The 69935-nt window shown below is 49.7% G+C and overlaps 2 protein-coding genes and 2 pseudogenes across 2 annotated transcripts; 1 reads left to right on the top strand and 3 right to left on the bottom strand.

The window, feature by feature from the left end:
• The window catches only part of LOC147004173 (caspase-9-like), a 17423-nt pseudogene extending 313 nt beyond the window's left edge, over positions 1-17110 (top strand).
• Positions 17111-31261: 14151 nt separating this feature from the next.
• On the bottom strand, positions 31262-38767 carry Ctrc (chymotrypsin C). The gene is made up of 7 exons (XM_021161263.3): positions 38728-38767; positions 37676-37767; positions 37495-37592; positions 36187-36312; positions 33988-34124; positions 32917-33062; positions 31262-31489 (listed from the first exon to the last, which is right to left on the bottom strand). Exons 1-7 carry the CDS (start codon positions 38765-38767, stop codon positions 31262-31264), a joined length of 867 nt encoding a protein of 288 aa, XP_021016922.3.
• Positions 37302-37385, bottom strand: LOC147004172 (U2 spliceosomal RNA; annotated as a pseudogene).
• Positions 38768-45064: 6297 nt separating the features above from the next.
• On the bottom strand, positions 45065-62275 carry Efhd2 (EF-hand domain family member D2). The gene is made up of 4 exons (XM_021161043.3): positions 61875-62275; positions 48743-48890; positions 47483-47617; positions 45065-46604 (listed from the first exon to the last, which is right to left on the bottom strand). Exons 1-4 carry the CDS (start codon positions 62174-62176, stop codon positions 46473-46475), a joined length of 717 nt encoding a protein of 238 aa, XP_021016702.2. The 5' UTR covers positions 62177-62275; the 3' UTR covers positions 45065-46472.
• Positions 62276-69935: the final 7660 nt, after the last annotated feature.

Below are 69935 nucleotides of genomic sequence, written 5' to 3'. Positions count from 1 at the left end.
CTCTCCAGCCAGAAACCATCATTTCATGCTTGACAGGCCTGTGCTCTACCAACTGAGCCTCATGCCCTCCCCACCAGCTGTTTTACTCTGAGTGATCATAGGAGCCTTCAGAGCATCGTTGGTTGTACCCCTTAGATACCAATCCCAGTTTTGACAACCAAACATGACCATCCTCATTGCTACATGGACCCCTGGGGAACAAGCCACCCCGAGGCAGTTTCTTTCCCATTCTGTGGTTGTAGCCGCAGATCATTTCAGGAGCATCTAAGATAAGTTTTCCCCACAAGTGGATTTGTTTTGCCTGTGGTCACGTGACTTCCATAGAACCCAGAGCTTGGTGGGGAAGGGGATGTAGTGCAGGGACTGGTGGAGACTGCAGCACATGTGCCATCCTTGTCTTGGCAGGAGGCTTCATCGCAGACCACTTTCCCAGCACTAAGGCTGGACTGCCTGTGAATCCAATCAAAGCTGTTTTGCTGAGAGGGAGCAGCGAGGCGTCACTGTGGTACCATCCCACCGAACCCCATGTGTGACTTCCTAACAAGTTCTCACCCTCCTCAAAAACTAAGATGCTGGAGATCTTGAGGTCTACATTCAATTCTCTTATTTTAATGTAAGAAACACATTTAGAAAAATTTAAGTACCTTGTGTAACCTACTGACCACAGGCTTGCTACTTTTAGTAGGGCTAATTATCACATAGCACAGCACTGGACACCTACAGTAGGTGTCTTTCTGCTTTGTAGAGGTACATGAACTCAGGGCATTGTTGGATTAGGTTCTGTCCCACCTACCACAGGCATATTAAGAGGGATCAGAAGCTGAACTGCCCAGGGAGGCACCCGCAGCCTCTGATTTCCTTCAGCTAAGTGTGGTCAGAGCAGTTTCTGACCTAGTGTTGGCAGTGACAGACTGTTAGAAAGGAGAGGCTTGTTCCAGGGGTGGTGGCACACACCTGTTAGCCAGGACTCAGGAGGCAGAGGCTAGGTGAGAAACGGGAGGTAGGGTAAGGAGGAAGTCCGTGGATAATGAGTGTCTGGTTATCTATCCAAACAGCAGGCAGGCTCTGGGTCTTGGCAGGATCAGGCCATGCAGCTGGTCACAGACCTTGAGACCCGAGGGTGGCAGGCCCTTCCTCTCTTCATCTCCTGCTTAGAGGACACAGGCCAAGGCACCCTGGCTTCAGTCTTACAAAGAGGTCGGCAAGCAGCCAAGCAGGATCCAGAGGCTGTTAAACCCCTAGACCACCTGGTGCCTGTGGTCCTGGGACCAATGGGACTCACAGCAAAGGAGCAGAGAGTTGTGAAGCTGGACCTGTCACAGCCTGCCTTGGGAAACCTCACCCCAGTGGTGCTGGGGCCAGAAGAGCTCTGGCCTGCTCGCCTCAAGCCAGAGGTTCTCAGACCATAAACACCCAGGCCAGTGGACATTGGTTCTGGCGGAGCTCATGATGTCTGTGAGTATCGAGAGAATGTCTGGTGGGTGTGTGCACTGAGGCTATTGGAGTGTGACTGTGGGTACAGCTTGGATTGAGACTCAGAATTTAATTGTGGTATTTGTCTTAATGAAGGCTCATAGGGGATGAGCGGACGATTCCAGTCAGTCTATTGGAGATGTAATTTTGACAGCCATTCTGAAAAGCAAAAGTCAGATTTTATTCTTCTTGTTTCTCTCAGTTTTTCTGGGAGATGGGATGGGGCTGTTGCTCAGGGTTGGCCTTTGGCTTCTGGTGGGTGTCTGAAATTACCACACCAGACAGAAGGTGTGGGGAAGCTGACTGTCAGGCCTCAGGCCTTCACACATCTGTATTGCATGAAGCATACCCCTCTGTCCCTCCCTCAGTCCTGCCGGGCAGATGTCGTTAGATTCAGCCCTGTCAGCCGGGAATCAAACCCTGGGAAAGTGGAATGGTTTGTCTAAGATGGGAAGAGCAACAGAATGTAGGGAACTACGACATGCCAGCGGTGGGCATGTGTGCCCAGGGCGCTGCCACCTATACTGCCACATTAGAGGACATTCTATGTTCTGGTCTCCTTGACATCTGTCACTTTTGCCTGTCTTTGACCATCATTACAAGTGAAACCCTGCCATGGGAGCTCAGCTGAATTTGGTATATTTCACCCATCTGCATTCCGTCACTGCATTTCGTTCACGGTGTGGTACAGACCACGGGTCCTTTTCATTCCTAGCTGGTAGTTGTTCCTTTTGCCAATAGCCTGGAGTTACAGATTTAGCAGGGCAGGAACACAAGGCACGAAGCTGGAGCAGCAACTTGTACAAAGGCTGTGGAGCAATGCTTGCTCCCTGAGGTTTTCTCAGCCTGCTTTCTTACTCAAATCAGGACCACCTGCCCAGGGATGGCACTAACCACAGTGGGCCGGGACTTCCCCTGTCAATCACCACAGACTTGCCTACAGGCTAGTCTCATGGTGGCATTTCTCACTGAGAGTTTCTCTTCTCGGCTCTGACTTGTGTGGAGCTGACGTAAAACTAGCCCAGACCCTGTAACTTTTGAAGTCCATTAAAGCAGAGAATCCTCAAGTTCTGCAGGTGCTGTTGGCCGAGGAAGAAGGAAGAGGATTGGTTCTGGAATCATTTCTGTGTGTAGTGACCTCATGACAGGAGACAGATAATACAGGGGACCCAGTGCCCATCTCCCTCTGGGGAATATCAGTTGGCCTCATTAGGACAGCAGTCTGGGCTTGAAACTTGCTGCTCTTTAAAAAAAAAAGAGATTTATTTATTTTATGTATATGAGTACATTGTCGCTGTCTTCAGACACATCAGAAGAGGGCATCAGATCTCATTACAGATGGTTCTGAGCCACCATGTGGATGCTGGGAATTGAACTCAGGACCTTTGGAAGAGCAGTCAGTGCGGATAACCACTGAGCCATCTCTCTAGCCCTTTGCTGTTCTTTTGTGCTGTTCTTTTGTGCTGTTCTTTTGTGCTGTTCTTTCTTTCTTTCTTTCTTTCTTTCTTTCTTTCTTTCTTTCTTTCTTTCTTTCTTTCTTTCTTTCTCTCTCTCTCTCTTCCTTCCTTCTTTCGTTCTTTCTTCTTTCTTTCTTTCTTTCTTTCTTTCTTTCTTTCTCCAAGATTTATTTATTGTGTACTTTATACAATAAATTATTTTTATAATATATACATTGTGTATCTGCATGCATGCCTGGTGCCCGAGAGTCCACAATAGGGTGTCGTATCTCCTGGAACTGGACTTAAGGATGATTGTGAATTGTGATGTGTTTGCTGGGATTTGAACCTGGATCGTCTGCATGAACTGCTAGTGAGCCACCACTCTATCCCTTACCTCCACCTCTCTTAGTCCTTTCTGCTCTGGAGTTTCATATGAATGGAATCATGTGTTGTGTATCTCTTTGGTTGGCTTGTTTGCTTTAGGGTAACTTCTTCCTCTTCATGTTTCCCAGTGCATCCAGGTAACTGGCTCCTCTTTAGGCTGTCCCCCAGAGGGGCTGAATCCCAGTTTGTGGCTTTTGAATATGACCTTAGTGAATATTCTTGGCCAGCTCTTTTCAAAGGTGTAAGAGTGTGTTTAACATTCTTGGCAACTCTTAGACACTTTCCAATACTGGCGGTGTCACATGACTCTCCTATTCCGGAGACCCCATTTCCCTGTTACGGGGTTCTCCTTACATCTCCTTGCCTTTTCTTGTATGAACCTCAGCACCCATAGTTCTTCTTTCTCCTGTTTTCTCAGGTGCTCCAGGGAAGATCAGGGGACATGCAGATATGGTGAGTCCTCATGTGGTTAAGGTTTGTCTGTCCCCGAAGCCTGGCTGGGGAGTACGGTTCCAGTCACCACTACCCCATGGCTCCTGAACCCAGAGGGCCCTCTGTCCTCTTTCACCCATCTGCTCCTGTAAAGTCAGAGCTTGAACCTAAAGAAAGGCTACTGCCTCTGGGGTGTCCACTCCAGGAAAAGCCACTCAGGCTGTTCACCTCATGTATGTCCTCAGTGCCTCCCATGTGCTGGGGACAAGACCACTCACCCCGCAGAGCCCTGTGCTAGGGAGAAAATTCAGACAGAGGAGTAGATAAATGGAGTGCTCAGACGCATGGGATTGAAACAGGTTGTAGAAGAGGAAGATCAAGGGCCCTGAGCCTGGGTGGTAACTGCCTCAGGAGATCAGAGCCTGGGCCCTGGCCTGCTCTGGTAGAGCCTACCACATGACCCTGCGTTGAGCCCTGGGCCAGCTACAACAAGTGACATGGTATTGTATAATTCCTTTGGGCAAATATGTCTGGGTTGATTTTTGTTGTTGTTGTTGTTGTTGTCTCTTTTGCTTGTTTTTTACTTTTTGGGGGTTGGGGAAGGTTCAAGACAGAGTTTCTTCATGTAGCCCCCGTTTCCCATGAACTCTCTCTGTAGACCACGCTATCCTCACAGGGATCTACCTGCCTCTGTCTCCCGAGTTCCTGGAATCAAAGGTGTGTGTCACCATCTCCCGCTCCTTGTTTGGTGTTTTAAGGCATTACTATTTTTTTTTTTTTTGAGGCCGGGTTTCTCTGTGTAGCCCTGGCTGGCCTGGAACTCACTCTGTAGACCAGGCTGGCCTCGAACTCAGAAACCTGCCTTCCTCTGCCTCCCGAGTGCTGGGATTAAAGGCGTGCAGCACCACGCCTGGCTGGCATTACTATTTTTATGGCTCTGGGTGTTCTCCCTACATGTATGTGTGTGCACCGCGTGTATGCAGTGCCCAGAAGCCAGAAGAGGGTGTCGCATCTCCTAGAACTGGCGTAACAGAAGCCTGGGAGCCACCATGTGGCGCTGGAAATTGAACTGAGGTCCTCTGCAAGAGCAGCCGGTGCTCTTAGTGACTGCACCATCTCTCCAGCCCTCCATTTTAGTATTTTCAAAACTAGAGTTTATTGTTTTGTCCAAGACGTCCTAGAACTCAGTATAAAGCTGAGTTTATCTCTTTGAATTCATGACAGTATTCCTTCCCAATGTCCCTGGTTTATGGAGATTTTTTTGGTGGGGTTAGTGGGGGGCAAGAGTTGTTTTGTTTTGTTTTTGAGACAAAGTGTTTCTTTGTAGACTAGTCTTGGAAACAGAGATCCACCCACCTTTGCAATTCAAGTGTTGGCCATTAACTGTGTGCGCTGCCATGCCTGGCTGGGCTTATGAATGGGAGCCCCTGGCTGGGTTATGATTTTCCGTCCCCAAATACTAAGATGGCATGCAGTTCTCTCAGGTCTGCGGCACACACCTGGCATTCGTTCCTGTGCGTTTTCTCACTGGGATATAGGGTGAGGTCCAGACTGCTCCCTCAGTGGACAGGAAGACCCCATGGCCTGTGCTGGCTCTCCAGACCTGACCCTGTAAGTGGGATCCAGGAGTCCTGGCCTTTCCTGAGGGGTGCACTGAGTGCCCTGATGACATTAGAAACCTGTTATTGCACAGGCATACACCCTGGATTCGGATCCCTGTGGCCACTGCCTCATCATCAACAATGTGAACTTCTGCCCTTCCTCGGGGCTCTGCACACGCACCGGATCCAACGTGGACCATGACAAACTTGAACACCGTTTCCGTGGGCTGAGCTTCATGGAGGAGGTGAAGAACGACCTGACTGCCATGGTATAATCGCTGTCCCCGGAGAAGCCTCTGCGTCCATTGATGATGACATGGGCAACTGGTTGAAGCATCTCATTGAGCGAGAGGGGGTTCTGTGGTCTGGCTTTCTTAAGTCTGGCCACTTAACCTCTTAAGCTTCAGTTTCCCAGTTTATGAGCAAGAGTAATTATTTCTACAGAGATAATTATCGTGGGGATTAAATGTCCACCAGAGACTAAGCATAGCCCTTTCCTCCAAATGGTGCCAGTACGTCCACTGTGTCCGTCCCATCTTCAACATTGGGAGCAGAGTGCTGTGTCGTGGCCTTTGGCTGGATCCTGCAAGTCAGATCTCCATTGGTGCCCCTGCCTTAACTGTAGCCTTCCCTTTTAGAAAATGATCACGGCTTTAATGGAGATGGGGCACCAGGACCACCGTGCCCTGGACTGCTTTGTGGTGGTCATCCTCTCTCATGGCTGCCAGGTAGGAGGCCTCTCTGCAGTATCCCTGCCCCTTCTGATTTCATGGCCCCCTTAACTTTGGAGAGGAAGTGGTGAGGCCTTTGTCTCTCCTGTTGTGACTTCAGGGCCCTGTAGTCCTCTAAGGAGTTGCCCTTGTGGGTGGGAGGTTCTTGTGCGCGCCCAACTGGCCAGGAAGAATGACGCTGCAACAGGATCCTTCTGCACACGTTTATTGGGAGAGCTTGATTGTAGAGGCGAAGAGACCCCAAGCCCAGAACTGGTGCTGCTTATATAGGCCTAGGAGAGGCGTTCTCTCTCATCTGATTGGTTAACTTGTCTCTCATCTGATTGGTTAACTTGTCTCTCATCTGATTGGTTAACTTTGGTTAATTCTCAAAACCTCATCTTGGCAAAAGAACCTTTACTGCCTATGTATGTGTGGTGGCCAGCAGTAGCCAACTGCCACTCTGCAACTGCCACTCTGTAACTGCCACTCTGAAACGGCTTCCCACATCTCCCCCTTTTTGTTTTAATAAAATGAGGCTGTTCTAGGCCTGTGCAATTATGTCCATCTGCCGTGGCTCCTGTTTTAGGTCTTTCCTCTAATGTCACAGCCTTTCCTGTCATAGGGTAACCCTATCGCCACTGGGCCCCGTGTCTTAGGTTGGTCTGTGCATGAGGAAAGTTGTCCGTCTCTGGATACCGCAGTGCTGTGTGACAGTAACTGCTAAATGACCTAGGGCGAACTCTACAAAAGAGGCCAGCCAAAAAATGAATTAGTGGGGAAATCATGATCACCCTATCACGTGCAATGAGGAAACCTCAGTGATGTGCAAGGGCTGATCAATGATCGTTGAGTCTCTCTCATCCCAGTGCAATGGATCCATAAATCCGTGGGGTGCAAGAGCAGAGAACTCAGATGCCAACTAATTCTTGAGCATAGATAACCAAACCTCAGGGGAGGTGCGGTTTTCAATAGCTAAAAGTACCTGAGTTATAATCACCTTGTCACGTTTTTGTTGGGTTCTGAATTTGCATACCAACCAGAGCATGAACACCAGTCCACAGCATATGGCAGCACCAAACAAAATCACTCCCACCCATTCCTTAAAGTAAGAAAATGCAGAGGTAAGCCAAGAGGTAAAGCCTCCAAGGGTCACTGATTCCACTCTGGTTCCATTAAGGTTCAGGATCTGTATCTGCAGCTTCGCCTGCAACCTTTCCAGCTCCTGCGACCAGCTCCCCTTCAGATCATTCGATAGGTCTGTACTTCTAATAAAAGAATCATTAATATACCTAACGGGAGTAGTGCACACATGCGGAGTGGATGCCACACAACTCATTTGTATGAAATCCATCATCTGTTCCATGTTATGTTGTAAAATATCCATTCTCTGATTCACTAACACTAACCCTGAGGCAATATGAGAATCTGCCCTTTTCATGGTAAGCAATGCCTCAGACGATTTTTCTGCTATCTGACTTATAGTGTCAGCAGTATTAATTTGATCTGCCCAATTAGAGATAATCTTTTTCTTTAAAAACCCTACAGGGTGTAAAAGGTTTATCCACATTATGCACAAAGCATAGTGTATGATTTAAATGAAAACTAGTACTCTTATACACCCGTGGCTCTTGAGGAGTTTGTCGTGCATAAGGCACATCCAAAAAACATTCCTTTGCAAAAAACAAAGGCTAGGTAGAAGAATTGGGATGTACCAGTAAAGGTACTGGCCATGATCTTACTATGGCCCACAAAGGTATACTTATCCCGGTCTCAATCATCAGGAGTAAGAATAGCAGGATCATCTTGGGATTCATCTTGATCTTTCACGGTCCTTGTCACTCACGTCGGAACCCAAAGTGGATTTTCTTCACCCTGAGGAAAAAAACAAATAACTCCCTGGGATCTGATTAATATAGGATCCGGGCCATACCATTTACTATCAAGGACATTTTTCCATTTGACCATTTCATTGGGTGATTGAGGCCATTGTCTGTGCCTTTTGGCTGGTGATCTTCCAGCATCATCCAATTTTTAAAAATTAAGAGTAAATATTGTAAGGGATAGAGCCATCTTTGGCATCATAGCCTCTATCCCCCCCTTTTTGTTTTCGCAAATATTGTTTCAAAGTACGATGGGCTCTCTCAATAATGCCTTGGCCCTGTGGATTATAGGGCAACACAGTAATACATTTCACTTGCATTTGTTTGCAAAATTGGCTAAATTTAGAAGAAGTATATGCAGGACCATTCACCACGTCCTCCGTATGCCACGGAATGGGCAAAGGTTCCTCAGCGGCCCCTAGAAAAATCCCAGCCCTTTCTTATCTGCTTTTTCTGTGGCTTTAACTGGTGAAATTCTACCTTGTAAATTTTTTCCAATACCTAGTCCAGGTATATATCCCATTCCTTTCATCATTTCCTTGCTTTTCTGAGAGTAATTTACTGGATAGAATGCTTTTATCCGCTCCTGTATCCATTATACCTTGAAAGGTTTTTCCTTCTATTTGTAAAGATATGTGCTTTCTTTTCAAACCTACTCTTTCTACCCTGTGTACACTGCTATTGCATATGACCTGTTTTCTTAGGTCGTTCATGTTGTTTAGAATGACTCTAACCTTGAGTTTCCAATTTTAAGCTAACTTTCTGTTACAAGCAAAAGGGTGCCTGCCCTTTTAAGAGCTCCATTTGCAGTTGGCCCTCAGCAGGGCTTTTTCAGCTGTACTTGAGTCCCAGCCACTGTGCAGCTAACTCATCAGTTTCTGCTGTGCAGACTGAGACTGCTTTTTATATTTTTCTACATGAAACACAGAACAACAATCATTCAATCATCCAAACAAAAACAAACATGAGTTGACAGACATATAGACAATTTGGTGCACCAAAACCAGACAATAGACAGGAATAGAACTTGATGTCTCAAAGGGACACAGATATCCTATCTGGAGCTAAAAATCTCTCCATAGGAGCCAGAGAGGAAGCAGGACGTCTCCCGTTTTCCTTCTGTCCCTAGGAGGGCTCTGAAGTAGCTTATTTTCATTTTTTCTCCTTCTTTTAGGAATTCTGCACAGTGGCTGCTTCTAATAGTTACTCCTCTTTCCCTGAGAGCTATCTTTAAGCCTTTGATGAAGGCTAACTCTTTAGTCAAAGTCCTCGAGAGGAGGGTAAATTGACTTAATTTTTTGTTCTTCATTTTTAATATTATCCTTTGTATCTTTATATTTTCCTCTGTATCTTTATATTTTATATTCCTTTCTTTTTCTCTCTTTATATTTCTTAAGTTACTTATTTTTCTGTGTGCGTCTTCTTTTTCATTTCTCTCTGTTTCTTATATGCCTTCTTGGTACTCCTGCAAAAGTCGCTGCCCTTCCTTAACACAACCCCAGCAAGGAGAATCTAACCTCTCTCCAAACCTCCGGACAGAAGGTCTGCTTATAGGCGGCTGCCGAGGAGGCATAGGGAGGGGGCACAAAAGCTAATTTGCCTTCCTCCTCCACCTCGGCTCTTTTATTTTGTCCTTTCTGTCCACCTGATAACACTGTGTCTCCTTTCTTTTTCTTTTTTCTTTTTAAGCCCTTCTCCTCTTCTGACATACTCTCTTGTTGCTCTGTAAGGATTTTCTGACCTGTTTTGACTGCCTCGACACAAAGTTTCAAACAGTAACAGAGTCCATTTATCAGAACAAACAAGACCAAAACTATCAGACCTACCCACAAAGGGTCAATGGGAGAAAAAAGCATAACTCATGAACCTTAACTTGTCCCAAAGCCGGGAACCTTAACTTATCCCAAAACCGGGAACCTTATCATCTTGATCCTTTCTTTCCTTCCTTTCCCGTCCTTTCCTTTTTCCTTTCCCCTTTCCTTTCCTTTTTTCCCCTTTCCTTTCTTTTCCCTTTTCTTCACTATTTCCTTTTCATTATCACTGATTCCTTTTATTTTTCCTCCCTTTTCTTTTCTTTTTTATCCACCTTTAACCCGGGGATCAATTTGGGAGACTTACTGGTACCACCGTTCCTCAGCTGAAGAGTTCTGAATCCACGCCGGATCCTTCTCAGCAGTCTGTTTTACAGGAACACTTTATTGCCACCGTTCCCCAGCTGAAGAGTTCTGAATCCACACCGGATCCTTCTCAGCAGTCTGTTTTACGGAAACACTTTATTAACTGCTCCTTCCCCGAGATGCAGTTCTGAATCCTCCCTGTAGCAGGGGGTCTTCCCTCGTGCCTGAAGATGTTTCTTTTCCTAGGTTTTCGGCACCACTTCTTGTGTGTGCCCAACTGGCCAGGAAGAACGACGCTGCAACAGGATCCTTCTGCACACGTTTATTGGGAGAGCTTGATTGTAGAGGCAAAGAGACCCCAAGCCCAGAACTGGTGCTGCTTATATAGGCCTAGGAGAGGCCTTCTCTCTCATCTGATTGGTTAACTTGTCTCTCATCTGATTGGTTAACTTTGGTTAATTCTCAAAACCTCACCTTGGCAAAAGAACCTTTACTGCCTATGTATGTGTGGTGGCCAGCAGTAGCCAACTGCCACTCTGTAACTGCCACTCTGTAACTGCCACTCTGTAACTGCCACTCTGAAATGGCTTCCCACAGGAGGTGGATGGGGAAGTTCTGACCAGGATGGAGAAAGAAGAAGTAAGACTGGTCTGTGCCTGTCTCTACCCTCGTTCAGAAACCAAAGCAGCTCTCCTGGTTCTCGATGTCTTCTGTGTTTCATGGAGAATGTTCTAGGCCCTTTCCTATTGGGTGGGACACAGGACATTGGGGTCCGTCTGGTGCTTGGACACTAATGTACTAATTCATTGTGGCTCAGCCCCTTCTCCCTCCTCTCACATCCTTCTTGTTTTTTTTTTTTCTTCCTTGTAGCTCCAGCCCTAAGATCTCTTTATTATATGTTAAGTACACTGTAGCTGTCTTCAGACACACCAGAAGAGGGCATTCAGATCTCATTACAGATGGTTGTGAGCCAGCATGTGGTTGCTTGGATTTTAACTCAGGACCTCTGGAAGAGCATTCAGTGCTCTTAACCACTGAGCCACCTCTCCAGCCTCAAATCCTTAAGGTTTAAATCAAGGGATTGAGGTCCAATGAGATGGCTCAACTGATAAAGGTGATGGCTGCCAAGCCTAGCAACTTGGAACCCACATGGTGTCTGGAGAGAGCTGACTCCTCCTACAAATTGTTCTCTGACCCCGAAATGCACATGGGCACCCATATGCATACTCGCACAAGAACAACAGCAAGATAAATGCAGCGCTGTGTTTAGCTGCTTCAGAGGGTATGGAGGATCAGAAGGCTGGCTGTGGAGGGCTAGGCAAGCCTGGGAATCAGCATTTTGTACACGTGTATGGATGACGCCGGCACTGGTGGTATGAAAACAGTCAGTCTAGACACAGCTGACCTGTGCTCTCAGCCCCCCTGGCTCCCATAGTTAGTGAGTCTGGGTCCCTTGGAATAGGTGCTGACCCATCTACTCCATCTTGGTTAATCTGGTGTCCCCGCTTAGGGCCTTCTGACTGTGGTCCTCCCCACATAAAGCCTTGGGTCAGGCCTCTGGAATTCTTCCTAGAGCCTTCTCTAACTGAGGTGTTTTTGTAACCAAGGTACCTTGTCCCCTAGGCCAGTCACCTCCAGTTCCTGGGTGCTGTCTATGGGACAGATGGATGCTCCGTGTCCATTGAGAAAATTGTGAACATCTTCAACAGGAATGGCTGCCCAGCCTGGGTGGGAAGCCCAAGCTCTTCTTCATCCAGGCCTGTGGTGGTGGTGAGTGACCTGGAGCCCGCTGGGAGCGGGGCTGGCAGGGAACCAGGAGAATGCCACCTTACTGGAGCCCTCACTGGGTCTGAGGCCTTCTCCACACATCTCTGTTATCCATACAGCAGGTTCGCACCTCCCCACCACAGGCCTAGCACCATCAGGGTGCTGTTATGTCACAGGTTTGTGTGACCCTGATATCTTCAGTCCTAGATTTCAGTAAAAACAGCAGGGCAGGGGAGACAGCTCCATCTGTAAAGTGTTTGCCATGAAAGCATGGAGCTCTTGAGTGAGCCAGGCACAGTGGTGCCCACCTGTAATCCAATGGCTAGGCAGGTAGAACTAATGGTCCCCATATGGATGCGCACACATGTGCACTCACACACATGGTAACATTAACACACACACATGTAACATTAGCACACACGAAGCAAAGGAGAGCGTAAAATGACCCTTCAGTTTCCCTTGGCACTGTCCACTGACCTTTGACATCTAGTTAAGACCCCATTTCTACTGTCCCAGGGGGAGTGGACTTAGTATCGAGGAGAAACTAAAGAATTTATCTCCTGGAACTCCCAGGAGCCCAGGGATGTGAGGGACTTTGAGGTTTTGCTCTATGCTTGGTGGTGTATTCTGTTTTCTGTCGCTATAACAGAATACCACAGGCTAGGGAATAAATAAAGGATGGAGGTTTACCACCTCACCATCTAGAAACTGAAAATACAAAACCATGGTGCTGGCTCCAGTGAGGGCTTGTCGAATTCTTGTCGAATTTCAACGTGGTGGACAGCTTCACATGTTAGCTGCTCTTCCTGTAACCACCTCCAGCTACCACCTCCTCCCTCCTTCTCCCCTCCTTCTCAATGACTTTTAAGAGACATCACCTTTGAATTTCAACTTCTGTACTTACAAGATCACTGTAAATAGCCATGCCTGGGGAACACCTTTATTTCATACCACTGACTTGTAAGGGTGTGGTCAAGGTGTGGTGATGGACATATTCTTATTCTTATTCTTATTCTTACTACTACTACTAATAATAATGATAATTTACATTCCAAATGTTGCCCTACAAAGACTTATTTACTTTGCATATATGAGTGCTCTATCTGCATGTACACTTGCATACCAGAAGAGGGCATCAGATCCCAGTATAGATGGTTGTGAAGCAACATGTGGTTGCTGGCTGGGAATTGAACTCAGGACCTCTGGAAGAACAGACAGTGTTTATAACCACTGAGCCATTTCTCCAGTCCACATGTTTAATCCCAGCACTCAGAAGGTAGAGACTGGTGGATCTCTGTGAGTTCAATGCCAGCCTAGTCTTCAGAGTGAGTTTGTGGCCAACTAGAGCTGTACAATAAGGCCCTATGTCTTAGTTAGGGTTTCACTGCTGAGAAGAGACTCACGGCAAAGGCAGCTTTCATAAGGGACAACAGTTAATTGGGGCAGGCTTACAGGTCCTGAGGTTCAGTCCATTCACATCATAGCAGGAAGCATGGCAGCGTCCAGGCAGATATGGTGCTGGAGGCAGATAATGGAGCTGAGGGTTCTGCATTTTGATCCAACTGCAGCCAGAAGAGACTCTCAGGCAGCTAGGAGGAGGGTGTCTTGCATACCCGGCAGAGCTTCAAACCCACCTCCACAATGATGCACTTCCTCCAACAAGGCCACACCTACTTTAACATCTCCTAATAGTGCCATTTCTCACGGGCCAGGTGTATTCACCACAGCCTATCTCAAAAATAAATGAATGAATGAAAAAAATAAATACCTATCTCAAAATATTTGGAGGCAGGGACAGGCATGTCTCTGAGTTTGAGGCCAGCCTGGTCCACAGAAGTTCTAGGACCGCCATGGCTACACAGAGAAACTGCCTTGAAAACCCCAAGCCAACCAAAATCAAGCCAAAACCAGAAGACAAAACAACCCTCATATCCCACATACGCCCTCCCCAGTACTCCCAGGGTTCAGGGGTGCCCGGCATGTCCCTATCTTGTTCCCAGTGCTGTTTTCTCTCATACTGACATTAGGGAGAAAGCAGCTGTGCCCCTCCAGCCATGGAGATGTCCTCTTGTTCACCCTATTTCTGCTCTAGGGTGTTCTGAGATGATGCTCCAACCCCAAACCGTGAAAGTCGCAGAGGGAACAAGAAAGAGGGCTGAGTGCGTGCCAGCTCTCAGGATGAGGCTACTTGCAGTCACCTCTGCTGAGTGGGTACCAGTTCCCAGGATGGGACTGCTTGCTTGTCACCTCTCCCAGTCTCCCCACCCCCAATCCCCACACCGATTTCGGAAGCCGGTAGGAATTTGGTCCCCCACACATGAACTCTTCAGATTTCTTGGCAAGGCCATCAAGGCCTTTGATGACTTGGACCCTGCCGCTGTGCCTGCCCTGGCTTTCCTCAGCACAGCCTTCCCAGAGCACCCAGTGTGTTCACCTGCTGAGCCATCTCTCTAGCACCCAATTCTTCCTGTCCCCCTGCTTACAATTTATTGCCATTGCCTCCAGGAAGTCTTCCCTAGTGCTCCCTTCCTTGACAAGGCTAATCCCAGCACTTGGGAAGCAGAAGCAGGAGGGTCTCTGTGAGTTCCAGGCTCGGTAGTCGTCATAGTGAGTCCCAGGACAGCCAGAGCTATAGAGAGAGACCAAACAATAGTTTCAGGCTAACCTGGGCTATATGAGATCCAGTCTACCCTCCAAAATTGTTCCCTCTTGTGGATTTTGTCTAGCTTTGCCTTAACCAGGAAGTATGGCCTGCTGTTTAATGCTGTTGCCACCTGGTGGTGCCATGTCACCTATGATCAGAAGCAGTGACATCCTCTCTCAGGCCTGGCTGGGTATCCTGTACACACACATGCAGATGTCACATGCAGATGTCAGCCCAGGATTTTGGTGGCTCTATTGTTGCTGTTTTCAATGTCACCATTTTCGTTTGAAAGGCAACACATTACCTACCCTTTGTTAAGTGGTGGCATAGAACCAGGTTAGAAAAAGGTCCCCCCAGAGCCAGCAACGGGTGTGTTGTGAGTGTGTTACACAGTGTGACACTCTTGGCCAGAGCCCAGAATGGCTCAGACAGGCCCCAATGTCAAACCTGGAGTGAGTCCTCTTCAGAATTTTAGAGCTTATGTGGAGAACCAAAGAGCAGCCACATACAGTCAGCCACAGCAGCTAAGGGCTTGCATTGCTGAGGGGACTTTCTGCCTCCTGCTGAATGTTGTTACAGGGGACCAGACTTGCATATAGACATGTTTATCCTCACCTGTGGCTCGGGTGTCACATGCAGTTTGCAGACAGAGCATGACACATTGATAGACATGTGGCTGATGTCCCTCTCTGACTCGTTCTCCTGCTTTCTTTTGTAACTTCCCGACAGTGGCCATTTGGGTGATAACAGCCTTCAGCTTATACTAGTCAGGGCTCTTTTTAGAGGGCCTTGGGCCACACTGCACTATTTTCATAGGAAAGAGTGGGTTTAAGAGGTGTACACATTAACACAGATTCTGTTAGCTGTGACCTGTGTGTGTGTGTGTGTCTACACACACATAAAACTTAGCATGTATGTTCACACGTGTGCATCTTTGTGGAGTCAGTTCTCTCCTTTCACCCCGTGGGATCCAGGCTTCTGCCTGTGCTACTGAGCCCCATTTTGTCAGCTCCCTCCTATTTGGCATAGTTTGGAGTCTCTGTTTCAGGGTACCATCAAATAATTGGGGTAGCTTGAAAAGTTCAGATGGTTGGGCCTGTTAGCATAGACCTGTAATCTCAGCTCTTGAGGAAGCCAAGACAGGGTGATCAAAGTTCAAAGCCAGGGTCTGGAGAGATTCATCAGTGGCTAAGAGTGCATACTGCTGTAGAGGACCCTGGTCAGTTCCCAGCACCTGTGTTGGGCATCTTTAGGTTCCCTGTACACACTTGGGGCAGCTTGATGAGAGATCTGACTCTCTCTTCTGGCCACTGTGGGTAACTATACTCATGTTCAAATACCCTGCATCCACACACAATTAAATATAAATACTATGTTTATGCCTTCAATCCCAGCACTTGGGAGGCAGAGGCAGGTGGATCTCTTGTGAGTTCGAGGCCATCCTGGTCTACATAGTGAATTCCAGGCTAGGCAGAACTGCATAAGTGAGACCCTGTCTCAAAACAGGGGTGCTCTATTTGTTATATCCAGTTTCTTTTCCCTTCCTGTATTGGCACAGCTCACATGCAAAGCCTTCCGGTCTAGGCTTTTCCCTTTTCAGGAGAAGCACCCTGTGCTGTGGAGACATTAGTGATGTCAGGTGACTGTTCTTTTTGCTTCCTGCAGAGCAAAAGACCATGGCTTTGAGGTGGCCTGCACTTCCTCTCAAGGCAGGGCCTTGGACAGTGACTCTGAGCCAGATGCTGTCCCATATCAGGAAAGCCCAAGGCCCATGGACCAGCTGGATGCTGTGTCAAGTTTGCCTACCCCCAGTGACATCCTTGTGTCCTACTCCACCTTCCCAAGTGAGCTTATACGTGCATCTGCCCCAACCCAGGGCAGCTCTGCCCTGAGGTCTTGTTTCTGCCAGGCTCAGTCTATGGGGCCCTCAGCAGCTCCTTCACCTTTCCATGGCCCCTCTCAGTTGAAGTAGGCAAGGCTTCAGATTGGCATGCAGATTAAGAGCAGTAGCAATGTGGAGTGGTGATAGTGGGGAGAAGACCGGGGCACTGTGGATGCCGCCTGGCCCCTTCATCTGTGGTTAGGGATTGTGCCCTGGGACTCTCAGGCCTCTCTAGAACAGGGCTTCTCTGCCAATGTACTACTGACATGTGGGGTTGTATAATCCTGTCATGGGACTGCCCTGTGTGTTGTAGAGTGTTTTAAGCTGTCTCTGGCCTCCACCTGTGGACTGCCAGGAGCACCCCTCGTGAGATCTGCCAACCAAAAATGTCTTCAGACATTGTCACATGTGCTCTGGGGGATATTACAGCACTCCCCCCCCCAGAGGGGGGCATCAATCATAGGGGTCTATGCATCTCTCCTTTACAGACTCACAGTCCAGCTGGCCCAGTGTGCATACCTGGATCTGGGCTGCATCTCTTCAAAGTTGCCAGAAGGGCTAATTCTTCCTTGAGCACATTATATATTCTTCAACAATAAATCTTAGGCAATAGGACTGTATTTTGCCTGTATTGTCCCTACCCCATCTCTGTCCTTCTTACAAAGGAGACTTGATTTTTCCTGAGATTTTCCTCTGTGTCTTCCAAGGTCCCTGCCCGAGCCCAGGATGTGACCGAGATAGGAATCGGGAGTCCCCACAGATCAAGTCTCCTACCTGAAGGATCATGGTTACCCTAGTGGGGACACCAGGACAGAGCTCTGCTGTTCGGAGTCTCCCATTCTCCCATTGTCTTCTTTGCTAAGTGAGCCTGGTCCCCAGGTGGCAGTGACCAGGCATAGTGAAGTGCTGGGACTCCCTGGAAAATGTGCCATCCCCTGTCTTTAAAGCAGTTTTGCCTTTCACTTATTTTTCTTTCTTTCTGGTTTCCTCTGCTCTTTGCTTTGTGAAAGTCCACTTGAGTTTAGATGGTAGGAATGCCAAGCCTTGTTTGTTTATTTTTGAGCCGGGGTCTGACTTTGTAGCATTTGGCTGGAGTCCTAATGTTTGGTTTTCTTGTTTTTGTTTATTTTTCCATTCTCTTGTCGTTGTAGAAGTACACTGAGAAACATGCCAAAGACAGGTCCTTTGCCAGCACACACCTGGAACCCCAGCTCTTGGGAGGTAGAGGCAGGGTGATCAGGACTTAAGATTAGCCATGGCTATGTAGAGTGCTCGGGGTCAGCCTGGGACACACAAGATTGTTTCACCAACCCCTCCCCCAAAACGACAGTAGCAACAACCACCGTCCAAGAAATGTATATTCTCTCTGTTTCAAGAGGCCTCGCTGAGTGTTACCAGAGGGAGAATGACAATGCTTGTTCCTGGGAAAGAAACATTAGACCAGCTTCGGAAGCATTGAGTTCGAGGACAGCCTGGTCTACAAAGTGGATTTCAGGACAGCCAGGGCTACACAGAGAAATCCTGTCTCAAACAAACAAAAAAAGGAAGGCAGACGGGAACAAAGGCAGGTAGGAAGGAGAGAGAGAGAGAGAGAGAGAGAGAGAGAGAGAGAGAGAGAGAGAGAGAGAGAGAGAGAGAGAGAGAGAGAGAATGCTGGTTGATTTTTGTTGCCTTGTCCTCTGTGTGATGCTTTCTATGCTGTTCAATCAAGACAGAGCAAAGCCCTTTGTGAGGGACAGACAATCACCCAACAACAGACACACAGGCACAGAACACATAGAAGAGACTGTCTCACACACAGGAACAGATGCAGACACAGAGATAGACAGATTCACAAGGCAGCCTCCAGGCAGGCACAAGTTCAGATGTGCACAGTAGACAGACGGGACAGAAGCCTCCAAGAGCATCACATAGAGAATTCAAATCTGGACTCGCTCTTGGGTAAGTCACTCCTAGAGGAAGTGTTTCTATTTCTTTCCTTAATGCATTGCTATTGGTGGCAATTCAAAGCTAACTGCTAATGCACAGGATCCATACAAACTAGGGGCTGGAGGTATAGCTCAGCCAGTGGAGGGCTTACCTAGTGAAGCCTTGGATTGGAATCTCAGCACTGCAGAACTTTAGTTCCTGGTGGCCCAGACCTGTGATCCCAGGGCTCCAGAGGTGGAGGCAGGAGGATATGCTGTGTGTACATGAGACACTATCTCAAAAGAGAAAGTAGAGAGGGAGAGAGAGAAAGAGGGAAGGAAGGATGGAAGGAAGGAAGGAAGGAAGGAAGGAAGGAAAGATGGAAAGAAGGAAGGAGGGAGGGAGGGAGGAAGGAAGGAAGGGAGGGAGGGAGGGAGGGAGGGAGGGAGGGAGGGAGGGAGGGAGGGAGGGAGGGAGGAAGGAAGGAAGGAAGGAAGGAAGGAAGGAAGGAAGGAAGGAAGGAAGGAAGGAAGGAAGGAAGGAAGGGAGGAATTCAGGTACAGTTCTGGGACTGCTGTGTCGGTGGGAAGCTCAGGGCAAGAATTTTGCAAAGGTAAGGGGCGTTGGGGTGCGGGATCCTATTGAACGGGATGTCAGAGGGTGTTTTGTTCTAGCTCGACCCCTAACAGCCTTGGAATAGGTAGAACCTTTGTTTATGGCCACAAGGATCATGAAAGCATCCATTTTGGAAGTGTCAAGGTCAGTTTTCCCTTAAAAGTCAAGGTGCAGGTGGCACTCTTCTCGAGGTGTTGGCTTGGAGGTCCAAATAAGTTTTCTCTAGATGAAGTCACCAAACAAAAAGTAGTCTTGCACTTGGCATGAGCTTGCTGGGTGACCTTGGGCAAAGCTGGCAGGCTCTCTGCCTGAGGGTTGTCTATCTACAAAATGGAAGGGCACATATGCTCAGTCTCTGTCTTTGCCTCTGTCTCTCAAATTGAACCTGGGGAGTTGCACATGCTAGGCAGTCTCCAGCCCTTATCTATTTCTCCAGCCAGAAACCATCATTTCATGCTTGACAGGCCCGTGCTCTACCAACTGAGCCTCATGCCCTCCCCACCAGCTGTTTTACTCTGAGTGATGGCAGGGTCCTTATGAGCATCCTTGGTTGTACCCCTTAGATACCAATCTGAATTTCGACAACCAAAGATGACTGTCCTCATTGCTACATGGACCCCTGGGGAACAAGCCACCCTGAGGCAGTTTCTTTCCCATTCTGTGGTTGTAGCCGCAGATCATTTCAGGGGAACCTAAGGTAAGTCTTCCCAACAAGCTGATTTGTTTTTCCTCTGGTCACGTGACCTCCCTAGAACCCAGAGCCTGGTGGGGAAGGGGATGTAGTGCAGGGACTGGTGGAGACTGCAGCACATGTGCCATCCTTGTCTTGGCAGACCCGGGGAGGCTTTATCCCAGACCACTTTCCCAGGACTAAGGCTGGGCTACCCATGAATCCGACTGAGGTTTCTGTGCTGAGCGGGAACAGTTAGAAGTCGCTGCAGCACCATCCCCCCAAACCCCACTCGTGGCTGCCTTGCAAGTTCTAATTTTGGCTGTTTGTCCTTGGGCTCCTGCAGGTGGAGCATTGCCACAGATGTAACCTTCTCATGACTCTTTCAGAACAGTTCCTGAGAAGGCATCCACCTGGCTGCAGTGCATTGGCACAGCACGGGCATGTCTGTGTGGGTGGTTGGGGGTCCCAGCCTGGCCTTGTGGCTGGAACCAGTAACTCTGGATCAGATTGGAAAGTTAGGACTCCCATAAGGACCTCTGGTCTCTCGATTCAGCCCCTGCAGCCCATCATTTCTGGTGAGATATTGGCTTGGCACTAGGGTATGTGCCAACTTACATTCCTTACAGACAGCCTCCAAGCCAGGTTGTGGACCCTGACTCTGGCAGAGACTCTGGATTCTCAAAAGGGGAACTGTGTAAACAATGTGTGTGTGTGTGTGTGTGTGTATACATACATGTGTGTACATGTGTGTATGTATGTCTCTCTGTATGTATATGTGTTTGTGTTTAGGTGTATGTATATGTGTATGGATGTCTATATATGTATGTCTCTGTCTATATGTGTGCTTATGTGTGTCTTGTGTATGTGTATCAGTGTATGTGTGTGTATGAGTGTATACATGTATATGGATGTCTATCTTTTTGTATGAGTGTGTGTGTGTGTGTATATATATATATATATGCATTGAAATGTAAGTTTACATGTGTTTGTTTTTCTGTGTGTATGTATTTATATATGTACATATATGCATATAGATGTGTATATGTATATGTGTGCATGGGTATTTGAGTGTTGGTATTTATATATATGTCTGCCTACATACATGTATATGTACATGCATGTCTGTCTGTCTTTGTGCATCTGTCCTTTTGTATATTCAAATGTGCTTGAGTCTATATGTATACATATATATGCATAGCATGTACAGGTGTGTATGTCTGTGTATGAATACAATTAGTGTGTATATGAAGTGTGAGTGTACATAAGTGTTTGAATGTGTATGCATTTGTGTATATCTCTGAGTGTATGTGCATGTGCATGCTTATGTGTCTGTATGATCTGTGTGCTAAGTGTGTGTGTTTATCTCTGTGTGTATGCATGGTTGTACTTAGTTGGGTGTGTGGTTGTGTTTATATGTGTGTGTATGTGTATGTATGTGTGTATATATATGTGTGTATGTATATATGTATATATACATACATACACACATATACATATGCATATACATACATACACATATATGTGTATACATATATATGTATATGTATATATGTACATATATGCATGTATATGTATATATAGATATGTATAGATACATACACATATACACACATACATACAAACATATACATATGTGTGTATGTATATATGTGTATATATAGGTGTATTATGTATATATGTATGTATGTATGTATATATGTATATATGCATGTGTGAGGCAGTATCTCATGTACCTCAGGTTAGCCTCAAAGGGCTTGGAGTGTAAAGCACTTGCTGTGTAAAGATTGAAGGGGGAAATCAGCCCCCTGACTTCAGAATATGGCATGTATGCACCCCTTCATGCTGTACACACACAATAACTATTTTTTAAAGATTTGTTATACACACCAGAAGAGGGCATCAGATCCCATTACTGATGGTTGTGAGACACCATGTGGTTGCTGGGAATTGAACTCAGGACCTCTGGAAGAGCAGTCAGTGCTCTTAACCGCTGAGCCACCTTTCCACCCCCACAATAACTATTTTTAAAAATCACTATGTAACCAAGGATTCAGTGGTTACCCAGAGCAAACAGGTGTCATCCCAGCTCTTGGAAGGTGTTCATTCTTTTTCTTCCCTTTTAGACAAAGGTCTTACTCTATAGTTCAGAACCTGCCTCAACCTCCCAGTGATCACTCCTTCTTTGTGGACTTTATCTATGTCCGTTTGTCTGTCTCTCTGCCTGTGTCTGTCTGTCTATCTATCTATCTATCTATCTCTACCTATTTTTGGAGATGGAGGTCTCAGGTAGTTCAAGCTGGCCTCTAACTGTTATGTAGTTGAGGATGGCCCCCAAACTCCTCTCTTGCTCTAAGGGGAGCAGTCATTCTCTTTCCAACATCTGTCTCTGGGTCTCCTGCTGTTTCCTGTCACCCACACCCCTCCCTGATTCCTAGAGCACTTCCTTGTGTGAAGGGGTCTGTGTGACTTCAGGATAATGTGGCAATCTAGAGCACAGCTGTAGAGTCAGACTTTAAATCCCTGGCGCCCTGCTCCTGGCTGTGTGGTCTTGGGGGAAGGGATTAAGTCTCCCAGAACCTGAGGTTCTCCTCTAGAAAGAATAGCTGCCAGGGTTCTCTGTGGCTGAACAAAGCTGGTATCGGGTGAGTCACAGTAATTGCTACTGTTAGGCAGTGGCAGCACCGTGGGTACTGACTGGGCTCTCTGAAGCCAGAGCCAGGCACCCCTCAACACAGTGTGACTTCCTAGAAAGAAACTGTGTCTGGCTGACTGGTTGGGACTGCCATGATGTGGCGATGTGGGAATGACGTACGTCCAGAGTCTAATTAAGTTTATCTTGCGTAGTCGTTAGCCCACTAAATATCCTTCTTAGCCCCAGCTTCGTGTCTAAACAAATACCCTGCTGTTACCCAGACCTGACATCTGACAGATGAATAAAAACGGTTTGAAATGTAATAACTTAAGAAACCCCTGCTTTTCCACCAAAAACAAAGGGTTGTTGGATATCCCCCGGGAGCCCTAAGGCAGAGTCCTCCCATCTTATAACCTGCCTACCCAATGCCAACATATTTGAATGGTATCTTCATTTGTGGCTTTCTTTGTTATGTTACTAAAAAAAAAAAAGGTCATAAAATTGCTACCTCATTGGAGCATGGTATTAGAGGAGACCGAAATCTGCATTCCTGGGTCATGATCCCTCAAATTTGGTTCCCAGAATAAACCATGAATTTTATTCCTTTGAGGTGAGATCTGTTTCTTTCCTCAATATCACACAGAAAGCAGGGGACAAAGCTGGGTGTGGTAGTGCACATCTTTAACCCTTGAGAGGCAGAGGCAGACAGAGGCAGGTAGATCTCTGTGAGTTCAAGGCCAGCCTGGTTCATAGTGAGGTCTAGGACAGCCAGAGCTACAGAACAGAGACCCACAACGAGGTAAAAGTTAGTCAATTTCTCCTTGGTGTGATACACATCTGAAAGAAACTTAGGGATTGTGGTGGTTAGAATGAAAATTGTCCCCTATGGGCTTGGGTATTTGCCCATTTGGCCCCCAGTTGGTTTAGGGAGATTTGGGAACTTGGGCCTTGTGGGAGGAAGTACGTCACTGGGGGCAGGTTTTGAATGTTACAGCCACGCCCACTTCGAGCTCTCAGGTCCTTGTTCCTGCTGTCTTACTGCCGTTCCTCCCTGCTATGATGGACTCTCATCCTCCTGGAGCTGTAGGCCCAAACAAACCCTTCATTCCACAAGTTGCTTTTGGTCATGGCGTTTTACCAAAGCAAGGAAAATTAACAAATACAAGGACGAGTGATCACTTTTGCCGTTGTGATGGTGGATGGCATGGCGCAACAGAACAACTCAGGATATCAAGGTTAAAGCACATGTTAGGGTTTAAATGGTGAGGTTTGGATATTCTCGCTGGGATCTGGGGCTCACACATTAGCTCAGACTGGCTGGCCAGCTGGCTCCCCAGATTACCCTGTGTCCAACCCGTCCCCTATTGCTGGAGTTAGATGCACACACCACCATCCCTGCTTTTTGTGTGGGCGGTAGGGATGAAACTCAGGTCTTCATGCTTGTGAGGCAAGCACTTTATGACTCTATCCCAGACAAATAATGTGGCTTGCAGTAATCAGGGATATGAAAGGAAGGACAGGATTCTGGGGAAAACAACAGAGCTAGCCTTAGCAGGTTCTATCCAGCTCCCAAGGTGCCCTGCCCCCACTCCAGGAGCATGAGAAAGAAAACACAGCTCTTTCCTTGGTAAATGTCTCAACTTTATAGGTCTCCTACCTTCATACATAGCTCCTCATCTACCACATTTAATTATAGCAAACTGGAATTATGAGAGAGGGTGCGTTCAGTTGTAGTTCCATTTTGGGCAGAAAGGACTTACTTGGTTTACAGTTCCAGACTGCAGTCATCATTTCGGGGAAGTCAAGACAGGACTCAAGTAGCTAGTCACGTCATATCCACAGTCAAGAGCAAAACCAGGACAAACGTGTTCATCTTGTTCCCAGTCCACTTTCTCATATCTCAGACAGTGCAGGGCCCCAGCCTAGGGAATGGTGCTGCCCACCATGGGCTGGGTCTTCCCACATCAATTAGTAATCAGGATAATTCCTCACAGACATGTCCACAGGCCAACTGGATCTAGGTAATTCCACATTGAGACTTTCTTCTCAAGTACTTCTGGATTGTGTCAAGTTAGCGATTATAGTTCCTAAGTGTACTGGCTAGTTTTGTGTCAACTTGACACAGCTGGAGTTACCACAGAGAAAGGAGCTTCAGTTGAGGAAATGCCTCCATGAGATCCAGCTGTAAGGCATTTTCTCAATTAGTGATCAAGGGGGAAAGGTCCCTTGTGGGTGAGACCATCTCTGGGCTGGCAGTCCTGGGTTCTGTAAGAGAGCAGGCTGAGCAAGACAGGGGAAGCAAGCCAGTAAAAAACATCCTCCATGGCCTCTGCATCAGCTCCTGCTCCCTGACCTGCTTGAGTTCCAGTCCTGACTTCTTTCAGTGATGAACAGCAATGTGGAAATGTAAGCTGAATAAACCCTTTCCTCCCCAACTTGCTTCTCGGTCATGATGTTTGTGCGGGAATAGAAACCCTGACTAAGACAAATTGGTACCAGCAGAGTGGGGTATTCCTGTGACAACCTGACCATGTTTTGGGGAGGACTGTGGAAGGACTTTGGAACTTTGGGTTTGAAGATCCATTTGTTGTTAAGAGCTCTGTCAGATGTTGTGTAGGAACTTGGAAGATAATGTTGAGAACAGTGCAGAAGATGGAGGTCTGGTTTGTGAAATTTCAGAGGGAAAATTAAAGACTCTTTTTAGGGCCATTGTTGTTTTCATTGTGAAGATTCTGTGGTTCTGGTTAGCTGGGGCTGAAGAATCAGCTGTGATTAACAAGATACCAGAACTACTAAAGCAAAAACTTTGCACTACTGGAACTATTGATGCTGGTTAGCTGGAGCTAAGAAATTAGCGGTGATTAAGAAAAGACCAGCATCATTGAGGTGACATCTTCTGGGAAGTGTTTTCTGAAAACACAAAGAGGCTGTGTTCCAGAGATAACCAAGGTTGTACTCCTGCTGCAGCGGGACTTGGTAATATGTAAGGGTCACCCAGGTGGTACTGGTTTTGAAGGCATGAAGGGGTCACGAAGAGCAGCTGAGGCTCAACACTGTGAGAGGCCATGGAAAGCCATTGGTGAAGGTGCAGCCTCAGTTGCAATTGAAGGCCCAGGACTGAAGGGGTCATGCAGTGTTTTGGAGATGCCGGTACCATGAGATGACCACCAAGAGCAGCAGCAGCAGTGGAGTACAGGCATCTGGAGCCTAGAGGACAACATGTGTGCTACAAAGGGCATGGCTGGAGAGGTAACCCAAGCCCTTGGAGGAGCCCAGAAGATCGTGAGTTGGATCCCAGACATTGGAAGGTTGGAGATTGATTTTTGCTTTGATTGTGACTGTGCCCTGATATTTTCCCTCTTGAAGGAAGAAACTATTTTAGTGGAGCCCACCGTTAAGAAACTTTTAATTGTAAAAAGATTTTGGATTTTAAAAGAGATGGATATTTTAAAGAGATTGAAATTTTAAGAATATATAAAGACTGTGGGATGATTAAAGTTATTTAGACCTTGGGGATGAATAAGAATGTAAGGGTTGAGGCTTACTAGTGATGTGTTTGTGTGTCAAGTTGACAAGGGGTCAATTGTACTGGCTAGTTTTGTGTCAACTTGACACAGCTGGAGTTATCACAGAGAAAGGAGCTTCAGTTGAGGAAATGCCTCCATGAGATCCAACTGTAAGGCATTTTCTCAATTAGTGATCAAGGGGGAAAGGCCCCTTGTGGGTGGGACCATCCCTGGGCTGGTAGTCTTGGTTCTATAAGAGAGTAGGCTGAGCAAGACAGGAGAAGCAAGCCAGTAAAAAACATCCTCCATGGCCTCTGCATCAGCTCCTGCTCCCTGACCTGCTTGAGTTCCAGTCCTGACTTCTTTCAGTGATGAACAGCAATGTGGAAATGTAAGCTGAATAAACCCTTTCCTCCCCAACTTGTTTCTCGGTCATGATGTTTGTGCGGGAATAGAAACCCTGACTAAGACACTAAGATTATAGTCTAGGAATGGGACCACCTTGGACATGCTGAGGATGGACCAAGGGAAGAGAATTGATAGACCACAACTTGTAATCCTGGCACCAGAGGGAGGAGGCATTTGGCTAGGTCTTCACTGATCCTCAGAGATTGTTTTTGCTTTTGTTTTCTCACCTGATAAAATCAAATTTCAGCTGCTTGACCTACTGCATCCCAGTGTTCTTTTCTCTCTCTACAGCATAACAGCCAAGACTGCTGCTGTTATCTGGGGGAATTTCAGAAGAGGCATATTGATATCGTGGTGCATGGGAAGCAGAGCTATATAGGAAGGGATCAAGGCAAGATGTAGCCTCAAAGGCACATCCGGAGTGATCAATTTTTCTAGCTAGGTCTCACTTCTTAAAGTTTGTGATAGCTCCCAATATAGAGCCAAAATAGCACCATCATCTAGGATCTTGTCATCGTCACATAAGCCAATGGGAGACAATTCATATTCAATGCTTAGCAAGGGTATTTATTTGGGGATGATATTACATTCTGAGTGAAGCATTGCATACTGAATGAAGCATCTTGACCTATGTCATGTGCGTGGGCCCCATCCTACCTGGAAAAGGCCAGTCTAGGACAAAGAAAACTCTTTCTGCCTGACAGCCTTTAAGTAGGAACAATGTTCTTGTCTTTTCATGGTTATATGGCTTGATGCTTGTTGATCTATGTAACAATGTGTGTATGTCTGTGTGTGTTCACCTGCACACTTCTGGGGTTATAGGCATGTACACAGCCACACCCGGCTTTTTACAGATGCTTGGCTTCAAACTCAGGTTCTTACGCTTGCATGCAAGTGCTCTTACTCACTGGGCCATCTTGCTAGCCCTCATTGTAGTCATTAATCTCCTCATCCATACATTAAAGGATCTCTGATATGTAATTTAGAAGTTTTGGATAATACCCAGGAGGGGTATAGCAGGGTTATAGAGTAGTTCTCTCTCCCTCTCCCTCTCTCCCTCTTCCTCTCCCCCTCTCCCTCTCCCCCTACCACTCTCCCTCTTCCTCTCCCCCTCTCTCCCTCTCTCCCTCTCTCCCTCTCCCCCCTCTCCCTCTGCCTCTCCCTCTCCCTCCCCCTTCCCTCTCCCTCTCCCTCCCCCTCCCCTTCTCCTCTCTCTCCCTCCCTCTCTCTCTCTCTCTCTCTCTCTCTCTCTCTCTCTCTCTCTCACACACACACACACACACACACACACGGGAGGAGAGATAGTTAAAGCCTGAGTTCAGATTCCCCTCCCTTCCAACCCCCAGTTGTGGTCTCTTAGACTAAGCCCTCCAATACTGCTCTCATCCCACTGGTCCCAGGGAGTCCTCACGACTCTCCTTATCCCCAGTTCTGACAGGAGCGATGGGTTGCTTTGGCTACGGAAACAGACCACCACACACCATGCCAACTTCTCATCTTAAAGTTCTGAGTCAAGGAGTCCAATTCCTCCTACAGGGCTGAGTCATGGAGTCAGCAGGGCTTCCTTTGCAAGCACCAAGAGAATCCATCTGGATCCCTTTCAGCTCCTGGTGACTGCCTGAATCTTTTGTCTCATGGACCCTCCTCCCTGTCCCTGTCTCCCTGGCCTCACACCCAGCCATGGCCTTCTGTCACAAAGCTCTGTAGCCATAAAGGAAGCAGCCCTTTCCCCACCAAGCTGTTTCCACCAGGTCTAAGTGATACTCAAACTTAAACACAGACGGTCACCCCAACTTAAACACAGATGGATCACCCCATCTCAAGTCTAAATCAAATCTGAAAATTCCCCTTAGCCCCGGGAAGTTCCATGCTCATAGGTTCTGGGGATCACAATGGGAACTTTTCAGGGACCTTGATTCATTTAACCCAGGCTTTGTAAGCCTCACCCTCTACGGCCTCTGGATCAGCTTCCGCATCCAGGTACCTGCCCTGACTTCCTTTGATGGTGAACTGTGATGTGGAAATGTAAGCGAAATAGACCCTTTCCTCCCCACTTTGCTATCTGGATATGGTGTTTCCTCACAGCAATAGAAGCCCTAATTAAGACAAGTTGGTGCCACCAATCATATTGGGGTATTGCTGGAACAGACTTGACCAGGTTCTGAGGAGGATTGTGGGAAACCTTTGGAACGCTGGGCTGGAAAAGCTGTTGAGTGATGATGAGACAAGCAATGGATGCCTGGCTTGTTAAGAAAGTTTCAGAAGGAAGATTAGAGGCTCTATTGGGGCCACTTGTTATTTTGAATTAAGATTCTGTGGTTCTGGTTAGCTGGGACTGAAGAATCAGCTCTGATTAACAAGATATCGGAGTTACTAACATGAAACCTTTGCTTTGCTGGGATACGCGATGCTGATTGGCTGAAGCCGAGAATTAGTGGTGATTAAGAAAAGACCAAGATTGTTGAGGAAAAATCTCAGGAAAGTGTTTCCTGAAAGCCACTACACAGAAGCTGTGTTCCAGACATGGCCAAGGTTGTACCCCACACTGGCAGTCCAACTTGGTAGGGTAAGAGTCACCCAGTGATGCTGGTTTTGAAGGTTTGCAGGGATCATGGAGAACAGCTGAGGTTTGGGCACTGTGTGGCTGGGTTAGAGTCCCTTAGGAGAGTCCAGGAGAGACCTTTGGAGAGAGTACAGCCTAGTTGTAGCAGAAGACCCCAGCGTATTGGAGATGCCAGTACCATGGGATGACCACCAAGAATAGCCAAAGCCATGGAGTAGAGGCAGCCAGAGCCTAGAAGACAAGCTGTGTGTGTTACGGAGGGCAGAGCTGGAGAAGTGACCCAAGCTCTTTGGAAGAGTCCAGAAGATGCTGAGTGGATCCCAGACATTGGATCCTGAGTTATTTACAATTGGAGTTTGCTTTTGCTTTTATTTTATTGTGACTGTACCCTGGTCCCTCCTCCTCTTCTTCTTCCTCCTCCTCCTCCTTCTTTTTCAGAATTTTTTCCTTTTTTTTATTGGCTATTTTATGTATTTACACTTCAAATGTCATTCCCTTTCCAGTTTTCCCCTCCTGAACCCCCCTCCCACTCCCCCCTCCCTGGGTTCTTCTTTTTTGAAGTAAAAAAAGAAAAATAATTTATTTTTGATGTTATAGGAGCTTGCAGTTGAGAGACTGAATTTTAAAAGAGATTCTAGGATTTAAAAGAGACTTTGGATTTTTAAAAATAGACTGAATTTTAAAGTGTTTGGATTTGTAAAGACGGTAGGACTTTTAAGTCTTGGAATATCTTCTATTGTGATGTTCATATTTGTGTGCTCTTGGGGATGAACAAGAAAGAAAATTAACAAGTATGTGTTTGTGTTTCGAGTAGACAAGGGGTCACTTGTGCTGGCTAGTTGATGCCAACGTGACACGGGTATAGTCATCGGAGAGGAGGAACCCTCGATTAGAAAATTGCCTCTGGCCGGACAGTGGTTGCGCACGCCTTTAATCCCAGCACTTGGGAGGCAGAGGCAGATGGATCTCTGAGTTCAAGGTCAGCCTGGTCTACAGAGTGAGTTCCAGGACAGCTACGGCTACACAGAGAAACCCTGTCTCGAAAAAAAAAAAAAAAAGAAGAAGAAAAGGAAAAGAAAAGGAAAAAAGAAAAAAGAGGATTGCCTCTGTAAGGCTGGGCTGTAGGCAAGCCTGTAGGGCATTCTCTTAAGTAGTGATTGATGGGGAGGGCCCAGCCCACTGTGGGTGGTGCCATCCTGGGATGGTGGTCCTGTATCCTATAAGAAAGCAGGCTGAGCAAGCCATGGGGAGTAAGCCAGTAAGCAGCACCCCTCCATGGCCTCTACATCAGCTCCTGCCTCCAGGTTCCTGCCCTGTGTAAGTTCCTGTCTTGACTTCCTTTGATGAACTGTAATATGGAAGCATAAGCCAAATGAACCTTTCCCTGTCCGACTTGTTTCTGGTTATGGTCCTTAGGACACACTTTCAGGAGCGTTCCAGGCTAGTGGCCCCGTTGGTTAGGGGCATGATCAGTCCACTGTGGCTCTTGCCTGTTGGCTATTCCCGTTCCTGAGGCTTAGTTCAGTACTTCCTCTCTCTGAGCCTCTGTTTCCCTACCCATCTCACACAATGAAGGCTTTTCCTGTGTCTTTGGAAACCACAGCGTTTCTCAAGCCTGTGGGTGGGGCTGGGGTCTCCTCTTCCTGTACCACCTTGGGTCAGGATCCATTAAGTTCTTCAACTGGACACCTCTGGCCAACAGCTGCTGTTGAGACTGTAGTGTGTGTGTGTGTGTGGGGGGGTGATGATGACTGAGGAATGGGGGTGAGTGGCATGTGGGGGACCAGATGGGGACAAACATCTGCTGGGCGCTTTTCCCTAATAATTATTGGCTGTCTCTGAGACTTGGGTGTCTTCTTGTACCTTGGCCTCTATGAAGTGAGTGAACCTGGCCTTGAGCATTGCCCTGCCTCCATCTGCAGCTGGATGCTAGACCTTAATTCTGACCCTTTATGCTACCTGCTTGCCTCTTTATTATTATTATTATTAATTATATTATATTATTAATTTTATTACTTAATAAAATAATTAAAACAGTGATTAATTATTTAATAACACATTTAATATAATTATATAAATATACTACACTTATATTTAATAATTAAATAAATAAAATAATTTAATAACAATAATAAAGGCACATGCCTTAAAAGTCTCCACAGCCTGGCCTAGAGTGTCTGTTTCCGGTGATTGGAGACCCAAGAACCCCCAGAAGACATAAATAAATGTACTCAGGTGTTTATGGAAGGAGCTTTATTGCTGTTGGGAGGTGGGCGTCGAGACTGCTGGAACCGTCTCTTCACAGATGTATTTTCTGGAGAAGCAGAAGCCCATGTGAGAGACCCTGGGGCATGCTACCTTCTAGGGCAGCACAAGGCTCTCCGCTGTGTAATAGGTTCCCAGGAGGAACATGGGGTGCGGGGTTGGGGGGGTGTATGTCACCTCTTCAGAGCTTGGTGCTTATGGACTCAGAACACATCCTGTACCTCCTGCCTCTGTCCCCATGCCCTTAAGCCATGTGCCTCCCTCTGGGAGCCTCCCCTCCCCCCATTCCTGACTCAAGGCCTGCTCCAAGAAGGATTCAGGGTCTCTCAATGAATGGAAGAGTGAACTTGAATGTGGTCTTAAGTGACCAGTGAAGGAGGCTGCATGAGGAGGTGAGCACAGGGGCCCAGGGATGGGAAGCAGGGGACACCCACCTCCTCGATCCAGTCAATATAGGCAGACACGCGGGTGAAGACCACAGGCTTCTTGTATGTGTTGCAGCCTCTACTGGAACCAAAGCTCACGATGCCATGCACCTGCCACAAGCCATCTTCCACTGGGCAGTTCAGTGGGCCACCAGAGTCTCCCTGCAGCAGAACAGCAGGCCTCAGCTCTAGGCCACCCCGAGAGGCTGGCTTTGGCTGCTGTGGGGGATACAAGCTGGATCCTCCGGCTCCATATTTTAGTATTCAGGCCTCAGGCTAGCTATGAGGATTCTGACAGAGAAAGTGTAGGGGCTACCTTGACCTCATCCTGTGAGGCCAACCCTGAGATGTCAGCTAGCTCTCCATTTGCGGTGATCTGGGATGATGGCAATATACTCGGCCTCAGGTTCCCTGACTGTTTGGGGACTGTGTAAGCTGCTGTGTGCTGCCCAGAGAGTCAAGGAGGCTGGGAACCCTGAAGAGGCCTGGGAAAGAAGGGAGATAGACATGCTGCAGAAGGTTCTGGAGGTTTTGTGGTTCTGCTCATACTCTGGGTCCCTGTCACCTCCGACTGGAGCCTTTGGGAGCACGTATGGAACGCGAAGGGAGCCACTTTGTGCTGCTAGACACGTTCACAGTGGTTCTGTGAAGTGGTTACTGTGGCTTCATTTCTGATGTGTGTATGTACATGCATGTGTGTATGTATGTGTGCATGAATGTGTGTTTGTGAGAGCAAAGGTTTGCGGGCATGTGTATGTGTGGATGAAGGTGATGTGTGTATGTATGAAGGTATGTGTATATGTGTGTGTAAGCATGAATGTATACATGTGTGCATGTCTGTCGGTGTGCGTGAGAGTGTGTGTGTTTGTGTGTGTGTGTGTGTGTGTGTGTATTCAGGTATTTGTACCAGTGTCCATGCAGATGTATGTGTATATATGTGGAACCAAAAGACACACTCTCTGGCCTGGAGCTGACCAAGTGGGCTAGACACACTGGCCGGTGAGCCCCAGGAATTCTCATCTCCACCTCCCTAGCACTGGGATTCAGGCGAACCACCGTGCTTTGCATTTTCATAACATGAGTTCCGGGGGTGGAGTTCAGCTCCTCCTGCTTGCAAGGCAAACTCTACCAACTGAATTCCCTCTCTGGCCCTAGCCCCAGTAATTTTTTCATTTTCATTGTGTGTGCACGCGCGTGCACATGCACCCATGTGTACATGCATACATGCGACAGTGCATGTGTGGAGATCACAGGGCAATTGTGGGAACTGATCCTCTCCTTCCACCATGTGGGTTCTGGGGACCAAACTCGGGTCACCAGACTTGGTAGAAAGGGCCTTTCCCCTTTCCCAGCAGCCCTCCCAGTTGCTGGCATTGGGACTTGAACTTGAGTGGCTCAGGTTCAGCCTTCTGCCTCTCCCCATGCACTGGGGGTGAGCATAGAGGGGTGGACTGGAGTGATGGCTTTCCCTTAGGCCCGCATGGTTCACCAGGGCCTGGCCTCTTGGAGGGAGGGGTGCGATTTGCTCCACCCTCACCCTGCTCTGCCCACCTCCCTCCTGCCCCCTGGTGTGGAGTCAGGACACTCACGTTACAGGCAGAGATGACACCATCACCCCCAGCGCACACCATTGTCTCCCGGACCTTGGTGAACCACCAGTCCAACCTGGAGCAAGTGGTGTGGTTCACTATAGGCTGCAGACCCTGCTGGAGCACTTCAGCAATGGGACCGTTGGCTGGGGAGAGAGCAGCCATGCAGGGAGTTAGCCTGGCCCTCGGCTCAGCCCTAGCTCTGACCTCCAGCCAGTGTACAGAAGGCTGTGGGAACCATGGGTATGCCCCTCATTGAGATGGTTCATGTCTTTGGGTCACAGTTCCTTGGGGGACTATGTGCCTTTATGAAGTCTTAATTTTTCTTCCCCTTTCTGTTTTACTGTGCTAAGGATCAAACTCAGGCCTCTGAGTAGGCTAGGCAAGCACTCTACCATTGAACTATATCCCTAGGCTTCTCTTAACTTTTCATTTTGTGACAGGGTCTCCCTGTGTTGCCCAGGCTGGTCTCTGACTCACTCTGTACTGAGGCAGGTTGACCTGTGGCCCTTCTGCCTCAGCTGGGATCTTGGGGGCTTGTCCATCATTTCCTTCCTTCACCCCATCTTTAGGGGCCATATCTAAAGACTTTCCTCCCCCAGGAGGTCCTAAGAGCTAACCTCTGCTATCTCCAAGTCTTAATAGCTCTAATTCCCATTCTACCATCTGGTTCAGGCATCTTTTTGGGCATGTGTTTGCCATGTGATCTAGCCTCCTACCCCTAAGGGGACAGTTAGTTTATTATTTTGATACAGGTTCTCATGTAGCCTAGGTTGGCCTCCTTGTGAAGTAACCTTGAACTCTTGATTTATCATTTCCACCTTCCAAGTTCTGCATCACAGGCCTGCCTCTTATTTTTAGCTTATTTCTATGGCTAAGGCAATGAGCCCATCCCTGTTCTAGCCTATTTAATCCTTGTGTCAGCTGTCACCTTCACTTGTGACATGCTTGTCACATGGTCTGGGCTAAATAATAAATACTAGCTGTTATTATCGCATGGGAGACATGCTGATCGACAGTGGCACCTCCTTCGGGAAGCCTTGGGGATTTCTCAGTGCTGGCTGTACTCACTCCAGAGGCGACCCCAGCCAGTGACATAGCAGGGATAGTCCCCAGGCAGCAAGGAATCTTGCTCTGGGATACAGGCCACCTGGATGGTGTCGCTCAGCTCCACAGGCTCAGCCAGCTTGATGATGGCGATGTCGTTCCTAGAATGCAAAGTGGACAGAAGGCAGTGCTGGGTGTCGAGCTTTGGTGGCCAGGGATCTGCTAGCAGCTAGGTAACAAAGCTGGGGGCAGGAGGGACTCTGGAGGACAAATGGCTCGTGTGTGTGTGTTTGTGTGTGCAGAGGCCAGAAGACATGAGATGTCCTGGTCTAACCCTCACCACGGTATTCCCTGGACAGCATCTCTCACCAGACTGAGGCTGGCAGCCAGCAATCCCTAGCAATCCTTAAGTCTCCCCTTCCCACAGCACTGGGGTTACCGCACACAGCTTCTCATGTGAGTGCTGGGATCTGAACTGGGGTCCCCCCGGCTTGCACAGTGTGCTGTCTATGTCCGATTGATGGGCTGGTGGTCCTGGTGAGTAAGCCGTGGGGAGCAAGCCAGTAAGCAGCATCCCTCCATGGCCTCTGCATCAGCTCCTGCCTCCAGGTTCCTGCCCTGCTCGAGCTCTTGTTTCAGTTCCCTCAGTGCTGGGCTGTCACCTGGAAGTCTATGATAAAACAAACCTTGCCCAGTAGTGATGGCAGACGCCTTTAATCACAGCACTCTGGAAGCAGAGGCAGGTTTTGACAATCAAAAACAAAAGATAAATCCTTTTCTTGCCAAGTTGCTTTCGGCATATTTACCACCACCGCAGAAACCCTAAGACACACAGCAAGTCCTCTTAACCATGCAGCCACCTTTCCAGCCCTAAGTGACCTTCCAGTAGGTACATCTGTCCCCTAAGATGTGACTTCTTCCCCCTATGCCAGTTCATGAGAGCTCAACAGAGTGAACTCTTCAGGACCACTGTAAAGGGCCTGGGAAGGAGCTGCAGCTGGCCCAGCATGATCACAAAGGCCTGTGCAGGTTCATTTAACTACTCTCTGCTGCCAGAGAGAGAGACAATTGGTGATCCCGTGGTGACGTGGACCACATTTCTGTCTCTCTGTCTCTGTGTCTTTCTCTGTCTCTACCTCTCTCTTTAGCTTTAGTTTTTTGAGATAGGGGTTTGTTTTTGGATAGTCTTAGCTGTTCTGACCTTGAACTCAGATCTGCTTGCCTCTGCTTCCTGAGTGCTGGGCTTAAAGGTGTGCACTACCCCTACCATCTGGCTGTTGCGTTGTTTGTTTTGAGACAGAGTCTCTCTCTCTCTCTCTCTCTCTCTCTCTCTCTCTCTCTCTCTCTCTCTCTCTCTCAAGATTTATGTATTTCATGTATGTGAGTACACTGTCACTCTTCAGACACACCAGAAGGCACCAGATCCCATTACAGATGGTTGTGAGCCACCATGTGGTTGCTGGGAATTGAACTCAGGACCTCTGGAAGAGCAGTCAGTGTTCTTAACCACTGAGTTATCTTTCCAGGCAGAGACAGAGTCTCTTTACATAGCTCTGACTGTCCTGGAACTCATGCAGACCAAACTGCTGGCCTTGAACTTACAGAGATCCTCCGGCCTTAAAGGGGATTAAAGGCATGTGCCAGCAAGCTCCACATGGACTCTCTCTCTCTCTCTCTCTCTCCTTCCTCTCCCCTCTCCTCCTCCTCCTTCTCCTCCTCCTCCTCCCCCCCCCCCCCCAAGACAGGGTTTCCCTGTGTAGCTCTGGCTGTCCTGGAACTCACTCTGTAGACCAGGCTGGCCTCGAACTCAGAAAGGCCTCTGCCTCCCAGGTGCTGGGATTAAAGGCGTGTGCCACCACTCCACCACTGCCAGGCTGGAGTGTATTTCTTAACTTCTCTTAGCTTTAGCTCCCTGTCTAGGGCTGTTGTGAGACTTAGAGGAGAGATGGTGTCTCATATGCCTGTTGCAATCTGGGCAGGCGCTCAGCACTCCGTATAGGTGACTCTTGGCTCAGCCTCTGGCTGAGTGAATTCTGGACAGCATGGTGGGAGCCTCAGGGATAGAAATTCCTGTGTACTTCACCCACATCCTTGGTCAGTGTGAAGGTCTGAGTGAGTGCCATTCTGTATTCCTGCCAGCTGGGCATGCTGAGAGCTGGGGCCAGACTCTGTGGCTCCGTCTTGGGGACCCTCCTCCCGTGCTGCACCAGGGCTGGCTCTCACCACAGCAGGAGACGGTTCCACTTCTCATGGACGTAGATGGTATCCACCTCCGCGTACACGGAGCCTTCCTCATCCTCCACTGTCAGGTTATACTTCCCCAGGCCCACGCGGTAGGTCAAGTCTGTGCTAGAGGTGGGAAGGAGAGATGTCAAATGGCCTCAGGCAGGGCCAACAGGGAGAGCTTTAGAGACCCGGTCCTCTTCTGACACCAGGGCTTTTCGGGAAGGGGGAAGTCTGTTCCCATAGCCCCTGTACAAGATTGGAGAAGAACCACAGCTTAGAGCCAGGGTCTTGGTCAGGTGGGGACTTTACCTTGCTGCTCTAGACTGGCAGACTAGGAGAGGCCAAGCTGCCCGCTGTCAACTCAGGCTTCCACGTGGCTGTAGGCACCTGAGTGACACCTGCTTGGCTCTGTCCTCCCTTAGTACAAGCTCCTCCTGCCCTGAGATGGCAGGCAAGTGATCACCATCATAACTGCTGAGGAGCTAACTCACAACCTGAAGCCCTTCCCACAGCAATGTCTCTCTCCAGTCATACTGTGGTCCTTGCATACATGCCCTGACTCCTCCCACACCCCTATTTCCGCCCCCCCCACCCACCCAATCCTCACACTGTGCTCCCAGAAGGCCACCTCAGTTCTCAGAGGCTCCTCCTTCAGGCTGATCCTGGAATCCCACAGATCAGTGAGTGATCTTCCTTTTGTGTCTTTGCCCAGATCCATTGGTCTTTCTTCCCGTCTCTTTCTCCCCCCCTCCTCCTTCCTTCTTTACCTCTTTACCCTGCCTCTTTCCTTCTTTCTTCGTTTTAGCCCAGGCTGGCCTCAAATGGCCAAGAATAGTCTTCAACCTCTGATCTCCCTTCCTCTACTTCTCAAGTGACCGGGTTACAGGTGTGTATTAGCACACCTGTTTTTATGTGGCATTAGGGTGTGTGTGTGTGTGTACATGTATCCAGGGCTTTGTGTATGCTAAGAAGGAACTCCACCAACTAAGCTATACCCCTAGTTCCCTTATTTTATGATTTTAATCCCTCCCTTCCTCTCTCCTACTTCCAGGCTATCTTCTTTTAACTTGAGCCAGAACCACCTTGTGCCCTCCCCCTTCTTCCAGCCTCATTTTTGTTTGATAAATTACACGTTGACTTGTTCATATGCCAACTGAATACTACACTTGATCTTAGCCAAAAGGCCGAGAAGCGATATGTCAACTGAATTAGCAAACAGGCGAGTTAGCCGAGGACAGCAGCTAACAGAGCCCAGTGCCTGGACTGTTGGCTCCTCGCTGGTCTCCAGGTGTCGCTCCCACTCACTTGATGCAGTGGGCAGCAGTGAGGACGTGGCTGGTGGTGATGAGACTGCCCCCACAGGTGTGCCTCCAAGTGTCATCCCTGAGGTACTGAAGAGAGACCTGCAGAAGGACCTTGAGTCAGCCCTCCGGGGATGCCCAGCCCTGCCCCTCCCACCCCTGTATCTGCCTCGAAGCAAGCTTACCTGCCAAGGCCAGCTATTGGGGACAGCATCCTCTCCTCCTACCACTCTGGCTGACAGGTTGGGTGGGAAGGTGGGGTCCCCACAGCTGGAGGCTGGGGAAAGAGGGGGGTGCAGGTGAGCAGGCTGGCCCTCTGGGTAGGGGGAGATGGGAAAGGTCCTGTTTGGTAATTCATATTCTACTTGGTGACTGGGGAGAGTCCACGTGGCTCTCTGGGCCTCAGTTTCCGTGTGTGTGTGTGTGTGTGTGTGTGTGTGTGAGATGCGGGAAGAATGACCTCAATCAAGGAGTCTCCCCAGAACTAAGCCACTTGACACATTTAAAGAGCCACACAGAAGAAGTGGGAGGAACAGGCAGCGACTGGTGCTCCTGAGGGACTAAGTATATCTTCTGTGGGTCACAGTGCAGTGTGTGATGGAGGGCCACTCAATGTGGACCACTCAGAGTCCCACACTGTCATGTCTCGGACATTGTGTGGATGGGTTAAGAGTGTGTGCTCTGAGGTGAGGCGATGGAGCCGGCATTATGGCTGTTAGGCAGTATGTGGTCTTCTGGCAGGATACTGAGCTCCACTGGACCTCCGAGTTCCCGCTGTTGAATGGAGACAGGACACACCCAGTACGTGTAGGGTCTAGCTTGCTCTTGTGTCTAGAGAGCCCTTAAGATTCTTAGTCAAGAGTTTTCACTTGTCAAAACCAAACCAAACACTGGTCACAACCTCAGTTTGTGGTCTGGGAGAATGTCACCAAAAAACGGGAGAGCAAAGAACCCTGCGGGATTGGGGCTCCCTGGAGTGAACCCAGAGTGAAGTGCCTACTGTGGGCTTTGTTCAGGGTCACCTGACTAAACCTCACACCCTGGAGCCTGGAAGCTCTCCATCCCTTCTCCAGGACCTACCAATCTGGAAGAGACTCAACCAACACACAGATGCTCATTCAGTGGGCGAATCCACACAGGACCCCAAAAGTGCCTTTTGGGGGAGCAGAGGACATCCCCAAGGCCAGCTTGATCTTACAACCAGCTGGCTGCAGCTGGTTCCCACTCCCAAGCTTACCGCAGGCCAGGATGGCAGCGAGGACTGTAATTCCCAACATGGTTCAGGTGTTGAGGACTGGCTGGTGTGACCAGGCGGGACATTTTATAGGTTTCGGAGACAGGAGGTGAGGCCACAGGGGCCAATGCTGAGCTAAGTCTGGGACAAACCTGTTCTGACAAGGCCTTTCCCTAACCTTGGTAATGACTGTTTAATTTGGGTAGGCCATGTGGTTGGCTAGCTAGAAGCATGGGGTTTCCAAGGTGGAGTGAATTCAGCCAGCCTCCCTTTTCTGTCAGAGCATGTGGAACTGAACTCCAGGGCTGCCGTCTGCCTTTGAAGATGTTGTAACTCAGTTTGTATATTTTTCTACTGATTTTACTTTATTATGATGACTTTTACAATGTAATGTGGAGAGCTCTTGGTGCCCCTTCAAGAACATTGGCAAGAATGATTTACATAGGACTGGGACAAGGAAGTGGGCACAAGATAAATACAACTGAAAGATGTGTTCTTTGTTTTGGTTTTGGTTTTTTTGTCGACCACATTTGTAGCAGGTACCTGGTGGTCTGCGAGTCTTAGAAGACCAGGAGTCCAGGGCAGTGATTGGGGCTGGTCAGACAGTCTTCGCCAGCATACAGTATCTTTTGTTTGCAGACTTTCTCATCTCTCCCATGGTACACGTTGGAGGCAGGCCTGTGGAGTTAGGGGTCCCCTCTCCAGCTTTTTTAGTTCACCTCTTATGTTGGGGTAGCTCTGGGAAAAGAAGTAGGTCATCAGAAATAACTTACCTCTGGGCTTTCAGGGTCCAGGTTGCTATGCTGCAGTAAAGCCTTTGTGAGGCGTTCTAAAAATTAAGATGGATTTTCCTGCTTGTCCTGGACAACCTCTTGGAGTTTTTCGAAATTTACTGGCTTTAAGGCTGCCTTTCTTAGGCCTGCCAAAAGGCATGTTATAAACCCGTCTCTGGCTAAAACACCACCTGTGGAATTATAATTCCATCGAGGAACCTGGTCAGGCACTTTCTCTGATCCAATTGGGTATGTTCTATCTGTTCGATGAATTTCATCTGCATGCGTTCTTGCTTGCTCCCATACCAGCCTGCATTCCTCAGGAAGTAAGTAGTTAGTAACTCTCATATGTACATCGAGGAAAGCCAAGCTATAAGATTGAGTAATGTATTGAAACTCTTTAATAAAGGCAAAGGAGTTAGAGGTTTAAGAACCCAGTCTGCTCTCTATTTGAGAAAGTTCACTCAACGAGAAAGGAACATGTACTCTGACAAAACCATCTACCCCAGCAACATCTCTTAGAAGAAGGAGTGATGCTGGGTCAGGTGTCTCTCGGGTAGAAGGACTTGTGGGTTTGGCTGTGGTCTTAGAGCATGTGATAGGAGGGGTGAAGGTAGGTGCCAATGCAGGGTGATTGGAGTGACCTGTGGCTGGCACAGAAGGAGGGGGCGTCTGGAGAGGTTGAGCTAGTAGGCTCTGGGGTATCCTGGTGGGAAGGAGAAACTGAGGCAGCAGTTTGGGTTTTCAGCGGCGTGGAAACAGGTCTCTGGTGGAAAGGAGGGGGCTCATTAGCTGGATCTAGCGTTGTAGCGCCATCTGGTGGAGGTTGTGTAGGTTTCATGGCTAAGAGAAGTTGAGTTGGGGAACAAGAGGAGCAATGGAGGGATTGGAGAAAAGTTGGATCTAGGGTCGCATTAAGTGGCATTTGGAACTCTTATCTAACTGGTACTGAATCCAGACCTTATTGAAGAGGTATATTAATCTTGGTGCCTTCAATTCAGGCGTTACCTTCAAAGATTTGAGATTTTCTAGGAGATAGCCCAGTGGGATGCCTGGAGGTACATTCAAAGACATCCCAGCACCTATGGTGTGTGTGTGTTATTGGATTAATCGTACTGGCGTCCTTAAAAGAATTCAATAACCAAAAAGAAGTAAGCCAGGCTAGAGGCCCAAGTCGTCACTAGGGCCCCCCTACAAGCTACACAGTAAGTCCAGGACTTTCCAGAAAGGGCTCTACTCTGGGCCCAGGGGTTCCTTAAATGGCCGAAAGAGCCCACAGTGGGAGGGGAATGAGAGCCACTTTCAAGGGAAATGGTCCCCCAAGGGGTCTATGTCCTAACTGGTATGTCATCCGGGAGGCATGGCTGTAAAATACTAACCCTTTAGCCCCCAGAAAAAGCTAGCCAGGCTCTATCTGGGAAATTAGGGGCCCTCCTGCTGACTGACCTTAACAATCAATATTGCGTTATCTGTGCAAGAATTCTAGCAAACTGGTAAATGGAAACGTGGAACTGAGTGGTTGGTACGCGCCCAGCAGAAGCTAGCCCCACAGGGTGGACCAGGGCGGCACAGCTCACATGGTAGAAGTCTGTGAGTCTTGCAGCGGCAGTAGTGGAAATCCATGTGGTGTAGCAGTCGCTTCAGGCAGTGATGGCTGTGGCGGCCGTCCACTTGGAGTTGGTTCTCTGGTGGCAGTGGCGGCTTTACCATTGCGCTGGGTGGTGACAGCTGCCTGGACTCCGCAGCTCCCCTGCATAAAGATTCCTGGGTTATGATCTGGAACGTTGCGCTGCTTCAGAAGGAGTACACCAGGCCAAAGAGTTGCAAGTGAGGTTTATTGGGAAAGAGGGGGCAAGGTGGCAGAGGAAAGAAAAGGGGGGGAAGAGAGAGAGATATCAGGGGGGCCTTTCTTTATATATGGGTGATGATATAATGACAGGTAAAGGTGGGAGGTTGAGCCAAGTGGATTCTGGGAATATAGTGTTGTCTTGGCAACACGTGTTCGGGTCCTGCCTATGTGGTGTCACGGTTTTTGGAGGTCCTGATACCAACAAGGGTGATGTATCCCCTGGCTGGAGCTCTGCAGGACATGAGATCTATTCTAGGTGGAAGCCGGATAGGACTCAGGAAATAAGGTTTCTTCTCCTCTGCTGATCCCACGTTCAGATAAACTGGAGGCACTGAGAATGTCACAGTGCTCCACTCTGTGCCACCGTAGCCCTCATTTCCAGGTGTCCACAGTGTGACTCTCAGGATCTGAGATCTCATGGCCAGCAGCTGTGACGGAAAAGTAACCACAAAAGAAGTGTGGGGATGGTGGGGTGTGACCAGGTGATGTCCATGGCCTCCAGAGAAGCAATGCTAAGGTTTTGGGGGAGGAAGTGGAGCAAGGGCCTGAGAAAGGAACAGGTGTCAGCGATGGGGGACTGGGCTCTGGCTGCTTTGATAAGATGTGGTGGCAGCCGTTGCCTCTGTTCACTAAAGCAGGGGGGCTGAAGCTGGCAAGGTTTTAACTCCTCAAATACCACAGGGAAGAATCGTGGCCTCAGAGTTTTGGGGGTTCACTGTCGAGCTTCAGATCAGTGAGGTAAAGTGGTTAGTTCAATGGGGGATGACTATGGTGGTGTACACCTTTAACACCAGCACTCGGGAGACTGAGGCAGAGTTCGAGGCGAGTCTGGTCTACACAGAGATTTCCAGGCCAACCAGGGCTACATGGTAAGACACTTCGTCCCTTTTTTTTTTTTTAAAGATTTTCTTATTTTATGTATATATGAGTACACTGTTGCTGTCTTCAGACACACCAGAAGAGGGCATCAGATCCCATTACAGATGGTTGTGAGCTACCATGTGGTTGCTGGGAATTGAACCCAGGACCTCTGGAAGACTAGCCAGTGCTCTTAACTGCTGAGCCATTTCTCTAGCCCTTCTCTCCCCTCACCCCCCCCCCCTTTTTAAAGAGTCCCATGAGGGAGCTGGGAGAGCAATGGAGATTTGAGTGGCTTGAATCTAGTAAAGAGGATTAGTGAAAAGATGGGGATCCAGGGCAGGTTTTTGTTTGAGTTAAAAAAAAAAACCCAACAAAACAAAACAAAACAAAATGAAAAACCAAAACCTTACAGCTGGGCGTGGTGGCTCACGCCTTTAATCCCAGCACTCGGGAGGCAGAGGCAGGTGGATTTCTGAGTTCAAGGCCAGCCTGGTCTACAGAGTGAATTCCAGGACAGCCAGGGCTATGCAGAGAAACCCTGTCTCGAACCCCCCCCCCAAAAAAACCCAAAACAAACAAACAAAAAAACTTTACAATTGCATGTAGTTATGTGTATGTTTGTGTGTGCTACACGTGTGTGCCATGGCGTACATATAGAGGACAAAGGACAACTTGGTGGAGTTGGTTCCTATTTCCACCATGGGTCCATGGAGCCCTGGCTGCTCTCACTCCCCATCTCTGTCTCCTCAGCGTCGGCCTTACAGACACGTGCCACCAGACCATGCTCGGATGGTTCCTGGAGCGGTTTCTCTTGGGAACTGGGTCACTTGAAACCACCTCATTTCTCCGCTGGCTTTCTCTGCAGGGCTCTGAGAGGTTGAGGTCCCCAATAGCTGAGGCTCTGGCACCTGAAAGTCAGCCTGCTGGTCTAGGAGTCTGAGTGTTCTCCGCCCACGCTCAGCGCCAGGCCAGCTGTGGCGTGAATGGAAGCGGGGTCCTTTTCATCTCGTTCCCCTTTTGGAATCTGTCCGACTAGCACGGTGGTTCTCGCGGCCCTTCCACGGGGGTCAAACGACTCTTTTACAAGGGTTGCATATCAGATATCCTCCATACCAGATAGTTACATTAGGATTTATAACAGGAGAATTAGTTATGGAGTAGCGACAAAATAATTTTCTGGTTGGGGGGGGTCACCACATTGACCCCCAATGAGGAACTGCATTAAAGAGTCACAGCATTAAGATGGTTGAGAACTCCTGGACGAGCCAGTTAGAGAATCCCTAGTGGATGAGTGTGGAGGGTACTCGGTTACAGAAAAGAACTAGAAAAACCACAGTTGCTAAACCTGTAGGCTTTCAAAATCAAATCCCCTAGACTGACTCCTGAACACTGTTTCTCAGTCAATCGAACACATTCTTGTGGAAAAGGCCACAAGGTGATTTTTCTAGAGATGTTATTAGCAAAGGAGTTTTGATGTAGCCCTGCCTAAAGCTTTGTTGGGGCAGTTGCCATGTGGGAACTCCTCCCCCCGCCAAAGTTTTACTGTGTTAAAAATACGCAAAAAGCAATTCCCTTGGCATCAGACTCCAGAGGTTTTGACCCAGAACTGGGGAAGCTGTGCTGACCGGAGTTTCATTGCTAACCTTGCTTGCATCGCTTCGCCACTATGTGCAGTGACCCCCTGCAAAAAAAGATACTGACGGGAGATGCCTGGCTTAAAATGTTAGTGGTGGGTGGTAGTACGTCAGGTATTGGGTAGCACGTGAGGAATGGTGTACCCCAGGATATATGCCCCCCCCCCCCCCCCCAGAACATTGCCCTTCCCAGGCAGGGCTGAACTGACAAAGCTCAAGGTGCAAAGCGCCATCGGAAGCTGCGGTTCCACTCATGGCCGCACGGGGGCAGCAGCATCCAGACAAATCAGAAACTTCCCCCACTTGGTTTAGGCTGTAACCACAAGTCTGGAAAGACCTGGAGATCCCAGTTCAGTCCAGCAAATGAAGACTGGGATGCCATAGGCCCCACACAGGCTGCTGCTGATCTCACCACTGCAGCTGCTCCAGCACTTCAAGGGCATTGAGGATGGTGGGTATCTGTGTGCGTGCCAGGGTTGGGGGTGGGGCTCACTGATTCTGAACTTCTGTACCCATAATACTTTGTTATAGTTTCTTTTTTTTAAGATTTTTTTATTATATGTAAGTACACTGTAGCTGTCTTCAGACACTCCAGAAGAGGGCGCCAGATCTCATTACGGATGGTTGTGAGCCACCATGTGGTTGCTGGGATTTGAACTCTGGACCTTTGGAAGAGCAGTCGGGTGCTCTTACCCACTGAGCCATCTCACCAGCCCTTGTTATAGTTTCTATTCGACAGGGGCTTGTGGCATAGTCCAGGCCAACGAGGTTTGAACTCTCCTTCCTCTCACCTCAGCCCCTGGAAGTCCAGCATGACAGCAGGTGTGTACCACATCTGTTCTGACCATCATTCTGACAGTCTTTGTGAAATCTCAAGGCAGGTGGCCTTATGAAGAAGGCTCGCGTTGTGCGTCAGCCACCACGGGCAGAATCCTGCTGCCCCAACGGTCTGTGTACCCGAAGACCTTCAGGCCTCCCTGTTCTTATCATTAAAAGGAATTCAAAAACAGTGCTCCTTCGGCAAGCTCCTTTAAGGATGAAATGAGTTTAATATAGGTAGTGGCTAGATCAGGAATGTTTATGGATGCTAAGGGACAGAGCTCTCCAGCAGGAGTGCCTTCCTTCCCAGGCTCCTGATGTGACGGCCCAGATCCAGCGACCTCATCCTGATCCTGTCCACCTTTGTCTCCAGTGAGTCATCAAAAACCACACACACATAAGAATATAGAATTTTATCTCACTTTAGTTAAAAAAAATAATCGTACCACCGAATGAAGAAGTAGCTTTTTTTCTTTTTTCTTTTTTGGGAGGTACTGAGAGGGGGAACCAAAAATAAAATGCAAACAGCCAAAAGTAAAGGAAATTTATATTCATCTGTATAAACATATCCACTAAGGCAAACGCAAGCCAGGGCCACGGCAGCTGGGCTGGGCCGGGCTTGGCTCGGCCCCTCCGATTCTCATAGGTTCTAAGACCGAAAAAATAAAACCTTTGCGAGTCCCACAGGGGTCCCGGGGACTCTGGGGACATTGTAGTAAAATAAAGAGTTATCGAGCTTCACAAGCAGTGACACGCTGAACATTGCATAACAGTGGCCCCGGTGGCCGTTCACTTAGACTGGGTGACGTCACAGTTTCACAACACAGCAACGGACACGCACATACACACACGTGAGCAAGCACATGGAGCTATAGAGGAACGGCACGGGTTTCACTGTGGCCTGGGGAGTCCCCATGCGATCTACAGGTGGGCACGACAGGCTGGTGCCATCACGGGTGACAAACCCAAGGAAGGAGAGTGTGAAAGGGGTGCCGGCCCCCGAGTCCTACTGCCAGTGAACATAAACACGTCAGGCACTCCCTGGGGAGTCAAGGCAGAGTGCTGAGGTCCACCCTGAAAAGGCCAATCCCTTAGGGACCCCACCCCTCTCTCCACAGCCCCTTGGGACCCTCAGCTTGCTGCGGGGGTAGGGTGTCAGAGGGTGACACTTTTGCCCCTCTCCTCGGAACCCTATCACTCACGTCCCCAAGGCATGCCTGGCAGAGTGTAGCCTGTGAGGTAGATTCGCACAGTGGCCTTCACCCTGCCTGGCTGGGCCCCACTGAAATCAGCTTAGAGTGCTAGGGCCTGGATCTCCTTACTAATGTAGGAGTCCCCGGATCTCCTCACTAATAGAAGAGTCTCTCCACTTCCATCAGAGATGGGGCCCGATCTGAAAGGAAGAGTCCTGGGGAGGGTCTCACTCTCTGCTGGACCATGGCAGGGCGGCCGATAGTTAAGGGGAGTTGGGTGGGTGGAGAAAGTAGCTGGTACCAAAGGCAGGGGCGTGAATGGGCTGAAGTTGGGCTAGAGCAGGCAGCAAGGTGGCCAGAGAACAAGACACGAAGGGATGGCCAGAGAGGATGCTGCTGGCTGGCATCACAGCCGCATGAACCGCGGGAGAGGGCAGGGCAGGGACCAACCACTGAGGAGACTCCTGAATGAGATCGGGTCACATATCGTTTGCGGTTTTTAGTAATGGTCCAGGCACAGAGAACAGGACCTGGGAGCTAGTCTCCCACAGGTCCCCTGTACCCACCCGTGCCCCCAGACCGCACACGGGGCAGGGCCAGGTCTCGGCCTTGGCTCTGGCTACTTGAACGTGGACTGCAGCTCCTTAAAGGCCGCTTTCCGCTGCTTCACCTCCTCAGCCTGCTTCTTCCTTTCCTCTTGCTCAGCTTTGATCTCTTCCTCAAAGCGGCTGGACACGTTGATGGCCTGTACCTGGGGGCGAGGGTGACAGACAGGTCAGGGGTATGGTCTCCACATCAGCCTGAGGAGCTGCTCTCCCAGGGATCCTTTCTGACCCGGCCCTTGTGAGCCATAGTCACCTCTCTGCCTTAGTTTCTCCATATAGAACCTGGCACACACTTAGAAATTGACCACGGGGGCTGGTGAGATGGCTCAGTGGGTAAGAGCACCCGACTGTTCTTCCGAAGGTCCAGAGTTCAAATCCCAGCAACCACATGGTGGCTCACAACCATCCGTAATGAGATCTGGCGCCCTCTTCTGGAGTGTCTGAAGACAGCTACAGTGTACTTACATATAATAAATAAATAAATCTTTAAAAAAAAAAAGAAAAAAGAAATTGACCACGGGGCTTTCTGGGGGGTGGGGGAGGGGAGATAGAGCCAGCTGGTAAAGTGCTTGCCTGGCATGGGTGACATCCTGGTTTTGAGCTATACTTCAGAAAACCAGGTATGGTGCTGAACACTTGTGATCCTAGCTCTGGGGAAAACAGAGACTGAAGGATCCGAAGTTCAAGGCTAGCCTGGGGTATATGAGACCATTTTTCTCTGAGGGGGTAAGAGAGAGAGGAGAGAGAGATATGGAGAGAATATACGCACACATTCACAGAAAGAAGAGGAGAGGGAGAGGGAGAGGGAGAGGCTGTATATGCAGATGGTCTGAAGGCCCACAGCTTCTTCCAGGCTAGGGCTGGCAAGGGTGGGGCCTCCAGGGAGCCTGATGGCCCTGCACACCTCAGGAAAAGTCAGCTCCACCTCCCCTCTGCAGCCCTGAGAGGGACAGGGAGGGACTGGCACAGTCCTGTCCTAGCTGTGTCATCGCACAGTTGGACCGCGCAGTCTCTGGCTCCTCACCTTGGCCTCGAAGAAGTTCTTGGCACCCTTAACGCCCTCTGTGGAGACATCGATCTCGGACAGGCGGGCCAGGACGTGCAAGCCGCTGTCTTCCTGCAACTCCCCTGCTGCTGCCTTGCGGAAGATCAGAAGGAACTGTGGAGGGAGGGCACAGGGGTCAGTAAGGGATAAGAGGGAGCAAAGTCCGTGGCCACACCCAAGCCTCAGCTCGGATCCCTCCCGCAGAAAGGCGGAGTGCTCACCTGCAGGACCGGAAGTCAAGATAGGCTGGGCTCTGGCCCCTACCTTCCTGGTCTGTCCTGCCAGGACCCTGGGTGGCAGAATTCCCACCGTCAGCCTGTCTCTACTTGCCACCCACTGTTCCTCAACACAAAGATGCCCTGCATTCACAAAGCCCTAGAGGGCCCACACTCCCATTCTGCAGTACAGATGATGGTTCGGAGATGGCAAACGGCTTCAGCATTGGAAGGATTCCATTGGATGCTCTCTAAGCCCAAGCCATTCTCAGGGACCACTTGACTTTTCCCCCTGGCCTCTTGTCACCCCCAAACATACAACCCAAGAAGCCCTGGACACCACCTCTCTTCCCCACCTTCTCTGACTCATGCCAGAGCAACTCCCTTCCTATATCCACAAGTCCATATCTGCAACTCCATGCTGTTTGGGGCCTAGAACCATGGCTATTTTTTTAAAAGACTTATTTATTTATTTAATGTATCTGAGTACACTGTGGCTGTCTCCAGACACACCAGAAGAGGGCACTGGATTCTACTACAGATGGCTGTGAGCCACCATGTGGGTGCTGGGAACTGAACTCAGGACCCCTGGAAGAGCAGTCAGTGCTCTTAACTGCTGAGCCATCTCTCCAGCCCGAACCATGGCTATTTTGCTTTGAACCTCATCCCTCCGGCCATTCCCCAAACAGGCTGGTCCATAGCTTCCCCCTCAGAGAATGTGAAGCTACACAGTGCCACACCTGGTCCCCTCAGCAGATCCTGTCACCCTCCTTTCCTCTGAGCCAAGCACTGTGTAATCCAGTTTTGGGCGCTTTCCCTTCTAATCTCCAGGCCCTCAGAGCATACAGCCTTTCCCTACAACTCAGTTGAGTGCATAGGAATAGATCATGATGGCTGACACTCATAATGCTGGCACCCAGGAGGCTCAGGCAGGAGGCCGCCTGCCAAGAATGCCTTTCGAGCCTCTCAAGGCCACCCAGTGCTGGGGTGTGGCTGGCCAGGAGTGGCCCCTGGATGGACTCACCTCCCGGAAGCTGAGTTTGCTGTCGAAATCCTCATCCACCTCCTGGATCATACTCTTGAGGCCCAAGTGTGTCTGGGGGGCCCCCAGCTTCTCCATCATGAGTTTCAGCTCCATCAGGTCGATGAAGCCATCCCTGCCGGCATCATACCTGTGGATGAAGAGAGAGGCTTAAGGCTCTCCTGCCGTCCCTTGTGTCTGACTCTGCAGAGCGGCCACAAGCCTGGGGGGCAGGATGTGGTCAGTGTCTTCCCATCAGAGCTGGAGGGGACCTGGCCACGTGGCCTGGCAGCATCCTGTATTTTAAACAAGGCTAATTCTCACATAAACCCACGGTGTGGGGGAGGAAGCCACAGCCTCCTATACTGAGAGTGCATGAAAAAGCAGATGTTTTCACATCATGGCTGTGGATCCTGCTCTCTCTGGTCCAGGCCCCTCTGTGGCCACTCGGGGACAGGGAGGGTCATCTCAGTCTCTCTTCAGCCCGATCTGTGACTTCAGTTAGGTGGGAGAGGTCTTGTGGGCTGGGCTGTCAATGGAGTGTGGGATGTTCACAGAAGTAGCTCTTCTGGGCTGTAAGAGCCAAATGTCTCTCAAACACTGCTAACTGGTGTGTGTGTGTGTGTGTGTGTGTGTGTGTGTATGTGTACACGCGCATGCACACAAGATCATTCATTCCCAGTGGTCAGAGGATAGTACAGATGTGGAAGATGATCTCAGTGTTTTTTTCTTTTTTTAGACAGTCTCACTTTGCAGCCCAGTTGTCCTACAAGTCACTATGTAGTCCAGGTTAGCCTTGCACTCACAGCAACCCTCCTTCCTGTCTCCACATGCCGGAACCATCTGTGTGCATCATTTCGCTCCTCTATTTATTTATTGTGGTGCATGTTCTATTCCAACAGAGCCACATCGCCTCACAGGAGCCTCCACTCGGGGGTCTTAGTTCCTGCTCCAGCTTTATGTCAGATTCCAGGAGAGAGAGAGAGAGAGAGAAAGAGAGAGAGAGAGAGAGAGAGAGAGAGAGAGAGAGAGAGAGAGAGTAAAAAGCACCTACTAGGTGCTCAGACTATTGAGTGAGTGACTTGGGAGTGAATTCTGAGCCAAGGGTCTCAGCAGCCTCTTTGGAGCACCATGTCCAGAGGGATGCAGAGGCAGGGCCACGGTCACAGCAGGGCAGTGGACCTGGGTGTGTTCGGGGAACAGGCTGTTCTGGGAGCCTACAGGGAGCGGGGGCAGGGTGCTGGGGAGCCTGGCACAGAACCAGTTGATAACCAGGCCTGTTTTGGCCATTCCCTTCTTTTCTCAGCCACCAACAGCCTGGCAGAGACAGGGATGGGTGAGAACAGGGTCTGAATGTCCCTTTTCTATTTCACCACACTCCTGGTGCTGAGTAGCCAGAGGTGGCCTCCAACCCATTTTCCAGCTGGTAAGGTGCTGTTGGCACCACCAAGTCTTCTTGTCAGGGTGACACACACCTGCTCTAATTGTCTCCTGGGACACGAGCCTGGGGAAAGTGTCCTCAGGGTGACATGTTGGCTTTTCTGCCTGAGGACACACAAGGGCTCAATTACAGATACTGGGTGCCCTTCCTGTTTCTCTCTGGCTTCCCTTTTGCCCCTCTCCAGTTACCTACAGCCGCACCTGACTTAGACATCTAACAGCCCCTAGCATTGAAAATGGTCTTTGGATGGGAGCTTTATTACTCTTTAACACACTTAATAACCAGAGGCTCAGAGAGGCTGATTGACCTACCCAAGGTCACACAGCAGTATGGAAAAGGAAAGAGCTGGGCTACTATCCCAGGTCTGTCAGGCTGATGAACTTATACATCTAAGCATCTGCTCCCTGCCTCGTTCTGGGCCCCGTGGCCACCTGCAGACCGGTGTCTGCCAGCAGCACCAAAGTGAGCATTTGTGCAAAGGGTATATATAAATAGTTGATGTGTGAGTGACTCAGGCCTTGGAAGTAATGAAACACAGAAGATGGCACTTGGAACCATGTGTTTCCTACAGGGTGGGGACAGGCAGGCTAGTGGGACAGAGGGGCTGCTGGAGTGGGGGTAAGTGTGAGAGGATGAGGTGAATGTCAGGCAGGCAGGGGAGGGCTACCAAGACCCAGTCATCATCTGCAGCAGGAAGGGCCCTGAGGTGCCTGGGCACACTCCTGCCACGAAAGGGTGTCTCCAGGAGGTAGAGGGCAGGGCACCCGCTGCACTCCACTGGCAACAGGGATATCTGATGAGGGGCTTGTCTTTCCCAAGGCAAAGATACAAGGACGCCTCTTCTGTGTCCCTTGGGACCACAGAGTCCCTTACTTTCTGAATGTGGACCCCAGTGAAGTTCCGAGATGGCATGTTCTCGAGTCAGACTGCCTGGGCTCCCTCTCAGCACAAGGCAGAACGTGTGACCTTTAAGGGGCATCTGGGAACATCTGGACATATATTTTGCTGGTCTTAAGTGGGAGTCATCGGTGCTCCCGAAGAGACATCAAGGAAGCGTGGCCTACAGTATCCAGTACAGCCCCAAGGAGAACGGTCTGGTCTTAGTCTCTTTTTTGAGGTTATGCTAAAATAACCTGACCAAAAACAAACAAACAAACAAACAAACAAACAAAGCAGGTTGGAGAGAAAGGGGTCTTTAGCTCCCAATTCTAGGTTACAGCCATGATGGTTGGGGAAGTTCAGGCAGGAGCTTGAAGCAACTGGCCACATCACAGCCACCAACAGCAGCGAATGAACAGAGAGTGTCCTTGCTGTGCTCGCTGCCCTAGTTAGCTCTGTCACCTGATACAGTCATCTGAGAAGGGAATATCGATCGATCGAGGGTTTGCCCAGATCAGATTGGCCTGCAGGTCTACGTGTGGGGGATTACCTTGATGGTTCACTGATGAAGGATGGCCCAGCCCACTGTGGGCGGCACCATTCTCTGGGCTGTTTAGGGAAGTTAGCTGAGTGTGAGCCAGAAACAGCAAACAGCATTTCTCCAAGGTTTCTCTTCTTTTTCAAGACAGGGTTTCTCTGTACAGCCCTGGCTGTCCTGAAACTCACTTTGTAGACCAGGCTGGCCTCGAACTCAGAAATCTACCTGCCTCTGCCTCTCTAGTGCTGGGATTAAAGGCGTGCACCACCGGGCCCGGCCAAGGTTTCTGCTTTGAGTTCCTATGAGTTCTGTTCTGACTCCTCCCAACAATGTTCTATGACATCAAAGTCTAAGCCAAATAAATCCTTTTCTCCTCACATTGCTTTTGGTCCAAGTGCTTTATCACAGTAGAGAAAGGAAACCAGAATAACACTCTTATGTAATTAAAAACCCAACCCCATACAATGGTACTGCCCACTCTTAGGCTGGGCCTTCCCACATCAATTAGCATAACCCCGCCCCCTACTGACACGCCCATAGGCCAACCCGATCCAGGCAAAAACCCTCACTGCGATTCTATTTTCTGGGATTCTAGATTGTGTCAAGTTGACAATATAACTAACTGTCACAGGTCCTAAACGTCACTGGAGCATGGTTGAGAAGCGCAGATGTTGTGGTGCCTCTTGGTAATTGGGAGACGTGCTTAGGCTCATGGATGCCAAGCCCACGGCAGAGTCCACACAGGAAGTGGCTAGCTCCGCCTGGCAGCTATCGCCACTCTGGTGGGATTTAGTTATCTTACCAAATAACCACAGCCTGCCAGGCACTTCATACGCTCCGCCGTCATAGTGGGTCAGGATTGGGGAGGATCACTGAGGAGGGTACTATAGCCTGGGACCCCAGCTTGGGAGCCACATGTCCCTTGTTTTCCTGTGTCCCCAGCTGGACCTACATTCAAGGGTCTATGCATCTTTTAAAACCAGAACAATGATCTCAGACTAAATGAGGCACACACCATGCCCAAACTTGGATGTCACGTTGGGTTGTGGATTCCCTGGTTTCTAGCAGCTTCAGGCTGGGCCAGACCACACCTCAAACCGCAGCCTAAATCAATCAAGGGTCAATCAATTACCAGGGCTGGGCTCCAACCCAGACTGACTCCAGTCCCCAGGGGTTGATGCAAGGGCTGGCTACAGTTCCAAAAAAATATCAATTGCCAAGCCAGGTGACACAGAGCCAAAAGAAAACTGGTACAGGGTGAGAGGTGGCCCTGGAGGAGGTGACTATTCTCCAAAGGCCTTAAATATGCCCATCAGTGACTAGGTCACAAGGCTAACCTTACAGAAATCCGGACCAAATGCTCACCTTGTCTCCAAACCCCAACTCTGCCGCTGCTGGTTGGGTGACCCTGCTGGTTCCTGACCCCATAAACCCCACTTTCACCATTTCTACCATGTAGATTAAAAAAACCCACTCTGAAAGTGAAGCAAAGATTGCTAAATGACTCAAGTTGACTCTCAGCACAGGGCCAGACACACGGTAGGCACCGAATATCTTAAAGCCGGCCAATGTCAAGCCGAGCAGTGGTGGTGCACGCCTTTAATCCCAGCACTTGGGAGGCAGAGGCAGGTGGATTTCTGAGTTCGAGGCCAGCCTGGTCTACAAAGTGAGTTCCAGGACAGCCAGGGCTACACAGAGAAACTTTCTCGAAAATCCTGCACCCCCACCCCCATGCACCAGATGCTACACTGAACATTTCACATCCTTACTATGACAATGGCAGTGACATTGAGTTAATAAAAGCCACCAGGAGCCTTGAAAGCATTGCTGTTCAATCATGAAGACCAGGTTTGGTTCTAGTCCAGGGCTGGGAGGAGGGGCTTATGGTGGAGTGTCCTGGTGAGGTGGGGTATCAGTCTGGATAGATGACCAAGGGGCTCCTCAGAATTCCCCTCTTCTGAAACGTACTTATTCCCTTCTAGGCCTGACTTAAAGACCCAGCACCTTAGAGGGTCTGGCTAAACCGAAGGAGACTGGAGCCTTAACCTACATAGCTCCTGGTCTCCCGCTTGCCTCCCTGTAAAGAGGGAACAGTGGGGACTGTCCCCACACCTCTAAGCAGGTGATAGCTGTGGAAGTGATGGTGTTCTCACGAGGGAGGCTGGGGAGGTCCTCTTATCCTGCTGCTCTTCTTTCTGAACTGGGATTGAGGCTCCGGGAGGCTCAGAGGATCCAGGGAAAGAAAGGTTGGCCCTCGAGGGTTCATCCTCCTAGCCTGGCCCACCCAGCTTATGGAGGAAAATAGGGGCTCAGAGTGGGGAATGATAAACCCAGGGTCCCACAGCAGGCGGGATTCTACTAGCTGAACTCTTCCCATCTCTCTGGCTCCCTCTTCCTCGTGGGCCACTGGGGTTGGGCCTGATGCTCCCCTCAGGGGCTCTTGAGTCTGGTTCAGGAAAGCCAATGTCACCAGCTCTGTTAACAGAACTCCCAGGCTTTGGAGCTCAGCACCTTTCCTCGTACTAGGCATCAGAGAGAGGCTGCTGCGGGCCTGGCACCCAGCCCACATTCCAGCCTCCCTCCCCATGCCACAGTTCCCAGCAGGAGAAGGCTCAGCAGCTGCTGCCCAGGATCTGACAAAAATCCCTCCCGTCACCCTCCCTACAGCTGCCACCCAGGCTGACCCTGTCTTTAGGTCTGAATGTGATCCTACAAAGCTGCTTCCCCCAGCTCTGTCGGTCCCCTCCCTTGGTTCTGATAACCCCGAGTCACAAGGGTGGCATTCTCCGTCCAGACATTCCTTTTCAACAGACAAGGAGACTGAGACAGAAAGAAAGTGCACTGGCCAAGGTCAACAAGGGTGCAGGTGGGGTCTAACTGGGATAAAAAAAACCACACCCATCTGCTGCTGCCTCCAGAGGCTGCTGGGGCGGAGAGGGGGAGAGCCACAGGGCTGCAAAGGATAACACAGGGAAGGGGAGCCAGCCCTCAGTTAAGGGCCAGACTCCCAATGTGGTTTTTCCCTGCTCAGTGTCTTGAATACCTCTGAGGACAGAGGGCTCACTGTTCCCTAAGGTAGGCAGTGATCGCTCCCCCAGCCCCATCTCTGCCGGGCTGGCAGAAGCGAAGCCATTAGCACAGCTGTTGCCCCAGCAAAGGGAAGGAATACAGGGAACTGACTACAGTCTGTCCCTTCTGGCACCCAGCCCAGGTCTGTGTCGCTGGTTCCAAATGGCCACAGGAGGATAGACTGCTGAAGGGGTGCTGGGCTTGCTCCCCCCACTCCCAGTTTACGTGCTGCCTTGTTACCACCGATATCTATTTTCTGGATTATTAAGGAGTAAATGTATTCATGAGTAGAACACGGTCACCACACAGTAGGTGCTTCAAACTTACTCTGTTATAATCACGAAGCAGCTGTATTTTGGGGCCTCCCCCATCCTGAGGTAGGGGAGGTCTCTGTGGCCTCCTGAGCCTGAGCCTTGATATCCTAAGAAATGGGAGGGCATTTTTGAGGGTAGGTAGGTGACTTCCAACTCTGCTAGCTGTTCTGGCCAGCCTGGGCCTGCTCGCCTGTCTCCATGGGAAGGGCAGGTGGGTCCCAGTAATGACAGCTCAGGAGGGCCAGCTTGGCACATCCCCACCCCTACTGCCTGACTCAGGGGACAAACCAGACACTCACCACTTTGGGGCAGAATCTGACCTCGATCACATGTCCTAAGTCAGGGGTTTAGGGACGGAGCAGTGTGCGGTGCTCACGGGGCCCCTCCCCAGTTTTCCAGAGGGTCCAATGAGAGCCTCCACGCTGAGAGCTACTTGCTTGAGGGTTGCCAAGATTCAGGGTTGTCTTAACCTCAAGTCTGACACCACCCACCAGCTGAGCCAAGGTGGCAATGTGGGAGCGAGCGTCTTGCCGTTGCTCTGTTTCCCGCCCACCCTTAATGAGCACGTACGCTACTGACTACGGATAGAACCCAGAGTTGTTACCACTCTTGACTCCATTCACAGTACTCCTGAGGCGCTCCCACAGACAAAGTCACCTGCCTGCAGTCACCGGGACGGGAACTGGAAGCTGACAGACCGGCGTGGCCTTGTACTGTCTCTTTTCCCTGCCTTTCTTTTTTTTTTTTTAATTAATTTTGTTTTTGGTTTTTTTTTTTTTTTTTTTTTTTTTTTTTGGTTTTTCGAGACAGGGTTTCTCTGTATAGCCCTGGCTGTCCTGGAACTCACTCTGTAGACCAGGCTGGCCTCGAACTCAGAAATCCGCCTGCCTCTGCCTCCCAAGTGCTGGGATTAAAGGCGTGCGCCACCACCGCCCGGCTTCCCTGCCTTTCTTTCAGTGGCATTGAGGATTAACCCCAGGCCCTCATGCATGCTGAGGTCTCACGGAGTTGCCCAGGCTGGTCTCGAACCCACTTTGCAGCATAAGCTGGCCTTGAGTTTTTCTTTTTTTTTTTTTTTTTTCTTCTCTTTTTAAAGATTTATTTATTATATGTAAGTACACGGTAGCTGTCTTCAGACACACCAAAAGAGTGCATCAGATCTCATTACAGATGGTTGTGAGCCACCATGTGGTTACTGGGATTTGAATTCAGGACCTTCGGAAGAGCCGTCAGTGCTCTTAATCGCTGAGCCATCTCTCCAGCCCGTCTTGAGTTTTCCTAACCTCCTGCCTCAGCTACCTGAGCAGCTGGGATGACAGGCCAGTGCCACCAGGCTTGGGAAGCACTTGTGACAAGGGGGGGGCTTGCGGAGATCCTTGTTCTGCTGGCTCCGGGTTACAGGTGATATGAAGACCGCGGTGGACCACAAGAGGGAGGAATCAGGATACAGAGACAGACACCCCCCCCCCCAATGAAGTGATTGCCTCTGCTTCTCACTATCTCTGAACCTTAATTTTCTGAGACTCAGTCTCCCTATCTGTGACATGGCTGACCGGTGGGAATCTAACAGTATGTTTAAAAAGTATTAGGAAGGGAGCCAGCAGGGCTGGAGAGACGGCTCAGTGGTTAAGAGCACTTGCTGCTCTTGTAGAGGACCTGGGTCCAATTCCCATCAACTGAAGCTTTCACTCCAGTTTGGGGAATCAAGCATCTTCCAAAGGTGAAACAACCATATAACATCAACAACAACAACGATGATGATGATAATTAGTAGTAGGAGCAGAAGAAACATCCTAAGAAGAAGAGAGCCAGGGCCCTGGTACCCAGTGAGTCAACAGTGGCCCCATTCATCAGTCAAATGGCTGAGTCAAGGAAGGACTTCCTGCTCAGCACAGCCAGGCTGGTCCCAGCGAGCCACACCTGCCTGGCCCTGCAGCCTCCCCTGTTCTTGCAAAGCAGAAGAAGTCCTGCTTTGCAAGAAGGCTGCTGGGCAGCCAGAAGGAACTCAGTGACTGCAGACTGGAGGGATGTCCTTGCAAGAGGCTGCAAAGTGACTAACTCCTCAGCTGAGCTGCCCTTGCAGAAAGGGCCTCCATCCTGCCTCTGGAAGTCCTGATGACCCTTGGGCCTCTTCCAGCCAAAGCCAGGCCTGGGCCTCCTCTGGCCACTGGGAAGGCTGGGAAGGAGGGAGAGGGGGCAGTGGGATATGCAAACATCCCCCTTCCACAGAACCAGAAAGTCCCCAGAGGGGGGAGGAGAGGTGACTCAGATACAGAGGGGAAGTGGGTGGAAAAGAGAAGAGGCCCATTGTTGGGAATCCTCCCTCCCTGGGGTGTGAGGCACCTCAACCCCCACCAAGCTTGGCTCTGGCTTCTACAAACAAGGATCAGACCTCCACCTTCACCCCAAGAGCCACCTACTAATCCTGCAAGTAGCACTCACGACCTTGGCCAAGTGACTCACCTCCTTGAGCCTTGAGGACTAAACTTGACCCCTAAGAAATAGAGGTGAGTTCCCCTGGGACTCTAGTAAGGACAGGGCCAGGGACACCTTAAGTTTGACACCACCCACAGGCTGCTGTGGGACCGAGAGGCTGCGGTTTTTCCTAACAGTGGAAATGCAGACGCCTTCCATTACTGGTCCTGTGGACCCCACCAAAGACCTTCCAAAAATTCTGTGGGTTCTACAAGGCCTTCAGCTGGATTTGATAGCTGCTGGGTGGCAGGATGTCTTCTAAGAACATCCATGGCCTTAACAGACTCCAGGACAAACCTGGGACAGTTCTGTTTGCCAACATGAAACTGTCAGGTAGGTCCTATGGCCCAAGGAGACGCAGAGGCTCAGGAGCCCAGTACCCTGCACAGAGACCCAGCTGGGTGGCAAAGTCCTGTATCCCAGCTTAGTGTCGCTCCAAGGGCCGCTGTTAGCTCATCTCTTTTCTTCTACCACCTGCCTGCCACGTAATTAAGTGATAATGAATTCATCTCTCTATTTTTGTTATTTATCAAAGCAATATGCAGCTGTCAATCAGAGCGTCTGTTGGGCAAGAGGAAAGTAGCAACGGGCTGAATCCCTGTCATTCTGGCCCAAAGCAAAGAGCCAGTGCCAGCCTAACAGGCTGGCAGCTCTGTTGGGGGGAAGTGGACGAAGCCAGAGGCTCGTTCTGAGCAACCTCAGGACCAGCGCTGACGGCTGCCACCAGGGCCAGGGCATATGCTGAGCTTGGGACAATGATGACAGCAACTTAGTAGTACTGATTCTGGGCCAAGTACTAGGTTGACAGCACCATCAGATGAGGAAAGAGACCTAGAAAAGGTTAAGGAATGTGCTCTGAGTCCCCATGCAGCTAGGTCTACAGTCCTGTAGGGCTGCAGACTCAACCAGGAAGGGGAGAGAGGAGGCTGAGTGGCCCCAGGAGGAAAAGCCAGAAGGAAAGGGAACCTTGGCGGTCTGATGTAAGGGGTCATGAGATGAAGTGGGTGGGGAGGAGGCTGGGCAGAGGGGTAGGGCCAGTGCCGGGCCAGACAGGACAAGGAACTAGGGCACCTTCCTCGGATTCCACAGTTCGTCCACAATTACGTGGCTGCCTGCCTTCTAGGCAGGTGTCAGCTTACAGAACCTTCCAGAGTTCTCCCTGGGCTGTTAACAGCTCAGCAGCAGTAGCCATCCCTGAAATTTTGTGGATCTGTCCCATGCCTTTTTGTCTTGGAAACTTCTAGAAAACAACACTGCATGAGTGGGCAAAGAGAGGGGAGGAGGCTGTGTGTGAGAGAGGAGGGATAAAGTCTGAGGCTACGGGGGCGGGGGTGTGGTGTGAGAGGGTGGGGTACAGGCTCTAAGATGCAGGCAGGGCCTCTATGCCTGACAGCAAGCAGAACTCAGTATGTGTCATCCCTAGGCCCCACTTGGAGGAAAACACATGATCCCAAGCAGGTCACTTCTCCCTTCTGAGTCTCAGTTTTCCTGTCTGTAAAATGGGGCTGGAGCCAGCAGGCAGCAGTAGGTGGCAGAGCCTGCTGTTTCCTCGGGTTCTCCCTCGATCACTGTCCTCAAATGGTATCTGCTCATCCACACTGAATGGATGGACCAGAAGACTGCACAGCAGTTCTAGAGAGCATCAGTGCTCAAGACCCCTTAGAAATGAGGCTAGAACAGGCGTGTCTTTGAGGATCATCACACACAGCCTGTTCCTCTTGCACTGGGGCAGACTGAGGTCCAGGGCCGACAAGGACCTGAGGTGGGATTCCTGATGAGGTGGGAAGCTGGGCCTCCTAGCTGTGGCTGCTAAGGAAGAGCCAGCTCCAGCTCCGCTTTCCAGGGGCACCGGCTCCACTCCTCCCTGTACTCACTCTCAACAGAGCCCTGGCTGAGATCCTGGGACCTGCTGGGCCCCAGGAGGCAGCAGCCACTTGCACAGTGGAAGCAGATTGTGTATTCTGTGCTCTGAGAAGCCTTCTGGGGCTGTTCCCAGCCGGGACTAGGCTGGGCTGGGCTCATGGGGCACAGTGAGGCCTTGTTTCCCTGAATACAACATCAGCAGCTTTGCGCCCCAGCCAGGGACCCTGGCGAGTGGCACTTCCTTCTCTTGAGGTCCAGCTTTCTGGCCCCTTCCTGCCCTGTCACCCCTCCCAGCACCCCAGCGCGCAGCACTAGTGCCAAGAGGTAGCTCTGAGGAGGCCAGCACCCTCTAAGCACCTCTCAGCTAAACTGCTTCCCCCCAAAACAGCCTGGGTAAAACTGAGTACAGCTTCCAGACCATTCTCCCCACGGGTTCCCCGCAAATCAAAGTGGTCTCTCCCGAGCTTGCTCTTTGGGGGTATCTGAGTTCCCTAAAACAGCGCCGTGGTATGGGGGATAAGAATACTGCCGAAGGATAAGAGGAGGAGGAAATGTAAAATGGGCTGGTGGTGGATGATGGAGGGGGCGCTCAGTCTCACATACACACACACAGAACACACACACAAAGAGGTGTTGGGATGTTTCGAGACACTGACACAGGTATCTGTGAGAGACAGTTCAGAAGGGAAGGCCGTGGCTTTTGAGGCTACGGGTCTGAGTTCGAATCCTAATCCTATCATTTGGTAGCTGTAAAGCCCTGGGTCACGGGACTGTTGGGAGGCGTGTATGAGCTCCAGCCCTATCTCGGCAGAGATCTATGACACCTAAGGAACTCTGGAATCCACAGGGCGGATCAACCTGGAAGTCACGGTTGCCCTAAGGTTCAAAAGCAAGGAGTGTGGATTCCTGCTGTCCTGGCCTGGTCAGTCAGTGGAGACTGAAGTCAGAGGGTATCCTCTTGCCCTGGAACCTTCATGTAGAAGTTTGGGGGTGCATTATAGCGGCATCAGGAAGCTTCTAGTCACCCATGGTTGGGAACTAACGTCCTCTTTCCCTATGAGGACTGGCTGTGGGTGTGGAAGGAAGTGGCACATGGGAAAATCCTCTCTGGACCCTGGTTGGAGGGAAAGCCCCTTCCTGGGCTTCCTCATGGGTGTCTGGGCACTGTCCGTGGGGTGTGGCTGGGGCTCTCAATCTGCTGGCTGTCTCCTGCTTTGGGATTCCCTGCGTACCCCACCCCAAGCTCAGCTTCTGTGGTTTGGTCCCCTCTGGGATCCACTCCAGCCTGGTGCCTGGAGGACCATTTCCTTTCCAGGAACATAGGTGGCTTACTAGGAAGCCGGGAGGCAGGTCCTTTGGAGGGGCACTTGTATCTTCTCTACCCCTATGGGTACTCTTCCCCCATCTCCATATTGCTCGATTTTGTGGGGGTGTGGAATGGCTGAGCCCATCCTAATCTGGTAAGGGTACAGCTTAGAATCATAGAAAGTAGAAGGTAGGGGTTGGAGACCCTAGGCAGGGCACATAGAGAGAGTATGGGCACCAGGGATTGTATGGGAAGGGAGGAACCGTCGCTGGGGAAGAGGGCTGCCTTCTGATAAAGGGCAGGGGAGTCACCACTGCACAATCACGGAGTGAAGGGGGTTCGAGGTGGGGGGGGCGGGGTAATGGGGGAGAAGGGAGGGAGGGGAGGAAGGTGGACTCACAGTGTATGGAGAGGGGTTAAGTCCCAGGGGACTCTGTCCTGATGATAGGGGAGTTACATGTTTGTAGCCTGGGGGACAGGGGCAGAGGAGCCCTTCCCTAGCAAGACCGCACAGTGTTAAGGAAATGGAACCTGGTCAACAGGGTGGGCGGGAATGGAAAGGCCTGAAGAGTTTTCACCCACAGTAAGTAAACATAGTATAGCTGAGGTGTGTGTGTGTGTGTATGTGTGTGTTGTGGGGAGGGGGTTGTGGACCCAACCTAGAACGAGAGAGACCAGAACTAGGCAGAAGAAATGAAAGGACCCAGTAAAAGGCACAAGTCTGGCATGGGTGCCAGGAGAATGTCCCCTTAAGAGGCAATAAGGTTGCCTTATTGAGGTGGGGGTAGGGAGTCCAGTAGTTAGGACGGAGCGGAAGGGAAGCCACCGGCCCTTTCTCCCTTTCTCGGTGTGTTTGGGTGTAGGGTGGTAGGTGCAGTAGCATTAACAGTGGGAAGGAGGTCGGTACCCTGTGTGGTGGTGGTGGTGGTGGTGGTGGTGGTGGTGAAGACGACTCGCTGGGGACCTGCGATTATCTGAAAGAAACCTCAGGGAGCCCCCAATCCGCGTGGGGTATTCCGAGGGCAGTATCACCAAGAGGAGGGGTCACATGCCAGGACCAGGAACGGGAGCTCCCCAGATCCACTTGCGTGCTGGGGTGGTGGGTCTGGAAGCCTCGTGGCTCTTTAGAAAAGCAGCAGAGTTCCCCACCCTGGTGAGACGGGGTTCTGGGTGAACCTAGTTGGGGATACGGGAGGTTAGGGCCCGAGGCCGGGTCTGGGTAGTGGGGAACCGGGTGCAGGGGTACTTACTGCTTGAACATCTTCTCCATGTCTTTGATCTGCTTCCTGGAGAACTCCTTGAACTCGGTGTAGGGGTTAAAGACGCGGCGGCTGGGCGACTGCGGCTCACCGATGCCCTGGTTGAGGTCCGCGCGCCGCAGCAGCTTGGCGCTCAGCTCGTCGTCCGCGCTGCCCAACGCCTGGGCAGTCTCGTCGGGAGCCTCGGCCGCCGCCGCCGCCCCGTTGAGCCCCGGCTGCTCCGTCGCCTCGCCGCCTTCGCCCTCCATCTGCAGCCTCCGGCTCAGCTTGCTGGCCAACTCGTCCGTGGCCATGGTGGCCCGCACAGTGCTGCCTCGGCCGGGCCCCTGCTCTGCGCCGCGCTCCCGGCCGCGCTCTTCCTCTTCCTGACACTCCCCGCCGCCAGGCGCCGCCCTGAAGGTGGGACTTAGGGGACCGCCCGCCCCCGGGCTGGCTCCCGCCGCCTTTGCCGCGTGCCGAGTCCTTCTCTGTCCCCGGAGTGTGTGTGTGTGTGTGTGGGGGGGGGGGGGGGTGTCAAGTGCATTCCGCTCCCCAGCTCCTCATCATCGTTCCCCTCCCGCCCCCCAGTGAAAAACCATCAACATCTCTCTGATGACCTCTGGGTGACGCTGAGTCCCAGGAGCCCTCTGGAAGGAACCTGGAAAGGGGGTGTCCCAACCCTGTGGAAGGGAAGAGGGTCCGCTCTCAGGAGGTGGCTGTGTGTTCAGGGACTGGAGAGGGGCGCGGCTCCCAACCCCTTCTCTGAAAGGGGTTTGTGTCTCTGACACCCTGTCGGTTGCCATGGAGACCACTGGTAGTGAACCGCTGGGCGTTCTTGATAAGGTGACAGGAATCTGAAGAAGGTGGACCCTAGCACCGGAGTCCAGTTGAGACTGTCTCCAGGGCTATTGTGACTGGCGTCATTCAAAAGTGGGGTAGCTGCTATGAGGGAGATGGCACCCTACCAGTTCTCAAGGTCCCCAAAGAACTGGGAAAGGGGAAGGGGCTCATCCTATTACACGATGATTCAGCACAATAGCTGCCTGATCCTGCAGATGCCTGGGACTCTCCACCTCAGAGGGATTTCAGAGAGATCTCCATGTTGCCTCTTTGATGGGGATCCCAGAGGGGTGACCTCCTCCCCAAAGCCTCAGGAATGGGGGGGGGGGCTGGAAAGGAGGAGCTCAGAGAGAATTTGTCTCTGTCATCTAGTCTGTAACTTCAAGAACAGCAAAGCTGGTCTGAAGAGAAGGCTCAGTTATTAAGAGTGGTTATTGCTCTTGTGGAGGACTGACATTGTAGCATCCATGTAGGGTGGGGGTCAAGAGGGGCAAGTCCCAAAAGGCCTGTAACTCCAGCATCAGGGATCCTAGACCCTCTTCTGGCCTGCTTATGCATCTGCACTCATGAGCATATACCCCTCCCCCACATACACAGAATTAAAACTAAAGTAAATCTTTAAGCAGCACATGATTGTGGATGTAGCCTTTAGTCCTAACGCCCAGAAGGCAGAGTCTGGCCAGTCTCTGAGTTCAGTCAGCCTGGTCTACATCAGGAGTTCCAGGATAGGCAGGCTGTATAGTAAGACTCCCTCCTTGATAGATGATAGATAATAGATAGACAGATAACAAACTCTTTGTTTGTTTGTTTGTTTGTTTTTCTTTTGGGGGGTTTTGTTTTGTTTTTTGAGACAGGGTTTCTCTGTGTAGCCCTGATTGTCCTGGAACTCACTCTGTAGACCAGGCTGACCTCAAACTCAGAAATCTGCCAGCTTCTGCCTCCCAAGTGCTGGGATTAAAGGCGTGCACTGTCCAGCGGTAACAAACTCTTAAAACTTCAAAGCTATGGTGCTCTGGCGTCAACTGCAAGGTCACTAGCCATAATGCTGATTTCCAGGCTCTACCTAGACTGACAGACCTGTCCTTTGTCACTGGGATCCAAAAAGCTGCTTTTCACAAGCACCTGGGGGAAGCCTTGCTCTTTGGAGTCAAGAGTCTCCGGCACAGATGCAGTGTGCATCACTAAGATATCAGGGCAATGCTGGGGACCCAGATACTGCCCACTCCCAGAGGCAGGGTACAGAGAAGACATGGACAGCACAAGCTAAAAAGTGACACTGTGAAAACAGAGGGGAACCAGAGAAACTGCTGGCTGCCACAGGATGATGCTTAGAGGAAGACATCTGATCAGTAACTGTTGATGTGTTCACAAACATTGTTGAAGGAAAAGATATTTGAAAGAGTATAATGGATGCAGAAGAAATCCGTAGTTATACCTTGCTCAGCCTTTCAGGAGCACGGTTTCACAGAAGACCCCAGGTCCCCTGAGTAAGACAATGACTCCTGTGTGTTTCAGAAGCGTTTATCAGCTGCCTCAGCCAGTTGTCATTGCATGTGTAGAGCTGGTGTTAGCATCGAACCCTGCTATAAAATGTCCCCGTAGAAAATCATGTTGGGTATAATATGCTTTCTTAACTTATACACACTAAAGGAAGTTTTTGAAAAAAAATCTGTAATATTTGGACAAACAAACCATATTGTGTTGCTTTAATATTCTAAATTAAACTTTTAATAAAGATTACCAGAATAAACAGAAAAAGAAAAAGAAAAATGTAACTTTTTGATTCACTCTTTGTAAGGTTGCTAAGTCTGATAAAGATGCTAAGTTTAGAGAGTTTTGATTTCTTGAAGACCAAGGGAGTTACAAGTAGTTAGTGTTGGGTAGTTCAGTCTAGCTGCTTTAAAAGAAACACAGTTAACTTATTTAATAGAGACCAAGGACGGGGGAGGGGCACACAGAGATTTCAACATTTAAATTACATCTGCACTTGCCTAGGTTTGTCTAGACTCTCTTCATAAAGTGCACAGGTGACTTTCAAAACTCTGGTGAGCCTCGGAGTCATAAACATATGACTTTATTTTAGATAGATGTTGATAGCCCAGGCTAGCCTCATCCTCCTTGTGTAGGTGATGCATTCATTTTAGACAGATGTCGGTAGCTCAGGCTAGCCTTACCTTCCCTGTGTAGCTGAAGATGACCTATTTCTGATATTTTAGCTTTCTAAATGCTGGGAGAACAGGATCTGTGCCCTTAGCTGCTGTTTATACGATGCTAGAGATTGAACTCAGGGCTTTGAGCCTGCTAGCCCAACGCTTTACTCTCTGATCCATATCGCCAGACTCATTTCTTGTTTTGTTTTTGAGACAGTCTCCCTTTTCAGTCCAAGGATTTGAACTTGCCATGTGGTCCAGGTAGACCTCAAACTGGAGATTCTCCTGCTTCAGCTTCTCCGGGGCTGAGATCACAGGCATCTGCTGCACTCTGGGTGAAGTTATGGCTGCGGGACTCAAAGTGGCTTCACTACGAGCAGTTTTGCATCTATTTGACTTCTCTGTGATGAGAGCAACTGATGGGTCTGCTGTCTTGAGAAGTAATTCATATGAGATGAATCTGGGGTTCGAGTTTGAATTCTTTAAAGAGAGTTTGTGTGTTAAGCTCTAGTTAACATCCTACTTAGCTTGCACGGGTAAAATCTTGGGGCACGAGACTGGACACCTTATACGAGGTGATGGAATTTCTCCCATTTCTCCAGTATCTGTGACATCATGGGAAAGGGATCATCACAGGAGCCTTGCTGATTCAGCTCAGGACACACTTCTGGGTGAGCAATCCCTAATTTATTAAAAATTGTATATTAATTTATTATTATTATTATTATTTTGGGGCATGTGTTAATGATGGTCAGAGGACAATTCTTAACGGTTGGTTTTCTCCTTTCGTGGTACCTAGGGACGGCACTTAGCTAAGCACTTTTACCTGCTAAACTCTCTCAACAGGTTTTGGGGGGTTTTGTTTTTGTTTTGTTTTGTTTGTTTTGTTTGTTTGTTTTCTTTTGAGACAAAAGTCTCACTCTGTAACCTAGGTTGATCAAGATCTCACTAGATAGCTCAGGCTAGCCCTATTACTGTCAGTAATCCTCCAGTTTCAGCCCACTGAGTATTGAGATTAACGCATGGAGCATTATATTCAGGTTGGAAAGCTCTGTAAACAACTCTTGGGTTCTCTCTCTCTCTCTCTCTCTCTCTCTCTCTCTCTCTCTCTCTCTCTCTCTCTCTCTCTGTGTGTGTGTGTGTGTGTGTGTGTGTGGTGTGTATGCACATACATATGAATGCCAGGGGTCGTTGGCTATCATTTCTCAGGCACTGTTCACCTTGTGTTTTGAGATAGAATTTCTCACTAGCCTGGAAGTTGTGGAGTAGACTCTTTATAAATGCGATAGGGGTTGGACTCAGGTCCTTACACTTGCATGGCAAACACATTACCGGCTGACCTATCTCCCTGCCCTAGGTGAACTTCCTCATATTTCAGAGGCTCTGTGACAGGTGCGGCAGGTGCTTACTGCCCCACCCATCTCAGAGGCTGTGGGCTGTGGTCCTGCTGGAGGGCTGGTTGCTAAAACCAGCACCAGAGTTGCAAGTTGGAGACTATGTTTCATTCGATTTTTTTTTCCCCTTCCTTCTTGGGAGTCCTTGGATTTCAGGGAAACTTTGTTTCTCTTTTAGACACTAAAGCAATGGCTAGGGTACGAAAAGCAAAGGCGATTGATAGGCTCTGACAGGAGACAGACTGGAGATAAAACTTCCAGGAAACACCAGTTGGCTCTTCATTAGGAGAGTCACTTTATAATGACCATGAGCTCTGTGTAGTGAGCACGGAGTCTGGCAGCAGGAAAGATCTATTCTGGTGGCACATTCTAGCATTTGGTCATGAGGAAAGAATGATCTTCAGGGAAAAAAAAAATCACCCCCTCAGCAAAGGATTTCTACGGAGGCTGAGCGAGTGAGAGCCAACTCTGATGCTCTTGCAAGTGGGGAGGGAGCGAAGCAGACTTAGTCATCACTGATAGGGCTCTTTTCTGACTCCCACATTTGCTTGTATAACTGTCTCCTAGGGAGGGGTGAAGCCTTATTAAGAAAACAACAGCAGTTTGAAAAAGAGAAGGGATGGGCTGGCAGATGGCTCAGTGGGTAAGAACAGTTTCTATGCAAGCCTGAGGTCCTGAGTTCGAATCCCAAGCATCCAAACTTAAAAATATATATATTTAGCAAGATGTGGCAGCACACGCTTTTAATCTCAGCACTTGAGGGGCAGAGGTAAGCGAATTTCTGAGTTCAAGGCCAGCCTGGTCTACACAGTGAGTTCTAGGACAGCCAGGGCTACATATAGAAACCCTGTGTCAAAAATAGTCCCTAGCACTGTGGTTGGTAGAGGCAGGAGAATTACGGGGGGTTGCTTCCAGCCTAGCTCAAAGATTAGTGAGGATCATTTCTCATGGAAATAGGGCATGATAGCATGATAGAGTGAGCCAATTAATGTCTTCCTCGTGAGTATATGGGTACACCCCTTACACACATGCACACACATACACACATGTACACTTGTGCCTGCGTACACGGAAAAGACAGAAGGAAGAAACCGGGCATGACCACTGGGGGCACATTCCAGAGTCTGACCGAACTGGGTGGTCTCATCAAGCCCTGAGCTTCTGGGGGAATCAAGAAAGGGATTAGTGAGGCTTTCAGAGATAACCCTGGGTCACAGCATGCAGCCTAGAGCATGTGCCTAGCACGCAGGAATGCCAGGCTACTAATTAATCATCAGAAAGACCTCAGTCATCAGAAAGCCCCATATGGACCCAGAGGATGCTTAGCCGTCAATGTCCAGGGATACCATAAACACTCACTTGAGGCAACGGGGTGATGGCAGGGGAGGGGAATCTTAATCTTTCTCTTCAATCTCTTACAGCATCTGGAGGCCACTCAGTGGGCGCAGTGAAGGTAGGTAGTGGCTGGGAACTCCTGAGGCCCCGCTGCCTGGAGCAGGAAGAAGGGGAGGTAACATGCAGAGGGAGATTATGGGTTGACCCGGGTAGGATTTCATATTATTTGCATATGGGTTGGGGGTGTAGCTCAGTGATAGAATGCTTGCCTAGCATTTGTGGGTCCCTGTGTTTGATCCTCAATATTCTAAGATTCAGTTGCATAGGCCTAAATGGGTTGTGGTTGTTTTTAATTGCATATATCTGTGTGCATGTGCGTGCATATATGTGTATGTATGTGTGTGTGTGTGTGTGTGTGTGTGTGTGTATGTGTGTGTGATGGTGGTTGTGCTGAGTTGGATTTTTTTGTCAACGTGGCGTAAACATATCTGGAAGGAAGTAACCTCAACTGAGGAATTGCCTCTGTGAACCAAATTCCTGGAAAGAAGCTGTGCCTGCAGAGCCTGATTGGTTGGTTAGCGTTACAGTTCTCTGACCAGACTGGAATGTTGCAGTTCCAAAGGCAACTTAGTTACTTCACCTTGGGCTAGTTCTAGCCCTCAGGAACAGCCAGACCATATGCCCACTCCCACCCCTACCCCGCCCCACTAACGTCCTGTGACTGATACATGAAAATCTTTGGGAATCTAGTAACTTAACAGACTACCAGCTTCCACCAATCCAAGAGCTAAGAATGTCATCAGACAGCACCTGGAGCCTATGGCAAACCTTCCCCAATCTCACGGTACCCGCCTCTCTGGTATACCCACCCATGTATTTTGAACTAGCTGTAAAAACTTCATGATACGGCTTCTACACTGGAATATAGAATTTGGGGGATAACCCTAGATCTGGCCTCAGGAGACAGAGGCAAGTAGATCTCTGCCTTTGAGGCCAGCCTGGTCTATAAAACGAGTTTCGGGATAGCCAGGATTACACAGAGAAGAAACCCTGTCATGAAGAACCAAAATAAATACATAAATAAATAAAAATTTAAAAATAAACAAAACAAAACAAAAAAAACCAAACAAAAGAATTGATGTGGGATGTGGGAGAGTCCAGCCGGCTGCCTCAGATCCTGCCTCTGGGTTCCTGCCTTTCGTTTCTTCCTTTCTTGATGGATGGTAATCAAGCCAAGGAAACCAAATAAGCCCCAGCAGTAGACAGTGCACCAGAACAGTGGCTGCGGAGGGTGTGCCACAGTGCCACGCGGGAGGCCAGAGGACAACTGTAGGAGTGAGTTCTCAACCTCTGCCACATCCGGCCTGGGGACAGAACTGAAGCTAAGGCTCTGACAGCAAATTCCTTTGCCAGCTGAACCACCTCACCAGCCTCCAAATGCTGTTTTAAGTCATAGGCAAGTGAATGTCTCAGAGGCCACAGCCATTTCCTCTGAATAGAACGGCCCTTGCGGGAAGGAGGAGGGAGGAGGGGGAGGGACCCAGAAAGTAAACAAACCTGGAAACAGGAGATTACACAGGGCTCCTCCCCAGCGCTTGGAGACCTGAAACAACTGGGGAGGAATGGGGATTCCGACCACCTGCACATCTGCCTCCAGGGTGCCGCGCCCTCCAGGAGCCTGTCTTTCCTGAGTCCTCACCTGTGTGGGGGTGAGTCCTCCATCTCACTCCGGTAACTCCCCGTAGACTCATACGTCCCAGGATGGACTGAGCATAATGGCTTTTTCAGACTGTCATCTGTTCCTGTCTGGGTGAATAGATGTTTGTTTGTGCAACAGTTAGTCATTTCAAATCCTTTAAGATGATGTGTGTATGTCTGTAGGGAAAAGATACCTTAAGCCCAGCCCTTCTGGCACTGGAGTGCCCTTCTGGGCTCCTTCCAAAGATGGTCCTAACATGGGCATAAGACTGGGACTTTCATTCTGGCAGCGGCTACTCTGGGAAAACAGTGTCCTGTGCTTGCAGCTAATCAGGACAGATTGGTGAAGTGTGCCGGACACTGGGTGTGGCCCGGGATCCTTTCCTGTTCTGGGCTACCAGGAGACTGATGTGGGGCAAGAGTAACTGTGTTGGAGTGTGAGATCCACTGGACCCCACAGAGTAAACTAGGAAGGTTACAGCTCTTCCAGCTACCCTTACCCATCATGAACTGTTGATGAAGCAGCTGATACCCTGCCTCCAACCAGACTTCCCTGGTTGCCTTTGTACCCCTCTCCCTCAGGCCCAGCGTAGTGGCTAGCCTAGCTTACAGGGAAGGCAGGGGATATATTTGTTCATGCTCTGTGATACCCCGAG

The sequence above is a fragment of the Mus caroli genome, unplaced genomic scaffold, assembly GCF_978045245.1.
Source record: "Mus caroli unplaced genomic scaffold, Mus_caroli_1 scaffold_6, whole genome shotgun sequence".
NCBI lineage: Eukaryota > Metazoa > Chordata > Mammalia > Rodentia > Muridae > Mus > Mus caroli.
This window is presented reverse-complemented; position numbering and strand designations above follow the sequence as displayed.

Bases quoted from the DNA above. Each gene is read 5' to 3' on its own strand.
- Ctrc (XM_021161263.3), bottom strand. From the start codon at position 38,767: ATGTTGGGAATTACAGTCCTCGCTGCCATCCTGGCCTGCG. The intron at 34,125-36,186 runs GTGAGAGCCAGC...TTTGCATTCTAG, and splicing joins TGGAACCGTCTCCTGCTGTG to GAACGACATCGCCATCATCA. The intron at 31,490-32,916 runs GTGAGTGTCCTG...GTTCTGCTGCAG, and splicing joins GTGTCATCTCTGCCTGTAAC to GGAGACTCTGGTGGCCCACT.
- Efhd2 (XM_021161043.3), bottom strand. From the start codon at position 62,176: ATGGCCACGGACGAGTTGGCCAGCAAGCTGAGCCGGAGGCTGCAGATG. The intron at 47,618-48,742 runs GTGAGTCCATCC...CTCCCTCCACAG, and splicing joins GCAAACTCAGCTTCCGGGAG to TTCCTTCTGATCTTCCGCAA. The intron at 46,605-47,482 runs GTGAGGAGCCAG...CCTCGCCCCCAG, and splicing joins AGAACTTCTTCGAGGCCAAG to GTACAGGCCATCAACGTGTC.